The following is a 71214-nucleotide window of genomic DNA, read 5'->3' as shown; positions in this document are numbered from 1 at the left end:
TTACACTTTGGTATGTGTTTGTAGGGCAAGGAAGAGGGGACTCTTTTGAGTAATGAGGGGAAGTGACTTTAATATTGCAAGTGCAGCCTCTGGAGGCCCTTACGGATTTGCCATGTGGTAGGCAGCCAGCACAGCCCTTTCAAGAATCAGATTTTCACAGCTATCAGCCAGTCAGAAACTCAGTTTAGGATGCCTTTCTAGATTTTAACATTGGTTAATATAGTACATGCATATTCCCTGCATTGTGGATTGTTACAAAAGAGCTATGTTGTACTTCACGTGGTACTGAGTTTGAGAAGCGAGACCCAGTTGCAGAAATACAACAAGCAATTCCATGTTATCAGCATAAGTAACAATCACTCTGAGCAAAGAGAAACGAGGAGGGAGCACCCGATCTTTATTGCACGTCTGGTACTGTGCCAGTCGCTTTTACACGTAATCTCACGCAATCTTACTGGCAGTGCTTCCTGCATAGCAGGTACAAACTCCAAAGGATGGACTGTTCTTCCCCATTTCACAGATGAGGAAACTGGGATTCAGAGTGGTAAGCCAACCTGCACAACATAAGCGGCAGCGCCTGGGGAAAGTGTGAATTTCAATAAAAAACTTAAATTGTGATAACAGACAAGATACCAAGAAAATGTAGATGCTTTATCAATACATTTATTATATATGAAGACTAAGCACTCAGCTTAAGTAAGTAAATATCTAAAATGTGACCCATTGCAATCTTTCTGACTTCAAGACATATTATATAGTTATAGTAATCAAGAGAGTGTGGGACTTCCCTGGTGGCACAGTGGTTAAGAATCCACCTGCCAATGCAGGGGACACGGGTTCGAGCCCTGGTCCGGGAAGATCCCACATGCTGTGGAGCAGCTAAGCCCGTGCGCCACGACTACTGAGCCCGTGCTCTAGAGCTCGAGAGCCACAACTACTGAGCCCGTGTGCCACAACTACTGAAGCCCACGCGCCTAGAGCCCATGCTCCGCAATAAGAGAAGCCACCGCAATGAGAGCCCGCACACTGCAAGAAAGAGTAGCCCCTGCTCGTCACAGCAAGAGAAGGCTGCACACAGAAATGAAGACCCAGTACAGCCAAAAATAAGTAAATAAATAAATAATTTATTTTTTTAAAAAAGAGTGTGGTATTGGTGGAGGGATAGCTATGTAGATCAATGGAATAAAATAGGGAACACAGAGATAGACCTATACAAATGCAGCCAACCAATTTTTGAAAAAGTTGTAAAAGTAATTTAATGGAGGAAGAATAGGTTTTACAAAATATGGTGCTGGAGCAATTGCACGTGCATAAGCAAAAAAAAGGGATCTTGACCTCATTCTCACACCTTACACAAAAATAAACTTCAAATGGATAATAGTTATAAATGTACAATGTAAAACTATGAAACTTTTAGAAGAAACACGGGAGAAAATCTTCAGGATCTAGGACTAGGCAAAGTCCTTAGACTTGACACCAAAAGCATGATCCATAAAAGGACAAACTGATAAATTTGACTTCAAAATTTAAAACTTTCGCTCAGCGAAAGACCCTGTAAAGAGGATGAAAAGACAAGCTACAGAGTGGGAGAAAATACTTACAAACCATATATACAACAAAAAACTACTATCTAGAATATAAAGAACTCCTAAAACTCAACAGTAAAAAAAAAAAAGGCAAATATCTAATTAAAATACAGGCAAAAACCATTTCACTGAAGAAGATACACATATGTGAAATAAGCCCAAGAAGATGTGTCCAACATCGTTAGCCATCAGGGAAACGCAAATAAAACCACAGTGAGATCACACTCCACGCTTACCAGGATGGCAAAAATAAAAAGCAGTGCCAACACCAGGCGCTGGTGAAGTTGCAGAGAAACTCAATCACACATACATTGCGTACATAAACGTACCACACGACCCAGAAACTGCACTCCTGGACATTTATCCCAGAGCGATAAAGACCTGACATTCACACAGAAACCTGTACGCAAATGTTCATTTGTAACAGCCCTAAACTGCCACCAACTTCACTGCCCTTCAGTGAGTGAAGAGTGAAACAAACTGGGGCCCGTCCACACCATGAAACATTCCTCCGCAATGAAAAGGAACAAAATGCTGATGGATTTTGGATGGATCTCCAGAGACTCACCTTCTTGGGTAAATGACTTATCTTCCGTCTTTGCCATTTCCCTGGAACCACTGGACTTCTACAGTTCTTCATTCTTTGTACATCACGTGTCTTCAATCAAAGGCTGATTTAAGGCTTTGGCCTTAGAGTGTTTCATGAACAGTTTGAGGAAAATCCCTATTGTCGTCCAAACGTTCAAGTTAGCCTGCAGTCTTCAAAATTAAGGCTTAGAGCAATGAGCAATGTTTACAATTAAATATTATTTTTTGTTTGTTTGTTTTTGGGTTTTTTTTTGCGGTACGTGGGCCTCTCACCGCTGTGGCCTCTCCCGTTGCGGAGCACAGGCTCCGGATGCGCAGGCTCAGCGGCCATGGCTCACGGGCCCAGCCGCTCCGTGGCATGTGGGATCTTCCCGGACTGGGGCACGAACCCGCGTCCCCCGCATCGGCAGGCGGACTCTCAACCACTGCACCACCAGGGAAGCCCTACAATTAGATATTTTCATGTCTTTCTAGTGCAGCAGTTCTGAAACTTTTGGATCTCAGGACCTCTTTACATTCCTGAAAGTTATTGAGGACCTCAAAGAGCTTTTGTTTATGTGGGTTATATCTACCCATATTTACTCTATTTGAAACAAACACCCAGAAATTAAAAAAAAAATTTTATTAATTCACTTAAAATAACAGCAATAAATCCTTTATCTGTTAACATAAATATTTTATTTAGAAGAATTATATTTTCTGAAACAACAAAACAGTGAGAATGGTACCACTGTTTTCCCTTTTTGCAAATCCCTTTAACGGCTGGGTTCCTATGTTTGCTTCAATCTGTTGTAATCTCTTGGTTGAGGTGAAGCATAGAAGAAAGCCCAGCCTCCCGCAGATACGCAGTTGAAAAAGGGGAACCCGGGAGACCCCCTGGAAACGTCTTGGGCCCCCCAGGGATCTGTAGACCCGCTTTGGGAATTACTGATCTAGTGGATTTCCTCAGATTTCATGTAAGTTCTTGCTTCAAGGTTTCAGAAGACATGCAAAGCTTGACTTTTTGTTCAAGTCTTTGGAGGACTTAGTCCTTGTAGACCATTCAGGGAATAGTAAACTGAAAACAGGATAATGAAGGAAAACAGCGTCTCCAGAAGGTTTTTGGGGGAAGGGGCAATGAGGTCTGTTTTTTCTTAAAAAGTCAAGGTCTCAGTGAGGGCCAGCTTTTGGGGGCCTGAACAAAGCTCCTGACCCAGCCCCAGGGCCCACGATGCACAGGTGACCCAGTCCTGGGAAAATGGGGCGTTTCCAGCAGCTCTGGAAAAGCAGCGTCTCTCTTAGCTTTCCTTTTAATGAGATTAGTCTTGCTTTTCCCCTCGTCTTTATTTCACTGTCTACGGGCCACCTCTTGGCTCTCATGGTAATGTGATTAGCTGGCCTGTGGCCCACACGGAGGCCACTGTCACAAAGATCTCTGCTTACTTGAGTGCACCTCTTTCCTGAAAGCGCATCTCGTGTTTATAATCACAGGGGTATTGTGAACACTCGGGTTCCAATAGAACAGGATATTTACGACACCCTCCTACCTCCCCCACCCCCATAAAAGTTGATTCAGGGAGACAGGGAAGGAATAGACAGAAGACAGATGTGTTTCCTTCCCAGATGCTGAGGAGCTCCAATTGTTCTGCGTATGTAATGGCTTTTTACTGCTCCCTGCAAATGCCTCTTGACTTTTAAAAAGGTGCCAAAGCCAAATATAGGTAGTTTTAGTAATCTCACCGGATGCTCCAGCTGGCTAGAAATCCTCTATCAGAGGACGCACAAAAAGCATACACCCCTTTCCCGTTTTTACAGATGTAGGTGTGATTTCTTAGTATTTATGTGTAAGGCTGTTCAGGTACATACAAGAAGCGATAGTGTCTTATTCGGACAACAAATATCTTTCATAAACATTTAATAATTCAATAATTGCTTAAAAGTCAATTTATGTAATTATAACAAAAAGAAAATGAAATTAATGGAGAATGTGGACCCTCATATGAAATTTTTTACAAATATTATATTACTACATTTCTGATTTTGTATAGCACTTTGCAATTTACAAAACTTTTTGATGTACAGTTAGCTCATTTGATCTTTACAACCATATTGTTTTCAAGAAACTTCTTTTTAAAAATTTTAAATTATTTTTATAACTGAAGTGTAGTTGCTGTACAATATTATTGTTACAGGCATACAGTATAGTGATTCAAAATTTTTAAAGGTTATACTCCATGTATAGTTATTATATATTGGCTGTATTCCCTGTGTTGTGCAGTATATCCGTGTAGCTTATTTTATACCTAATTGTTCATACCTCTTACTCCCCTACCCCTATATTGCCCCTGAAACTTCTTTTCTTTTAATGCAAATCAATACATATGATCATCTCTGAAGGACAAGATTTGTTTTGGCGGTTTTGCTACTTTAGGTTGAGCTGAACAGGAAAACATCCAGGATTGGGGAATTCTGTCTGTGGTGCTGCACTGACCAGCTTCTTGCTGTGCTCCTCTCACTTTAAAGACGGTCTGCTCAGAGTTGAACTCACTTGATTTGATCCCAGCGCACAAGGTCATCACTGTCACGTCCGGTGTGATTTCAGAGGGATGTGCAGAAGGGTACTGGGTGCCTCACAGGTCTGCTCCCACTGTCATTTCTCCTCCAAGGCCTGGAGCTGAGAAACAAATCCCTGACTGACAGAAAAAAATGGCAAAAGAGAGCAGAGCCCATGAGGAGAGGCTTCCCAGACACAGACATTCTTCTGCCTGAGAATCCCAGTTCAAATATCTCCTCATCTGTGAAATTCCTTGGTATCCTCCATCCCAAAATGCTCTTTTTGGGGTTCTCATCTCAGGCGTGCTCAGTGGTCTGCTGGTAAAGTTTAACAACCAGCTCTTTGGGGAGGGAAAATGAGCCTGATTTGTAGTGTTTGTGATGCCGTGGTGTAAACACTCCCACCCTGGCTGACTTCCAGCCACCACCATGATGTCACTGCCACTGGAGCTGAGAAGAGATGCATCCGACAGGCTCTTGCCCACCGCTGCCCCAGCTCCTGCACCTCTGCACGCACTTCTGCTGCTTCTGCTTAATTATGCGTTAGGCGCGCACAGGTTTGTCTCTCCAGGGAAATCATAAGCGTGGTGAAGGCAAAGAGAGTGTCCTATAGGTTTTTACATCAGCTGCAGGGCCTGCTCAGTGTCCCACAATAGCAAGTCCCCCATAAGTTGTCACCAAATTGCAGCATTATTACTAGTTTTTTAAATTGAAGTGTAGTTGATTTACAATGTTGTGTTAATTTCTGCTGTACAGCAAAGTGATTCAGTTATATATACATTTTTTCACGTTCTTTTCCATTATGGTTTATCACAGGATATTGAGTATAGTTCCCTGTGTTTTACAGTAGGACCTTGCTGTTTATCCATTCTATATATAATAGTTTGCATCTGCTAACTCCAATCTCCCAATCCATCCCTCCCCAACTCCCCTCATTATTACTATTTTTATTGTTGCTGTTGTTATTGTTAGTTAATACATTTTTTATAATTAATTAATTAATTAATTTTTGGCCATGTTGGGTCTTTGTTGCGGTGCGCGGGCTCCTCATTGCGGTGGCTTCTCTTGTTGTGGAGCACGGGCTCTAGGCGCACGGGCTCCAGTAGTTGTAGCACGCAGGCTCAGTAGTTGTGGCTCGTGGGCTCTAGAGCGCCGGCTCAGTAGTTGTGGTGCACGGACTTAGTTGCTCCTCAGCATGTGAGATCTTCCCGGACCAAGGCTCGAACCTGTGTCCCCTACCTTTGGCAGGCGGACTCCTAACCACTGCGCCACCAGGGAAGCCCAGTTAATACATATTGAATTTAAATTTACTCATATAAGAGCGTCACTTTTATTGTCTCATTTGCTGATGATGAAAATAAGAGTGTATTAGAGACTATGGAAAACAGTATAGTGCTTCCTCAAAAAGTTAAAAATGGATTAGCACTATTGAACTATATACTTGGAAATTGTTATGATGATAACTTTTATGTGGGATATTTTAGCCACAATTAAAATTCTTTTAAATATAGAATTACCATGTGATCCAACAATTTTTCTTCTTGGTATGTATACTCAAAAGAATTGAAACCACAGACTTGAACAGATATCGCTACACCCATGTTCATAGCAGCACTATTCATAGTAGCCAAAAGGTGGAAGCAACCCAAATGTCCATTGACAGATGAACAGATAAACAAAACGTGGTTTATATACAATGGAATACTTATTATTCAGCCTTTAAAGGGGAATTCTGACACATGCTACAACATGGATGAACCTTGAGCACATCTGATAAATGAAATAAGGCAGTCACAGAAGGACACGTAATGTATGATTCCACCTATGTGAGGTATCTAAGATGAGTCAAATCCATAGAGACAGAAAATAAAGAAAGCCTGCCAGGGGCAGGAGCGGGTGGGAATGGGGAGTCATTGTTTAATGGATATGGGGGTTTCAGTTTTGCAAGATGAAGAGACTTCTGGGGATGGATGGTGGTGATGTTTGCACAACAATTTGAAAATATCTATTGCCCCTGACCTATACAGCCTAAAATAATTAGGATGGTAAACTATGTTATTTGTATTTTACCACAATTTAAAAAAAATTTTTAAGACTGTATTAGCGAGGATGAATATATTTGTTGAAAGAGTTGTTATCAGAATTATACTCATTCAGTGTCTGGAAAGCAGCGAGTGTTTTTGTTTCCTCGTCTCTCCTCCTCTGGATGTTCCCCCTCCTCCGAGCACATCTTTCTTCCTGTTCCCTCTTCTCACGCTGTTCCCGTCTCCATTCTTTATGATGTATGTGTGCGCACAAGCATTTGCAAATAATCCTGTCATCAGAGTGGTACAATTCTTCATCTCACCTACAATTATCAACATCACCTCCCTGAAAAAGCACATCTCTTGAGGCTTCTCTTGTCAAGTTCCCTTATCAAAGAGTTAGGGGAAACCAAAGAAAGCCGCCTCAAATAAAATCTCACAATCCCAGGACAGCAGACAAAGGATGGGGGGTCAGCAGTCAGAAGCGGGTTGGAAGGACCACATTTCTTTCAGGCCTGCCGCCTGTGTAGGGTCTCAGAAGAGTGTCTGGAGGCCCCCCCGAGGTTCTGCAGAGGGCAGCTTGAGCCTAGACACCTGGGGTATCATTCTGGCTCAGAATTCTCTCAACTACAGAATTGTGTAACTTAAGGCGGATCATCCCCCTTATATTCATTCAACATTTTTTAAAATTTCCATATTCTAATTTATTTATCTATAAACTGGAATAACACACTTCTATAATTTTGCGATAAAGTTCAAATATATGAGGTTGTGCTTTTTAAAAGCGCAAAGTATGACATATGCTCACATATGTAGAGCGTGTGAGAGCCCTAATTACATGTAATGCGTAAGCACATTCATATGAAGTATTATTTTTTCTTTGGACCTTAGACCAGTGATCTCATGGCTGATACAGACCTATAGGTATTTCACCGCACTGATCCAAATCTGTAAAACACTCATTGTTATCATTAGCATCACACATGTTTATTTGTTAAATGCTCGTTAAATGTCCATTTTGGTTGTGCATTGGTCCCTAGAGTCTGGGAGATTATTCGTCTTTGAAAATGGTGACCGGACATCAATCCTATTTCGCTAAATGTATCACTAATGCCTAGGAAGTGCTCTCAATTCCTGGTCCTATAGGTGATGTCTCATCTAACATATCCCAAATTTCTGGATCAGGCAGAAGTTATAGAAATTTCCACTTTCTGTTAGAGTTTTTTTCCCTGTGTTTGTATTAATTTAGGCTGTTTTTTCCATAATACATAAGTGTATCCTGAGAAGTGAAATCTGACCAAAATATAGATGGAAACATTTTAATAAGAATTTTATTCCAACTATAGCTATTTGTCTATAGTTATTTGAGGCATATATCAGAGGATTGTTTTCTACTTTAGGTTGAGTATCATTTAGTCAACAACTTCTTGTGAACGAATAACATTCTAGGAGTCATGGCTTGTCCCCCCAAGGTGCTGCCATGAGGCCGATTTGCTCAGTTCTTCATTCTGGGAAGGAGATCCAGCTTCACCCCTTGTCCTTCTCATCCACCAGCCCCAGAAGGGAACTTGGACTTCTGGCGTTTACAGACAAATGTACAGACTGTGGTCCAACACTGGACACCTGCATAAGCTCATAGAAGAGACTGTCGTTCAAACAGCCAGTTTTACATTCTTGGTCGATTGTGGAAACTCCACCCCCACTGCACTGGGGCTGGGGGAAGTTCAGATAAAGCACGTGCACACCCCTTGTCTTACTGGGCTGACAACCTCCCCAGGAAAGAAGGGGAGCGACTGCTGTGTTAGGATACCCATCGAACAGGGGAGCAGATGGGGGCACAGAGGGAGCAGATCCCGGCGGGGATGGTTCCGGAGCCCCTGGGGGACGTGGGCAAGCTGCAAAACCAGACACTTAGTCCATTGCTCCCTGCACCCTGAGACTCACAACGTGAGATGAGCTGAGAGCTAGATCTCGGAGAAGAAAGGGGACATTTAAACCTCATCGATTAAGCCCAGCAAGAAATGCTTCCTCCTCCAGAAACTAAAACGCATTTGTCATCAAAAGATCTTTACACGAAGGCAGTTATGTCAATACACCATCTGGGCACAAAGAAAAGGGTCCATTTGAATGTACGTAAATGCTGTCAGCATTCAAGTTGTTCAAACTGTGGGTGACAGTTGTGTTTCAGCCGGTGCCACCTGCACTCTCACCTCTCCAGTCCCTCTTGGAAACCAATTGCCGCATCTCAAGGTTGCTGTTTCCCCTGACTACGGGAAAGGAAGTTATGAGGCTGGCTGCTTTCTCAGGCTTCTCAGATCAGGAAGAAGTGATTTAATTTTTCTTGTTCAACCGATTATTTAATATCTACCATGAAAAGAAGGTACTTATTTAAATATAGCTTTCCTGTAGTGCTTTTCAAAGGGCAGATTTGAGTGCCCAAATCCAGGATGGCTTCCAAATTAATGATTTGCTTGTTTGTTTTTTAAAACGTTTTCTCCCAAGATCAGAGGTGAGGGTTCTTCTGAGAAGAGAATAGTTTCAAAGTCTATGGTACTTCCTTACTGGAAAAGCAGGTGGTGAGAATGGAGGCTGGGAGCAGGTCTGGATGGAAGGAGACCAGGAAGACAGCAGGACCTCCTCTGAAGGATACCAGCTCATTCCAACAAAAAAGTGCGAGTGGGAGATGGAGAAAATGTTTTTGTCTGGTTATATTTTTAAATGAATGGGCCCTTGGTGAAAAACATTAAGACCTGTTGTCATTAAGAACTGGATATTATAAAAAATAAAACTTAACTTAAAAAATCTCCACACTTGACCAATAAAAGGGCCAGTGCAGTTACCCAGGGTGAAAAGGAACACTGTTCGTCCTTTGATAAAGTACTGCCAGATGTAGGACTCATCCATACATATCCTTGGACATGTCCTTTGATACTGGAATCTGAGTTTTATGATCTGCCTGTAATTAAAGTTTTGGGTTAAGTTTTTAATGGAGAGAAAATTAAACACTTTAAAAGCCAACACCTTGTTTCTCAAGATGTAACCCGGGGCGGATTTTTATGGCTGCACTAGGCTTTTAGTCACTGGCTGCCACTTGCTTCCTAATTTTCAAACTGCTTCTAGCTTTTCCTCTTTATGGCGGGGGCTGTGCTTCCGGCGGGGCCGCAAGTGCAGACCTGCCCATTCATCCCCTGTAGACAGGCTCTGCAGCCACAGCTCCATCCTGGTCCCAGGGGTGGGCAAGACTGTGATGAGGGGCAGGGGCTGACACCGAAGGGGGTGGGCCAGGCCTAGAGGCAGCCAAATTATAAGCTGAAGGAAGTCGAAACGGGAAACAATCACTGTGTCTGAAAGAATAAAGAGCTTCTCTTAAATCACAGCTACCTTCACTGCCACACGCACAAAGGTGTACCAGGCCAGCTGGTACAGGCTCCCGAGAATCTTCAAGGGCCTTCCAAGTCAGTTATTAAACAAGCCATTCTTTTTTTTTTTTTTTTCTGTACGCGGGCCTCTCATCGTTGTGGCCTCTCCCGCTGTGGAGCACAGGCTCCGGACGCGCAGGCTCAGCGGCCATGGCTCACGGGCCCAGCCGCTCCGCGGCATGTGGGATCCTCCTGGACCGGAGCACGAACCCGCGTCCCCTGCATCGGCAGGCGGACTCCCAACCACCGCGCCACCAGGGAAGCCCAGCCATTCTTAATAAATGATGTAAGAAAAGAAGGTGGTGATAACTCAAAGTGGATCACTTACTATTTGTCTTCTACTGCATTTTACTGTCATCTATGTTCTTGAGATTATTCGGGTTATTGTGGAAACCCTATAAGGGTGCATTACTGGGCATCTCTTACCAACCCCACGTTCAGTGATGTTATGTCAGTAGACAGAAACCGGCCTTGGTGGGACTGTGTGCACCATAGAAACTGGCAAAGTGCTTGATTCATTGTTAAATCAATCAGGGGTTGATTATAAATCAGGGCCGGGTTTATTATTTTGTTGATTGTCTAGACTTAAAGTGTGATGGAGAAAATGTTAATACTGCAGATTAAACTGAAAACGTATATTATGTGTATAGCTGTTAAAGTGTGAATAGCTGAAAAACTCAAAATGTGTCCTTCCAGTGTATGAAAATACTATCTGACGAAGCAAAGAATTCACACACGTCATCGATAAATAACTGAAGTTTTGATATAGTCTTTGTTGTTTTACTTTTACTGTTAAACAAAAATCTCAACTAACAGTTCCGTTGGAACTATGTTTGTTCATCAACTGGACATATAGATTGGCCATGGATACAAGCAACAAAGATCAACTGAAAGCATTCTGTGAGAATCAACTAGCTAAATGGAATTTACAATCAAGAGTATTACCTATTTTTTAAAATTTGTAAATTGTGTCATACATCTACATCAGTAATAATATAAAATAAACGTATGTATTATACATTATTATACAATAATAATGTACAGTAAACCTATATATTACGTACATTATATATACACACACACAACATACACACATTTTTACCCCTGAGAACTGGTTGCTTAATACCTACTGCAGACACTAGTGCAACGTAATGCCAGACTTGTAGAACTCTTAGCAACCCACTTTGACAAACTAAATCCCTTATGGCCTACCTACCTCCACTGGTTTCCATATGACATAGAAAAAGAGCTCCTTGGATACATTCGGCAGAATTATGCATACATTTTTTTTTTAAGATTTAATTTTTATCTATTTTTGGCTGTGTTGGGTCTTCATTGCTGTGTGCGGGCTTTCTGTAGTTGCAGCAAGCGGGGCTACTCTTCGTTGCGGTGCGTGGGCTTCTCATTGCAGTGGCTTCTCTTGTTGCGGAGCACGGGCTCTAGGCACGCAGGCTTCAGTAGTTGTGGCACATGGGCTCAGTAGTTGTGGCTCGTGGGCTCTAGAGCGCAGTCTCAGTAGTTGTGGCGCACAGGCTTAGTTGCTCCGCAGCGTGTGGGATCTTCCCAGAACAGGGATCGAACCCATCCCCTGCATTGGCAGGCGGATTCTTGTCCATGGTGCCACCAGGGAAGTCCCTATGCACACTTCTGACTTCGCAGTAGGGGCATTGGTGGTTCACACTGGAACTGCAATGCATTGGTGCGTTACTGTGTAAAGACTAGGAAAGTATAGGCAGATGCTAACGTACCCCTACATGCCGCAGGGCTAATCAAACAACCCACACCAAACTCAGTGCACGGTAACAAAGCTAAACCAACAGTAAGTTGTAATTTAAAAGCCAGAAAAGTGGCAATTGTGAAGCACAACCTGCTCACGACAGCCTGATAACAAAGTGTTCCTCCCCCAAACTTCAGGAATCCCAGCTATGCTGCAGGCGCCCCAGAGCCAGGCCTCGCTGCAGCCAGACCTCTGGATTGGGGGTGCCCTGAGTGGGGCTCTCAGTGTATCCAGCCCTGTGTTAATTTTAGTTTGTGAATAATACATTGTGCTAACTCCTAATGACTCACTGTCAGGTCACAAATAATTAGGCATGAGTCATCTATGAAAGCGAAAGTGTCTGGAATGGCCTGTCATTCATGCATGAGGAAGGAGGGAACGACATGGATTTTGCCTCATTTCCCAGGTGGGCGGCGGACCGTGGAAGCCCCTACCTCACAGGCTCTGGGGCGTCCTGTGGACCCTGTACATCTCACACGTAGACGCTCTCTCCCCCCAATCAGACTCAGACTTGGAGTCCTCGTGCTCAATCAGGTCTGTGCTGGCGGCTCCTGACGTAAGTGTGGCATCTTTGTGGAAGCGTCACATCCTTCTGGTGGCCATCACAGCATCTCTGGGGCCAAGTCAGTCACAGCAGGTCTCAGGCAGCACCCGGCCACTCTGCTCCAGGTGGAAGGCCTTCCCTGACCGCTGGTCACTACAAAGGCCCAGCTCCACCCCAGATGAGGGAGCGCTTGGGCAGACAGCCCTCCATCCTCCAAATGAGGGCCAAGTGGCCGGTTATCTCTGCCTGGGAAATTCTGGGTCTGCTTCGTGGTGTGCTTTAAAGAGCTTACCTTTCTGCTTATTTGTTTCTCCTGATCGAAACAACTTTGGTCCACTGACAAACCGGCACCCGGAACTGACCCAGCAGCCGGACCGCCTCAGCCTCAGTTGAGACTTGACTTGGGGGTTAAAGTTTACACTTTTTGAGAAAGGTAGTAAAACATTAATGATGGGTAAAGTTCTTTCTCTTTTGCCCCGTACGTTAACTGGGCTGTGCTGTTTGCTCTATAAAGTGGACTGTATTTGCTGAGGGTAATTGAAATCGGCAGCACAAACGACCTCCCTGAGTTCCTGCTGCTTTCGGCCTCTGTGTCAAGTGAGCATTGCCACGTGTTACGAGGCAGCTGGAAACAGCCTTGTCGTGTCCAAGACCCGCTCTTCATCAGGTCCCCCGCCACGGGACAAATGCTGCATGTTTTGTGAGAACCGCTGGATCAGAGACTGGGGTGCCTCAGATGCTTGGAGCCGCGAGGTTCCCAGAGCTTACACCCCACCCGCAAACGTACATCCGTGTCCCGTGGTGCACGAGAAATCGGGAGCTGGGGAGTCTGATTGGCTTTCATCACTGAGGACTCTGATTGTATTCCTGTCTCCGGCCCCCAGGCTCCTGGGTGACCTTGGACCATTCTTCGGATTCGATGTCTAGAATGTGATGTATCTCTTTGTTCATGGATGTCTTCCCAGGCTCAGAGCAGGTGCTCAGGATCTGTTAGACCAACAAATGAATCCTATTACCTCTTCCACACTGGCTGCCCATGGCTTTTGTGGCATTTACCATCCCCCTGGGGAGACGTGGCTGTTACATGGCACACAGGAAACGATGAGACAACCGAATGAGGCCGGCAGAGCTGGGTGCCGACCCCCCGCACAGCCTGCAGGCCTCCGCAGGAAGTCAGAGGGCTCAGAGGCCCTCGTGGGCCCAGGGCTGAGGCCGGGCAGGCACCTCCGCATCTGCTGGGCAAAGATCAGGTTGGCCCAGGTTGGGTCTGGACCAGTGTGGAGAAGCAGGAGGCACAGTGTGGGTTGCCCTATGGGTACGGGGAGCACAGCTCCTTTTAAGAATTGAACTGAATTCTGTCTTAGCTGACTTTAAGAGTGTGGCCAAAGCCATCTGTGACAGGTTACCCCCTGATCTGGGTGGGCGATTGTTCCTTCGTGCCTGGAAACATCTACTCCAGCTGAGGCTCTTAGGGTTCCATGGCCTGTGGGCCTGAGGCTTGGCTTTGCTAAGCACAGCCCCGAAGGCCTCCTCTCTGAATGCCAGGCTGGCTGCTGAGCAGGGGCCACATCAGTGGAGGCAACGGAAGGTTCCTCACTCTCCGGGCAGTCATCCCGCATCAGTCACCACATCCTTAAAAAACGTCTCTCGTAACGAGAGTTCAAGTTGGGAGCTTAGGTTTGCTTATTTGAGGGCCGAAGTTTGTGTGCAGAAAAGCACACGGGTATCACCAGTCACAGCTGATACGTGTTGGCAAAGCTGTTTATGACAGCCCTGCAGACGCAGGTGACGTGGGAGCTTGAAGGAGCAGACAGCCCGAGCTCAGGTGGCAGCCGCACTCTGGAAGTCGCCCCCCGTGTGCACTGGGGGGGGGGGTTCGCTCTGTGGGCCTCAAGAACGCAGCATATGCAGCTGTTTGCACCCCTAAACGGCCCCCATGAAATGACCGCTGCTCCCAGGAGCCGCAGCACGAGTCCTGATGCCTACAAATGGACGTTCTGCATCTCGTATCATCTCTGATGAATTAGACGCAGAGCGTGGCTGCACAGCTTTCGACAGCCTTGGAGAGCAATCTAATTTATTATTATTTTTCACAACATAAAAATCCAAACCACATGGTTGGGGCAAATAATAAACGTTTGGGGATCACGACTATCCAGTGTAGCTGTTTACTTCGATCAAATCACAAACTAATGACCGAATTTGGATTCGATTACGTGCCTATAAAGATAACCGAGGACACAGTGTGGGCAACTGTCAGTCAAAGTCTCTTCTGAAAACAGTGAGCATTATAGCACGCCAATAACATTTTTATCAGGTAGTTAAGTTAATTACCTGTGGTAAATGTGTTAGCGGGACAAGTGTAGATTGCTGTCAACATTTGCTGACCACTTTAAAATGCTTCCCGACCGTGTGGGAGGAACCAAGGGTATGAGAGTATGCAGATACGTTGACACCCGCCCATGTCATATAGAACCTAGTTCAAGTTTTAGGCTGAAACGTGTGCATCGTTTTTGCACCACAAGATGGCTCTGTTTGGTTTCTTCTCAGAAGAAATCTGGGATCGCCTGGCAAACCTGCGTTTGCGAAGCCGCAGCAAGCCTGGCTGCTTGCTACAATTGAAGAGTCAAAACTGCACGGTCAGTTTTTTAAGGACCCTCCATACTGTTCTCCATAGTGACTGTATCAATTTACATTCCCACCAACAGTGCAGGAGGGCTCCCTTTTCTCCACATCCTTGCCAACATTTGTTATTTGTAGACTTTTGATGATGGCCATTCTGACATGTATGAGGTGACACCTCATTGTGGTTTTGATTTGCATTTCTCTAATAATTAGTAATCCATCAATTCCGCTCCTGGTACATACCCCCAAAACCCAAAAACACTGTTTTGAAAATACACATGTACCCCAGTGCTCCTAGAAGCATTATTTACGGTAGCCAAGACATGGGAGCAACCCAACAACAGAGGAATGGATAAAAAAGATGTAAAATATATATATATATATATATTCCATATATATACAATGGAATATTATTCAGCCACAAAAAAGAATGAAGTAATGCCATTTGTAGCAATGTGGCTGGGCCTAGAGAATATTATGCTTAGTGAAATTAGCCAGACAGAGAAAGACAAGTACTGTATGATATCACTTATATGTGGAATCTAAAAAAATAAACAAACCAGTGGATATAACAAAAGAAACAGACTCACAGATCTAGAAAACAAACTAGTGGTTACCAGCGGGGAGAGGGAAGTAGAGAGGGACAAGATAGTGTTATGGGATTAAGAGGTATAAGCTACTATGTATAAAATAAATAAACTCTAAGGATATATTGTACAGCACAAGGAATGTAGCCAACATTCTATAGTAACTATAAATGGAGTATAATCCTTAAAAATTGTGAATCAGTATGTTATACATCTGAAACTTACATAATATTGTCAATCAACTATACCTCAATAAGAAAGAAAGAAGCAAACAAACCAACAAGCAGACGAATGAACAAACTTGGGCAAATGTTTCACGAGAGTGCTAAGGGCAGAAGCCAGAGCATAGGATACAATGAAAGACATAAATTGATAAAGAAAAAGCATACATGTTTAAAAAAAAGAGAGCAAATTTTTAAAAATTTAAACATGATAGCAGAAGATATAAAAACATAAAAACAATATAGAATATTTGAAAAACTCAATAGAAAGGTTAGAAGATAAAGCTGGGGCAATCTTCCAGAAAACAGATCAAAAAGGAAAAAAAATAGAAATGAACAGATGAAAACATTAGAGGATTAAGGGCATCATTTAAGAAGTAATCCAAGAAAATCTCCAAAGATTCAGGGCATGGGTTTCAGATTACAAGAGTCCACTCTGTGCCCAGCCCAATGGTGAAAACAGGCCACAACGAGACACACCTCTGTGTATCCTCGTGAGATGTCAGGACACCAGGAGAAGGAGAGGACCCTCAGAGTTTCCAGTTTCCGTAGCAGGTCCTGGGAGCAGTCAGTCCAGATGGGAACAGCTCAGAAGTGCTCCAGGAGAAATTTCTCCAAGAAGATAAAGCTGAAAGAATGCCTGATGTGTTGGAGCGTGTTGAGAGAAGCTTTAGCTGACTCTCGGCAGTTAGGCTGAATTAGAGATAAGTACAAAAAACACAAAAGACCAGGTAAGCCACAACAACAACAAAAAACAGACAGCTTTTAAACTCTGGCTAAATTAAAAAGTTTTGCAAGAAGGAAAGAGAAATCACAGTTTACTACCTGGATCAGCTGTTGATAGCACTGATATAATCATATTAGTAAAAATCCTGAAGTCTGGTCTCACGAAAGTTATGGCATAATCCCAGCCATATAACCGTGATTGAGAGCACAGACCCTGAGGCCAGACCGACTAGGTCCAAATCTTTACTCAATCATAATAACCCACTTATGAGCTGTGCGGGTGGGCAGGCCGTTCACTCTGACTCAGTTTCCTTATCTGTAAAATGGGGATCATAACAGAACCTATTGCATAGGGTTTGGGGGGATAGTAGATGAATTAATTAATTAATACATGTGAAATGCTTAGAACAATGCCTGGCATGTGGCCAATTCTATATAAGAGTACCCTAGCAGTATTGTTACTTCATAACCATTTAGGAGAATGGAGAAAGTGTGTGTGGGTATGTGTGTGTGTGTCTGTCTGTTTTTCTTAATCTTCATATCCCATAAGGAAAAATCAGTAGAAACTGGCTAAAACTGAAAAATCGAGAAGTAGCACTATGAAAATGTTATTTAGAGATGTAAAGGAACATACCAAAAAAAAAGAAAAAAAGCTGAGATGAACGTAAAATTGTTGCTTCTGGAGAACAAGAGGTTGGAGAGAGGCCGGGTGGGGCTGGCAGAGACCTGTTGTTTTTTGGAATAAACCTTATAAAATGATTTGAATCTTGGTTCGCCAGAGCAGACCCTGAGACTGAGTTTGTGGGCAGAATTTGTGAAGGAAGTGCTCCGAGGGGAACTAGTAGGGGACAGGGTCCCCTAGATGTGGGAGGGGGAGGCAGGGCCAGGCTCCCGCCCCTGCAGGCTGGGCTGCTGGGCTGCCTCTCACCCCTGGCCAAGGCCAGGTGGGGGGCCTTGCAGCCCCGGGGCGCGCCTTGGGAGCGTGCTGGGTGCTGGCGCCCAGAAGGCTGGTGATAGGCCTCAGAAATGTAAAATTATCTGGGAGGTGGCTTTTAAATCGCTAAAGGTCCTAAAAATCTAGTTCGAAACTCTCCAATTTGCACCTCCAGCCAGACTCTCCCAGGCTCCAGGGATGAGCAATAAACCCAACTCGTCCCCCCAGGGCTCCTGGAGTCTTCACACCCACCTTCCTGGGGGTATTTGCTGGTTTCTTTTCAGGTACCCAAATACCTCAGTGTGTACTTTCAAGCATGAAGCAAAGGACCATTCGGGGCCAAGTTCTTCCTGAGCCCCTGGAATCACGGGCGCAGACAGCTCCTCCCTCCGCAGGGGGCTTGATGCTGGACGGCTGCGCTCGGGGAAAGCACACTCGTTATATACGGTCTGCCGTACCCCGTGCAGTGAAATAGAAACAACAGGGCTTAATACATTTCAGTACAATTTTAGTACACATTTTAATACAATTATAACACTCAAACAGCACTTTTTTGCAAATACGACCAGCAACAAAAAAATTTTAATGCTCAAAGTAACTTTGAAAGAGAAACCAGTGCTTTTCATTTTCTCCCAGATTTACATACTTTCATGTATTGCTTAATAGAAGCTTAATGAAGAGTTTGTATCTGATGTCATGATTAAAACACATAAAATCGGGACTTCCCTGGTGGTCCAGTGGTTAAGGCTTTGCCTTCCAACACAAGGGGTGCAGGTTCGATCCCTGGTCGGGGAGCTAAGATCCCACGTGCCTCGTGGCCAAAAAACCAAAACAAAGCAGAAGCTATACTGTAACGAATTCGTCAAAAAAAGTCTTTAAAAAAAACCACATAAAATCTTTCTCCACCAACCTTGCTGCAGACAAGGGGCGATCTCACTGTAACACTTTTTTTTTTTTTTTGCGGTACGCGGGCCTCTCACTGTTGTGGCCTCTCCCGCCGTGGAGCACAGGCTCCGGACACACAGGCCCAGCGGCCATGGCTCACGGGCCCAGCCGCTCCGCGGCATGTGGGATCTTCCAGGACCGGGGCACGATCCCGTGTCCCCTGCATCGGCAGGCGGACTCTCAACCACTGCGCCACCAGGGAAGCCCTCACTGTAACACTTTTAACCGCTCACCCGGCACTGGCCCAGGTGACTTTGAGGTGTCGTCTCAGAGGCTCCGGGGTGCAGTCCCTGAGCACCACGTGGGGCTGGCCCAGCATCTCACACAGAGAGCCCCAATTAACAGCTGCAAGAACCAACCTTGAGCCATTACATGCAGGTCTGCCCGCCTTGTCGCTCTGTGCCATCACTGAGAGCATCACCAGTGTCATGACTCTGGGGGGAGGCAAGGACGTCGGCCACTTGCTTGTGGACAGAACGCGTTGTCGCAAACCGTCCCAGGGAAGAGCACACTCCCTTCCGGAAGACAGCACTGCCTCTCCCCGGACGCCCACCCTTTGGGATTCTGGAGGAGCCGCTGCGCCGGAGACAAGCCCCACCGGGAACAGTCACAAACCTCAGACTTGAAATCGTACCACAGAAAGCAACCAAAAGATCGAAAATTCCAACCGGCATGCCAGCTCCATTAGTCTCAGCTGCCCCAAGTGTTACTTTTGAAAAATCTTTTTCTACTCACCCTCTGGAGCAGGAATTCTTAAGCGGAGTCCACCCTCCATTAAATTGTATGCAGTATCTGTCTGCTGAGATGTGTGTGGGTATTTTCTGAGGAGAGGACCCTGGGGATGACGCCCCCTCCCCCCAGTTGTAATGATGGGCTCTAAGGGTGACAAAGGAAGAGCTTTTGGTGTGCAGTGGAGTATATATTTTTTCTACATTTGGTAGAGGAAATACCCATATAAACCAGATTTTTTTTAACATCTTTATTGGAGTATAATTGCTTTACAATGGTGTGTTAGTTTCTGCTTTATAACAAAGTGAATCAGCTATACATATACATATATCCCGATATCCACTGGGTAAAAGAATGACAAAAGGCCTGGAAAAGAGAAAAATGGAACAGAACCATTTCATTCCTCCGCAGCTGCAACTAGATGAAGGCATTTCCTCTTTTTATATAGGGGCAGGGACCTACACAGGACAGGCAGCAGCTGTTTCAACATGCGCTCAAATTCCTATTTCTAGAAGACTAATACTTGAGACCAGATAATTTCTCTTCTCCACAGGTAAGTGAATATTAATAGAGGCCCTTTTAAGGTTCTGGGGCAAGTTTGTATCTTCACAGACATTAGAGCCGTGGTTTTCCAGGATACATTCTGCAGGTTCTGAAACACGGCCCCAGACACCCCAAGGAGCCAGGAGACCCCTGCCCTTCCCATCCTCTCTCCACACAACCCTCTATCTGAAAAGAGATGGTTCCTATTTCTTCATAGCAGTGTTGGGAAATCTATAGGCTCTATGAGAAAAGAGATACAAAACTGAGAGGAGAGTATGTGGGGAAGTGGGTGATGGGCAGGTGTGAGTAATGAAGGAAGCTAATCGGGGTTGGACCGAGCGGGGGGGGGGGCTTGGACCAAGTGGGAGGGGTGCGAATTGAGGCCGTGCGGGGTACAGTAAGGAGCCAGGGCTTTATCCTAAAGGCTCTAGGACACCACTGAAATCCTTGGCTTTTGGAAAGGATCCCTTAGCAGTCGTGTGGAGAAAGGACTGGAGAGGGGGACCCTGGCTGCAGAATGCACCTGGAGATCAGGTGAGATGATGGTGGACTGGACAGAGATGAGGCAGTAAAGGGAGATGGATGGATTCCACCCCTAAGGTAAACCAAGCAGCCATCCATAAATGGGGCGAGGACTCCCGCTCAGCTCTGCCGGGGGCGTCTCTGGGCGCTCGGTGAAAAAAGCTGATGGAGGAAATTATCAAACGCAAAAATCTTGCACGGGCTGTGGATGGAAACTGTGAGCATTCAAGCACCTGACCCTGTGGGTAATCAGAGAGCAATTAGGTCTCACTAACTAGATGGAATCTGGCTGCTCCCGGCTCAGATGGGTTTGAAGTGGGTGGGAGTGATTAAGCACAGGCCTGTGGCGGTACCCTGGTGGGGCAATTACAGCTGCAGGAAAATTCAACGATCAGACTGAAGCGAGAGGAGGGCTAATTGGAGAAGCCAGGCTGGAACTGCGTGGTGAGCGGACAGCCAAGAAGGGAGGTGTCCCGCGTCTCCCACTGCCCACTGATGGTTCCCGGGGAGGTCATGGCGGGGTGGGAGGCGGTCCAAGAACAGATGCTGCAAGAGGGCGAGGACTCTGCTGACAGAGGAGCAAGGACAAAGGTACAGGTGATGCCTGGGGGACCTCTCCTGACTGGTTAGATGATCAGTGACCCCGGAGGCTCCCTGAGGGACGGGGGAGACTGGCTATATTGAGGATGTGGCCGAGGGGTGGAATCTCTCTTGCTCAATCCTACCTTGGTCATCCTTGGGATGACCTTGGCTCATTCACTTTTTGTTTGAGCCAATATTTGAGAACCTAGTGTCAGTAACAGTTTACAGATGGCTAGCACTTCATGGTTGGCAAAGGGGTTTTACGTGTATTTTCTTGTTAATCCTCACAATCTGTGAAGTAGGTACTATTGTCCTCAGTTGGCTGATGGAGAACTGAGGTTCAGAGAGGTCAGTTAACTCGCCAAGTTCCCATATGATGCCCATAGCAACTGTGAGAGGAAGGCAGGGCAGGGTCTCCTCTATTTCACAGACTAGGCAAAGCAGGTTGCGGAGAGTTGCCCAAAGTCACACTCAAGTAGTTAGTGGCAATTGGGGCTGAATCCAAAAGTCTTTCTATGGCATGCCTATAAAAGAAGGAACAGAGCTTCAAGTTAAAGGTGGGTTTCAGGGATGATGTCCTGGTGCTTTGCTTGATCTGCTAGGACAGTGGCCCTAGCTGACCACCTTGTCTGTGCTGGACAAAACCGGGAGAAGTAAACATTAGGAGATAAGAATAAAATAGGGATTAAAGGGACCACACATTGAAGGGCAGTCCACATTCAAGCTATTTTGTCCATTTATCGCCATAACTACATGCGTTCTTGTCACACTGTGTGATTTTTGGATAGGAAGAAACTTGTGTGATGGTTTGATGCTGGGTCAGGGTCTCCCTCTGGTCAGAAACCTCTTTGTTCAGATGCCCTCTCCCTAGTGTGGGCGCAGGACTACCAGGTCTAGATTTATTTTGTGTAATGTAACTATGCGTTAGTTATGCTGCAGGACAAATCACCCCCCAATTTATTGGCGTAAACAAACACACACTTATTATCTCACAATTTCTGCAGGTCAGGAATCTGGGCATGGCTTACCCAGGTTCTCTGCTTCAGGGTCTCTCCCAGGCTGCAATGAAGGAGTCAGCCAGGGTTAAGGTCTCATCCCAAGGTTTGGCTGGGGCAGGATCTGCTTCTAAGCTCACATGGTCGTTGGTAGGATTCAGTTCCTCCAGGGCTGCTAGACCGAGGGCCTCAGTTCCTAGTTGGCTGTTGGCCACCCTCAGTTCTTTGCCCTGTGGGTTTCTCCAGTGTGGTTGCTGTTTTGTCACAGTGCACAAGCCCAGAAGGGAATGAAGGTCTGTTAGGAAGATGAAAGTCCCAGTGTTTTGTAACCTAATCACATCCGATCACCTTTGCCTTATGCTATTAGTTAGAAACAATTCACAGGGTCCAGTCTACCCCAAGGGGGTGGGTAATCACACAAGGATGTGAATACCAGTAAGCCGTGTTCACTGGAAGCTGTCAGAGCAGCCTGCCAACCGCAACTCAAGGGTAAGAATAGAAGGCATAAGCCAGCAGCAAGTGGGGAAAAAAATAAAGGCTACTAATTTTTGATTACTTATTATGTTGAGCCCTGAGCTAAGCACCTCGCATGAATTAACTGTCTCATATAAATCTCCCAGCAACACTGTGGCATAGATATCATTATCCCCATTGTACAGATAACACACACTTCAGAGGAATTAAATAACTCTCTCTTGAGGCCAAATAGTAAACGGTAGAGCCAGGATTCAGAGTTGGGTTGCCAAACTACCAAGCCCATTCAGGGCCTGGAGGGGGCCTGAGCCCGGGGACCCCATTTCCCACCTGAGTGCTTTTACTTGAATTGTAGGAATAATAGCTAAGAGGAACAAAAATGCTTTGCAAATGCCAGTCTTGCAAACTTAAACCTAGAAAGTCTCAGGTGTTTTACGGAGAGATTAGAGGTAGGAGAGTGTTAAGGTAGGAAAGCGGTTGAGGGGCTGTTTCAGCTGTCCAGGCTCAGAGCAAAGCAAAGCTGGGCAGCAGGTGGGAGGGAATGGACAGGCAGGTGCACAAGTCGGCCAGGCCAGGGATGGGCAGATGGAAGGAGGAGGGACAGGGGCTGATTGCACTGGTGCGGGTGGGGCCCAAGAGACATCCTTTTCAGAAGCTCCTGGTGACTCCAGTGTGCTGCCAGGGTGAGAACCACTGTTCTACATTTTCGTGGGTGGCAGACAGGGTCACACTGCCAATGGCAAGAAAGGCAGGGAGCAAGCGGGAGGGCGGGAGTGTAACCAGGTGGAGATGGTAAGACTTTCACTTGCAAATAATGTTGAGTTGGAGGTGACTGCTTGATGTTTTTTACTTCAGCAAAAAAAAGAAAAAAGAAAAAAATCCGCTCCTCATTCAGAAACGTGGGATGTTGAAAACACATTGAAGAGTAAACTGCAGAGAGGATAGAGGTGGACGATGGATCAGTTCATAGGAAAGAAAGAAAAAGAAAAGGCACGGCCTGGATTGTATCAGCTTCTTTACATGCAGAGTTGTTGGGAGAGCTAAGAGTTGCTGGGAAATGTGCTTGGCTCAGGGCGTGGCACGTAATAAATGGAACTATCGGTTAATACAGTCGCATTCACTCCAAGAATGACTCCAATGGTCCAGTTTAAAGGTAAGCAAAGAGATTCAAAGAACCTTATCCAAAGTCCTACAGGGAGTAAATGTAGACCTAGACCTCAAAGTCGGTGCTCCCCGCTACAACGCCTCACATCAGAGGGCTGAGCACGAAGACGTGGGTACCGACAAGAAGGTGTGAAGAACAGTTGGTTAAGGAGATGGGAGAAGTTGGGAAGGCAGGAGCAGAGGCACGGGGCACGGTGTGCGTCAGGAGGCCAAGAGCAGGGCGGAAGAGGAAGAGGTTTACCACGCAACCCCGCCACGGCCAGGGGGTAGCGGAATGCGGAGGAGGTAGCCGGCACCGGCACCAGGGAAACCATTTAAGATGTGCACAGTTGTAGGAGGGCTGTCTGCGGACTTGTCCCCTGAAGAGGGGTCGGACCAGCAAAGGAGAAAAGCAGCATGTGGATGCGTGTCCCAGACTCCCTCTCCCAGTCCTCAGGACCCGACAAGACAGGCCATTATCCTCGTGGGAGAGTCCTGGTTTGTTTTCAAAACTGCACTTTCTTCGCAGGGACTGCTCATCACCATCAGACAAGGGCTTGCCAAATGATTCAAAGTGATGCAGTCTGTGAAAAGTACACACCTGGGGGAACATCAGGCCATCCTGTCATTGTTATCCTCGTCCAAGGATGTCCTTTAAACATGTGGTCCCCATAAAGATACCCATACCATTCAAGCCTCTGAACAGTGCTTCTCAAATTCCAAGGTGCGTCACATCACCTGGAGACCTCTCCGATTCAAGCAGGTCCGAGGTTCCGATTTCTAACGAACGATGCTGCTGACCCGAAGACCACACTCTGAGCAGCAAGGCCTCAGGGCAATGGTCCCCAAACTTGTCTGAACGTTGGAATCACCTGGGGAATTTCCAGACTACGGATTCCCGTTTCCCAGTGACAGAAACTGTGACTTAATTGGTCCGGTATATGCTCTGGGCTTGGAAGTTTTAAAAGGTTTCCACGTGATTTTAAGCAAGTTTAGGATGCACTGCCAGGGGGCTTGCAGAGGGAGCATGTAGAGAGCTTGCAGGAAATGAATCCATAAAGAAGACAAACCCAGCTTGTAGTAAGAACTGGATAGTTTAGATCATGCAAGGGTAGTACTTCGAAAAGGGTGGTGGCGGATGGGAACACATTTAACAGTCGCCTCGGGGTCCATCACAGGGCCTGCGACTCGCGGGCACCTTTTGCTGGGGGCGGGGGAGGGTGAGGGCCTGGCCACTCTTTCCTCGTTTCCGCTCCTGCCCCAAGGCGGGAGGGGCGGGGGCCGGCGAGGAGCTTCTCAGAGCATGCGCAAAAGCGGGCCGGCGAGGGGCTTTTCGGAGCATGCGCCACTACGCCGGCGCTCCAGCCCCGCCCCGCCGGGGCCGCGCTACCGGAAGTGCAGTCGGACCGCGCGTAGGATCTCACGGAGCGGTCGGTCGGCCTCGGTTCGTGGCACGTGGCTCAGCACGTGGTCGAGTGCCTGACCCTGGGCACCCTGGAGCCGCCGGCCTCTGTCGCGGAGGCGGTGTCGTCCCTGACCATCGCCGACGCGTTCGTCGCGGCCGGCGAAAGCCTAGCCTCGCTGCCCCCGGCGCCCCGTCAGAGGTTCATCTGTTCCTTCCCCGACTGCAGCGCCAATTACAACAAGGCCTGGAAACTAGACGCGCACCTGTGCAAGCACACGGGGGAGGTAACGAGGCCGAAGGCGTGGCCGCGGGGGGCGTGGCGTCCAGGCCGGGGACTAGGGGTGCGGTGCGCGCCAGGTGGGCGCTGCCCGAAGGTCCCGCGTGTGGGTGCGCAGACGCGTTCAGCTTTGGCCTCCGGGGGGCACAAGCGAACCAGCCATGCCTTAGGGCAGGGAAGGCCTGGGGAAGTAGACAGGGAGTTCTAGGACCGAGATATCCTTGCCGTGGGCTCAGGGCTCACTAAGCAACACTTTCCCCTTCTTTGACCTTGAGTGGTGGCCAGTCACCACGTCCCCATAACGTGTAAATATTTGCAAGGTTGGAATACTCCCTCCCACGCCCACCCACAACCTGCCTTAAAAGGCCCCGCCTCCTGGGACCGGAATGGAGGAGAACTTTAGAGTACTGGAGGTTTGCAGGCAGCATGTGTTCGTTCATTCATAGTTCAGTACCGTCCTGGCCCGGAGAGCAGCAGTTACGACAGGCAAGGCTTCTGCCGTCAGGGACCTTATGCTTTAAGCGGGAGGACAGCGGAATAAGTAGGAATGCGACGCAGTGAAGAGAGGGCTGCAGGAGGGTGGTCGGGAGAGGCCTCTCTCTTGACCTGAATGAGAAGGAAAGGTCCCAGCCTTGCAGACATTTGGGGGAGAAACAGCCCGGGCAGAGAGAACTGCCAGAGGAGCGTGTGGTCCTGGGGGTGGACGCCGGCCAACGTGATTGGGTGGGGGAACCATTCAAGGGGAGCCTGAGGGGCACGCCTGGAGGATCATTTGTAGGCCAGGGTACCAGTGGGTTTAGAGCCTGCGTTTTGTTTTGAGAGCAGTAGGAAGCCTTTGGAAGGTGACAGGTGAGCAAAGGGCGGCTCATGGAGGCCTAGGAATTGGCCGAGTTTCCCAGGATTTGGCAGTCTGGCTTCTCAGGGCCTCAGCTGAAGGCCATTAACCAGGGTGCTGCAGCTCCTGCCTCCGCTCCTAGCACTTTCCTGACTTACAGGTCATCCCTCTGTGTGTCCTCACGCTGCCCGTCCCCCTCACCCCTGCAGCATTTGAAGGCTGACCGTTCCCTCCCCGGGACCTTGTCCCGCTCACTGACCCTTTCCCCTGGCTCCTCTCCCGCCCTCGAGGTTCTCCACCTGCCCCACTCTCTTGGCTTCTTCTTACCCTGTGACTGGCTTCCTTCATGACGTGCTTTATGCTTCGCCTTCCTCTCTTTCCTCTCGCCCGTTCAACCCCCCTAAATTCTGGGCCCTGTTACCAGGATGTCCCGATTAGACGTTTCCTTTCAGACTTGTGGGCTGTATTTAGGATATTGGCACTCCCAGCTTCCTTCACACAGGCTAGAAAACTTGGAGTCATGTCATCCCAAATCGCACATTAATTTGACAGACATTTTTCGAACGTCCTGCATGACAGGCTGTGCAGAGTTCTGTGCACCTGCCCTGGTAACGCAGCTCTTGTCTTCCTGTCCACCTGCTTTGCTACCAGTAGCGTCCTTTGAGGCCTTGGTACCTCCTTCCTGGACTGTTCTGGGGCATGTTTTCCATAGTTAAGTGCACAGAACTGGTTATAAGGGGGACATGTTTTGGCTTTTCCTACGGGTTCAGAGTGGAAGCCCTTCCTCCCAACTGCCGGGTCCCACGTGGTGGTTGCACTTCGGGCCTTGAGCTGTGTGTGTCCGGGCACCTGTGAGCTTTCTCGGATGTGACACACTCTTCTGTAGCTGTGCCGGGCGTTCTCTGAGCAGATAGTGGGCTTGTCCAGATGAGACCGCCCGCCCTGGGCTCTGAGTGGATGCGGAGATGCTGTGCGGAAGGAGAGGATCAGTGCGCGCAGGCCGCGCTGAGAGCCGGCAGGAAATCTTTAAGGGGGCCGCTGCTGAAGCCGGGTGTAGGTCAGGAGCAGGTTCACAGTACTGTACGGTTACTGTAAAGGCTGCCCGCTGGTTTCACATGGTGTTCCTGGAACAGAACCTGCTGCAGCGACTTTGTGAGCAGCTGCGGCATTTCGGTTGTCGTGTAACCCCAGGCGGGAGATCCTTGCCTGGCCTCCTGTAGCAGGTGCTCAGCACTTACTGGGTGGAAACCACCTCTACAGACAGAGTCCACGGCTTTGCCCATCAGATAGTTTAGGGCTTGAAGTAACACCAGAGCCACTGACGCAGGCAGGATTGACGTGCTTTTTGTCGCCTTCCTGCTAGAGACCGTTTGTTTGTGACCATGACGGGTGCAGCAAGGCCTTCGTCAGGGACTGGCACCTCAGCCGCCACGCCCTGGTTCACACTGGAGAAAAGCCCTTTGTGTAAGTAGAGAACTGTCTTCAGGCCTCTGAAGTGGGCGGCGTTTGGCACAGAAAATTGGCTGATGACCTTCGAGGTGAAGAAAGCGGAGCTGCTTTGGCCTGCATCTCCTGAGACAGGGTTTGGAATGTGCAAAGAGCGTTGGGGCCTTGTGGGTCATTGCGTGTGATAACTTCAGGGACGCGTTCATCCGAAGTTGTCTTGAGTTTGCATCCTCTCGTCTCCCTTTAAAGTGTATCCTAAATGGGAAATCAACCTCGTAAAGTTCAGACCAGATGGAACATGGTTCCCTGGCAGATTCTGGGCTCTGTATCATCAGGGTCTTTACGAACCAGTCAGCTGCTGGGATAAGAGACATATGAACGAGGAAGTAGAGCTTTAACAGTTTATCTTCTCTTTCTTTCAATTAAGCCCCCACTCCTCTGCCATGCCAGTGTTAATTTCATTCTTCTCTGACAGAGTTGCTCATTATCTCTGAAAAGGTAGATATTACTGCTTTTCTTTTAAACCAGCTACTTTAAAGCAGTGGATCTCAAATTTGGGGTCCATCAGAATCACCTGGAGGGCTTGTTAAGTCACAGATGGGAGCAGCCCTCCTGCTCATCAGGAAGGACCAGGTAAAGTATATCCACACCCGTGGAATACTATACAGAGGGGAAAAAGGAATGCAGGTGTTCCCTGTGAAACTAAGAAAATCTCTGGGGCTTATTAGTTGAAAAACCAAGGTTCCGAAGAGGGTGTATTTCAGGCTACCTGTTTGTGTGTAAAAAGGAGCAGGGGAGGTAGACAACAAGTCCTCTATTTGTATTTGCTTCTGTTTGTGTAAAGAAATCCTAAAGGCTACATAGCAAAACTAAAGAACGTTGTTGCCTGTCTTGGGAGTGGTGGGAGTCCTGGGTGGGTAGGGGCAGGGCTGGAAGGAACCATGCAGCTGTGTCCCTCTCCAGGCCTCTGGTTTCTGAGCTAAGTGGCCGTATACTATTTAAAACACTAAGTCTTAAATAAAAATGGGGGTGGATGTGGATGCGCGGGTTGGAGAGAACAGCGAGGGCTACTCCTGCTGGAGCAGGACGACTGCAGTGTCTCTTCCGGCTCGCTCTCCAGCCCACATCCCTCTCTTTAGCGCCAGATCCCCGAGTCCAGCTGCTTGCTGCGCGGCGTTATTTGGCTGTCTCCCTGGTTCCGTGGGGCCCAGGTCCCTGACAGTCCACAAGCTTTGTCTTTGGTCCTGTTCTTGTCAGGCGGCATCACTGCCTGCTTGCTGACCCGCAGGACTCCTGGTTCTTCCCTCCCGTGCTCCACAGCAGAAGGTCTGCAAGGGCTGTCCTTACCCTCAGGGCCTCTCCCCTCCCCCAGCTGCCCGTGTCTTGGTTCAGGCGCTGGCCTGCACGCCTCACTTGAAGTCTGTTTCCCCGGCCCTCTCTCACATCACCCTCCAGATTGCTTCCTTTCCTAAAGCTGGGCAGTGGTTTTGAGCACTGCTTATGTAATGACCTTTGTGCCTGGGCACTTTTGTGGTCTTGCCCCATTTGCTGGACTCTGACAGGAAGTGGTGGTCCAGCTCTTCTTAACTGGGCAGCAGCACTCCCACCCCCAGCTTTGCCAGGGTGTCTCACGCCCCCTGTCTCTGCTGTTTGGTTCCTGGCAGGACTTTCCTGGCCCTGTCCCGCCCCACAGTGGTGTTGGGATAGATGTCTGTGTCAGGATTGAAGTCAAGAGTGACGGAAAACTCAGCCCAATAGAGGCTTAAACAGGATAGTCTCTGTTTCTCTTGCATAACTAAGATGCAGAAAGGCCAAGGTGGATAGGGGCTCTTCCTAACTTCCTCTGCAGTCCTCATGGTCCAAGATGGCTGTCGGAGCTCCAGCTGTCACATAAGCATTCCTGCCACTGGGATGGAGGGAGGGGCAAAAGAGGTGTGCCCCCTTTTTAGACACCTGTGGGAGCTGAGCAGGATGGGCCAGCACTTAGCGGTGGGACCACAAGGGAGGCTGGAAGAAGCTCTGTTTCTGTTGGCTGTGAACCCAGCTGAAAGTCAGCGTTTTGTTCCTGAGGTCAGAAATAGCACGTGTTGGAACTCGGGGTGGGTGGTCTCTGCCACAGCACCCCTCTTGTGTCCTTCCAGTGGCCTCTGGGCATTTCTCCCCCCGTCACTCTGCACCTTGTTCTGCCTGTCCCTGTGGATAGCGTGGTGCCTGATAGGAGTGTTATTCGGGGTTTATCGGTGAATGATGGGTAAGATGAGGGCTTGTAAAGGAAGTCCTGCTTCATCCATCCGGCTTATGAAAACTCATCACAAAAAGAGCACATATTAAAAATCACAAAGAATTTAGATAATTCAAAGTCAAGATATAGAAACACTCATTAAGGGGAGCTACACCGGCTTGGTGATATGTCACAGGGCCTAATGGTTTATGGTTCTGTAAATATCTGTTTTTTACCTCTAATGATAAGCTGAAACCAGTTTTTTTGTTTGTTTGTTTTGTTTGTTTGAGGTCTTTTTGGAAATATAGTTTGTAGAGACATTTCAAGCAAAATTAAAGTTATCAGATTCTAACCTGAGAACAGTTTAACTTAAGCATGATTTAAGTCTAAGCAGGGTTTAGGCTTTTGGAACTAGTGTTTTTCATCTTCCCTCTGTCCACTGTATAATGTCTGCTACACTGTGCTTAATTTCAGAAGCCTAACAAGAAAATGCATCTCTCGTTACATATAATCACGTCAAATTGAGAGGCGTTATGTGGTATGGCTTAACACTTTGGAATTTGTTAAAGACTATTTTTTATTATACTTTGGAATAATTAGCTTTTATAAAGTGGGAGGATGTACACATCTTAAAATTTCTCTTCCCTTGGTTTGTTAATATTTTGGTTTTTACACAATTTCCCAACAGTTGTACAGCTAGTGGCTGTGATCAGAAATTCAACACAAAAGCAAACTTGAAGAAACATTTTGAACGCAAACATGAAAACCAGCAAAAACAATATGTAGTAAGTATGAATGATTTTATATGCTTAAATTCTGACTTTTTTATGTTTATTGCCTGTGTGTCTAAAATTTTTATCAACCAAATTTTGTTGGTCAAATATCTGAATTTAGTTTGACACTAGCTATCATAATAATGGTTTATTTTGAAAGCAGACTTTTTGCTAATTAAAGTATATTATTGGTAGACTACCCCAGATGAATCGTTTTTGCTGTTTCATATGTGTTACTCTTCAAAGCTTCTTGAATTTTATAGTAACTAAATGGGTGAAAGTAGCAAGTATGTAATTTCTGCGATATTTTTATCTTGAGAGGATTCTGTTATGAACTGTTCTGGATTTGTTTTTGAGACTACCAAACCTTTACTTAAACAGTGCAGTTTTGAAGGTTGTAAGAAGACCTTTAAGAAGCATCAGCAGCTGAAAATCCATCAGTGCCAGCACACCAACGAACCGCCGTTCAAGTAGGTACCTTACGTGGGTGAAACCTCTTAAAGTTCAGGTGGGGATAAGATTAAAATGCATAGGTTGCATACCAATGCTCAGAAGCAGTTTCTTAATCAACATTTTCCTGTTAAGTTGTACAGTGTATGCCCATTTATGTATTGGGCATTTCACAAGTTTGTGCTTTTGTTTCTCTAACAGAAAGATTTAATGTGTTTCAGAATAATTTGTGAAATTAGTACAATTGTGGTTAAGCTTGAAGGTAAGGCTTATGTCTTAACTACTCAAATAGAGCCTGTTCAGTGGCGTGAAATGTCCTTATGCAGATGCTAAGTATTCCTTTCCTGTAGAACAAAGGTATCTGGGCTTAGCCTGCATCAGAGAGGGTTTCAGGAGGAACAGGAAGAGGTGACTGGACGCGTTGGAAGACACCTGCAAAGGGCACCTGCTGATGGCCGTCCTGCGAGCCCTGGCTGGCGCTTTGCACGGCTGGGCGGTCCCCTGCCTGGGACTTGTTGCCGTTGACAGTGCCCGTCCCTGCTTGCAGCTCTGCCGCCTCTTCCTGTGCCGCTGGTGGCCTGAGCGCAGAAGGGGCGCCCAGAGGCCATGCATCTGCTGCTGTTTTCTTTTCACACCATCCCATGGCAACATCATTAGAAGAACTAGACGCAAATGACTCAGGATGGCTTAGGTGTTTACCCGAGCCATCTTTTTGTTGCCATGAAAACGGTATATTTTCAGAGGTATAAAGGTGAAAACTGTTTAATGTGATCACATAAACAAAAAAAAAAGTAATGACTTTTTTCTCTCAGTTTGTTCTGCCCAAGGCTGGTGAAGTAACTTGCATTTCATCTACAACTAGGTCTGAATTTGAAATCCCATTTTTATGACTGGTTTGGTTGTGGGAAGAGGAAACTTTGGCAGGATGAGGACGACATACTATTTAAGTACAGTTCTGTCTGAAAACGGATCAGCTAACGCTCGTGTGTTGTTGACCCAGGTGTACCCACGAAGGATGTGGAAAACACTTTGCCTCCCCCAGCAGTCTGAAGCGACACGGGAAGGTCCACGAGGGTATGTACTGGTGCCCGCTCTGACGGGCACACCAGCAGTAGAGCGTGTTAATTCTCTGACTGCTCGAGTCTGTGGTCATCCCAAGAAGCCGAAACTGCTTGGGCAGGGGCTCCATCTGCCTGTTCAGGTTTTATGCTCTTGACCAAAGAGGTGCTGGGTGTCGTGTCTGCCCTTCCACTCCTTGTTGTTGCTGTTGAGAGTTAACGTTTATTGTTTACAGCCGTGCCTGCTTATGCTTCTTCCTTGTGAAAGGGTTGGAACTCCAGCAGTGGCTTTGCTGCTTCAGCTGCTTTTAACCTCTTCTCTTTCCTTTCCTTGTTGGCATTCAAAGGACTTGGATTATAGTTTGAGGTTTTTGGAGTAATCAGGTTGTAACTTTTTTCAGAAAGACTTGATTAAGCCAACAGCTTGAATCTCTTCTGTTTCCATGAAGGATTTTTGATACATATTCCAGTTTCCCAAACCTTAGAATTTATGTGACTTAAAAAAAAATGTATTTATTTATTTATTTTTGGCTGCGTTGGGTCTTCGTTGCTGCGCGCGGGTTTTCTCTAGTTGCGGCGAGCGGGGGCTACTCTTTGTTGTGGTGCGCGGGCTTCTCCTTGCGGTGGCTTCTCTTGTTGGGTAGCATAGGCCCTAGGCGCGCAGGCTTCGTTAGTTGTGGCACGTGGGCTCAGTAGTTGTGGCTCGTGGGCTCTAGAGCACAGGCTCAGTAGTTGTGGCGCACGGGCTTAGTTGCTCCACGGGCTGTGGATCTTCCCGGACCAGGGCTCGAACTTGTCTCCCCTGTATTGGCAGGTGGATTCTTAACCACTGCGTCACCAGGAAAGTCCCCCCTTTTTTTTTAAAAGACAAGAGACTAGTAGTTGAGTCTTTTAGTTTCTCTCTGGTATTTAACTGGGTGAAGCGCAGGCTGACTGTTACACTGACTAATCCAGTTCAAGTGCTTTGCACAGTGTCCATTTTTGTTCACAGAGTTTTTCTCTGGAATCTTTTCTTTTTTCCCTTAGCTGCTTCTTCCTAGTTCTTTTTTGCAGCATGAAATTTACAAGATATTGGCACTACAGGAAGCGGGGGGCGGGCAAGGTTATCCTTGGTGGTTTATCCAGGGCAAAGGGCTGAGTAAAAAAAGAGGCAAAGGTAAAGCTCGGGGAGGGGAAAGGGGCCTTGAGCCATGGAGGCGGAGTTGGGGGAGTGCATCACAGCAGCTGGGAGTTCGTGGGCCGTGTACCCAGCCCACTGAGAACAGGAGAGGGAGGGCCTCCTCCTGAAGCCCTGCTGAAGGGAGAGCCTATATGAAGGACCTTGACATGCAGTTGTTTGGTTTTACTGTAAAATAAACTTTTCTTAGTTTTCATAGCTACCTTGCAGTCTAATTTTTTTTTGATAATTTGCTTGATTTTTTGATAATTATTTTCCTTTCAGTCTAATTATGATTGGTGTTTATGCCGAGTATTCACAAAAGGCCATGCACCAATCTGTTTTTTTTTTTTTGGAATAGGCTATATGTGTCAAAAAGGATGTTCTTTTGTGGCAAAAACATGGACAGAGCTTCTGAAACATGTGAGAGAAGCCCATAAAGGTAAGGCAGGCATGAGGGGCATATGAATATCTGCCCCTGTGGAACTGACTGAGTGCTTTTAAAGGGTGAAACGTTAAGTGTGAACTTGAAAGTACAGAGTTTCTATAGTGTGTCTGGGAAGTCCAGGGTACCTCAGCTGTTTGACACGTGAGCAGAGATCTGTGGTCCTGGGCCGAGGCCTGTGCACATATTAAAGGCTCGGGCAGGTGAGGCCTCCGGGGAGGCCCTGGCTGATGTCTGCGGGGCAGTCTGGGAAGCGTGCCCTGTGTGTTGGGGGACACGGAAGAAAACCGGTCCGTTTAACTCCCTCCCCTTGCTGCACCTCCGGGTGGAGAACCCCTGCTGCTTGCAGACAAAAACAGGGACTTCATGCCATGTAGGAACTTGGAAAAATTGAGGCACACTGGAGTTAGTTTCCTCCCAGATTTCTGATCTATGTGTCGTCATAAGGTTTTGGGCATCGAATATGTCGCTTGATACATTCCAAATTAGTTTTTCCTGTATGGTAACACATGGGAAGTGGGCTCAGTTTGCTAGTCTGCTCCCGCAGAGGACGTAACATGTGACGTGTGCCAGAAGACGTTTAAGCGCAAGGATTTCCTGAAGCAGCATATGAGAATTCACGCCCCGGAGAGGGACGTGTGTCGGTGCCCCAGGGAAGGCTGCGGCCGCACCTACACCACCGTGTTCAACCTCCAGAGCCACATCCTCTCGTTCCACGAGGAGTGGCGCCCGTTCGTGTGTGAGCACGCCAGCTGCGGCAAGGCATTTGCCATGAAGGTGAGCGCCCGCCCGGGCGCCGTCCTTGGGGGCTGCTGGGCTCCAGGGAGCCTGGCCCCAGGCGGCAGATGGGAGGCTGGGGGGGACTCGGGCCCTTCACTCCTGCTCCAGCAGGAGTGGTTCTTCACCAGACTCTGCGAGCAGACAGATTCGCCCCTGCCAGTGCTGTGCTCAAAGTCTGGTCCTCAGCATCGCCAGGGAACTTGCGAGCAATGCACATCCAGACCCCCTGAATCAGAAGTTCGGGGGATGGGCCCAGTCATTTTTGTTCTAACGAACTTTCCAGGTGATTCTTACGTGACGGAATTTGAGACCCAGTGGCCTCTGGTACCACGTGCTTATTATTTATGAGTCTGTTGATATTTGGGGTGTCCTTCTGGGCTGCCATCATCTGGGGATTGAGAAGGGGAGCAAGAGACAAGGACATGGGGGACCTTAGAGCTTCGGGACACTGGTCTAGACTTGGAGACCGTGACCCCAGGTGGAGGGGCCCATGCGGCTCTGAGGACCCGCGCCCGGTTGGTGCTCTCACAGGCGCTCGTGTGAACAATGGTAGAGACTGAAGTTGGGGTGAGGCTGGCTTAGCACAGCCCAGACCGTGAGAAAACCACGGAACTGCTGGTGGTCAGTGTTCGTGCTGAGGACAGCAGGACTTGGGTCAGATTTTCCACTGGTGTTTGGCGATGCTGATGACACAGATTCAGTTAGAAGAGCCTCCTTCAGCTCGGAAGGGTTTTCAGAACTCGCCCCCCAAACCCCTTACTATGAAAGAACTAGGAAGCCACAGGCACACGTGGTGAAAATGTATACATTCCTAACCTGGGTCCTTGGAAAAGGCAGTGATTTTAGTCCAAGATTTAAGGGACAGTTCCGCTCCAGTGGTAGAAGTCAGATCCCTCAACAGAATGTAACAGAAAGAAGGCTGTCCGTTTATTTAAATGACTCATGGGGTTTTCATATTAGCAGACGCCAAATACCAAGTGGCAGTGTTTTACAAATAAAACTGTTTTTCTTTTTCCTTCATTGTAGCAGAGCCTCAGCAGGCATGCTGTTGTGCATGACCCTGACAAGAAAAAAATGAAGCTCAAAGTAAGTTGAGACTTAGCAAGCTGTTAACTTTAAAACATAAATTGGCTTAAACTAGATGCAATCTATTTAGCATATTTTCAACTACTTATTACTGTGTGAGGCTGTACTACTACACAAAGCAATTGTGTGGATTTCACTTTCTTACTTCACGACAGTAGTTTTGTTGTTGTATATACTGCGATCGTTGTATACCTGATAGGTATACGACTCCAGTAGTTTTGATTTTGAATTCGAGTTACAGTCGTCCCTTGGTATCCATGGGGAATTGGTTCCAGGAACCCCCAGGATACCAAAATCCGCAGGTGCCCAAGTAAAGTTATATGAGGATTTTCGACTGCGCAGGTGTCCATGTGCCTAACCCCCCCCCCAAGTTCAAGGGTCAGCTGTATTTGCATATAACCTCCGCACATCTTCCATATACCTTAAATCATCTCTATGTTACTTACAATACCTAATACAATGAAAATGCTATGTAAATTGTTGGCACACGGTAAATTCAAATTTTGCTTTTTGGAACTTTCTGGATTTTTCTTTTTTTAAAATATTTTTGATCAGCTGTTGGTTGACCCGCAGATACAGAGGCCTGCCTGTAATCTGTCTTCCTTATTCCCAAAGGTGAGACCGTCTCATGAAAAACGGAGTCTGGCCTCTCGGCTCAGTGGGTACCTCCCTCCTAAAAGGACACAGGACCAGGGCGTGTCTTTGCCCAGAAATGGGGAGACTGAACTGCCTTCTGAACTGCACTAAAGGCAAGGTGCCCTCTGCCGTGGCGACGCTGGCCCCAGCTACACACCAGACTGCTTTGTTTGAAGGACCGCAGACCAGCCAGCTCAGTTATTTTCTCTCAGAAGCACGTTTTTATTAAAATCACTGGTGCAGAGCATTGGATGCTCCGTCGTTTCCATTTCCTCTGTTCAGAGCGTCTCCCCTCTGGGTCCCCAGAGCTGATCTGCACGCATTGTCTTCCTTTTGGCTCAAGGGACGAAGCACACACATCACAGCCTTGCCCCGTCTGATGGGCTGTGGCCTGGATGAGAAGGTAGCTATTCCAGGCATAGTCTGCAGTATTTGATTACATATCTCCTCCTAGAAAAGGAAAACAGCCGAAGACTAATTTAAAACCAACATCTTTGATTCTTCCCCGTGGTAATGCTCTAATACGCATAAAAACCAGCATGCTTGAATTGCTGTTTAAGGGATTTGCTGAATCGAATCGTACATACCTGGTTAAGTTGACTGAAACCTGTACAATAAGCAGGCAGTTATACAAACTCCATGTAACTAGGCTAATGCACTAAAGGCTTGATAGTTTTAAATCCCGTCAAGGCACTGAGGGGCTGTTTGGCCAGACCACCCTCTCGAAAAAAGTGCAAAGCAGTGGGTTTGGGCACTGGCAGAACCCCTCCTTTCCCCCAGGTTGTCAGCCCAGTGCCGTTCCCAGCACTCATTCACAGAGTCATTGGGGTGGTTAGAAAAATACAGACAACTCAGTTCTAGAGATTCTGGGTCAGCTGCGCTGGGCTGGGCCGGGCCCTAGGCCTGAGTCATTCTAACGTGGAACTAAGGTTGAAAACTGCTGGAATAAATGCTGCCTTTTAGATGCTGCAAGTTGTCTAACTCCAAAAGCAAAGTAGATAGTCCACAGACTTATCCTGGGACTGTAAACTGCTAGCCACTTTCTGGAAGACAATTTGACTTTATATGGAATGCTGCTTATAGGCCTTTATAAAGAGGAAACAGACTTTAGAAGATGAACCCATAACGTTTCTAACTTTCCTATTTAAGTACTGGATCCTCTACAATTTGTAAAACAGAATAGCATATATCCTGTAAGTTATAAAGGAGTTTTTCTTTTATAAATTTATTTTTAGTTTTGCGTTGGGTCTTTGCTGCTGCACGCGGGCTTTCTCTAGTTGTGGCGAGCGGGGGCTACTCTTTGTTGCAGTGCGCGGGCTTCTCATTGCAGTGGCTTCTCTTATTGCGGAGCATGGGCTCTAGGTGCGCGGGCTTCAGTAGTTGTGGCTCGTGGGCTCTAGAGCACAGGGCTCAGTAGTTGTGGCTCGCGGGCTCTAGAGCACAGGGCTCAGTAGTTGTGGCTCTTGGGCTCTAGAGTGCAGGCTCAGTAGTTGTGGCGCACGGGCTTAGCTGCTCCGCGGCATGTGGGATCTTCCTGGCCAGGGCTCGAACCCGTGTCCCCTGTATTGGCAGGCGGATTATTAACCACTGCGCCACCAGGGAAGCCCTGTGAACTAGAGTGTTTTCATGTGGTGAAGTATTGATGCTACAATGGAAAAAGTAACGTGTACATTTTGCATTTTGAAAAACAAATTGGAAAGCTACTATCGTCACTGGGTAGGATTAGTAGTTACTTTTCTTTGCCTTTACATTCCCCAGATTTTCTACAGTTGTATTTTTAAGATCAGAAAGAAAACAAAAACACACAGGCAGTCAGTCACACCTGCTTTTACTCACCATTTTGTTTTCTGGCTCTTCTGTAGTCTTCCCTTTCTTTATTGTAATTTGAACTTTGTACTTTTTCTCGATCCACTGCTGAATCTGTTTACTCTTTGTGTCCAAATCATGTTGTCCAATATTTGAAGAAAAAGTCAGTTCCTTTGTCAGGGTGGGTCCTGGTTTGAAAGAGTGAGACTTGGCGCTAGTCTGTGTGAGGCCTGGGCTTCATCACATGCTCGTCCTAAGTCTACGTTGCTACAGAGGGCCTACAAGTCCTCCTGTCCAGTAGTTTCACATGCCAGTAAACATTCAAACACGGGAGACAGACACAGGTAAAATACCAATTTTTTACCTGCCAAGTAAGAGTATTTCAACATGGAATGCTTCTGTTTATCATTACCATTGTCGGATGAAAGAACAAAGAAGTGGTTCTTTAAAAGGAACCAGTTAATCCTCATTCTTATTTTGGATGGTGGGTAACAGGTGTTTATTATGTTTTTTCTTTAGGCTTTCTTTTCTTATATTTTTTCTTCTTTAAATTAATTTTTCTAAAAAGGAGTTCTTTTATTAACACCTCTTTGCTTCCTTACAGCTCCTACCAGCTGGTCTGAGTTCTCTGTCAGCCCTTCAGCCATCTCTGAACCAAGCTTCTCAGGCTGTCCACCTTTTTGTTGTAAACGTGACATAGTTTGATGTCCTTATCACCCTAGCTGGCCTCTGTGGATAGTTTTTGTTTTCCAGTCAACATCTCTGTTGTTAAATGTGGTGTCAGAAAATTGACACGTGGCCTTACTGTGCAGCTCTGGAGCCAGCCTTCTGACCTCTGTCCCAGTGTGTTTTCTGTAATGATCAGCACTTACTAGGAATCATGAAAAGCAAACCTCTTCACTTAATATCCAACTCACAGCTTCTGTACGGTTTAAATGACAAGTGAGTTGGCACATCACGTGAGCGTTCCTACCCTTACTGTGACGAAACGGGCGTGGGGCACGCTCCAGGAATCACTTCAGAGTTAGGGAGTGCTTCCGTGTGATTAACTGCACACGCACACACACACCCGCCCCCCCCGCCCCGCTTAGAGATGATGGGAGCAGGGGAGGAGGGCGCCCCGACACGTGAGCGGCCCAGGACAGGACCAGGAGCCCACCCCACCTGTCCACGTCGTCATGCCCTTGCGCAGTGGAAGGCCAGGCAGCCGTCGGGGGGGTTAAGGGGTTCCCATTATTTTGGTGGTGGTCACCTTGTTTTCCCCTCATTTTACACAGGTGTAGAGGAAGACATGACAGACACAAGAGTAGCAAGGAAAATAGAAAAAAAGGGATAGAAGTAAGTGGACGAAAAAGACACTGGAAACGGTGGTGAAAGGACGTCTCAGCTTCTCACTGGCCTGTTGTCACAGGGGCCCTGGCAAATGCCTGACCTCAGCTGCAGATGTGCAGTCCTGAGGACCTCGGGGGCAGACAGCAAGGTACCTACCAGGCTTGGGCTCGGCCCTCTCCATCCCTCTGAGCCGGAGCCGCTCCTGGTAGATCTGCGTGCCCGTCATGAGCTGGTACTGCGGGGGCTGGGCGCCGGGGTCCCTTGGCACCAGCCGCAGGTCCTGCTCGGCCATGAGCCTGATCACGTTCGCTCGGTGCATGGGGCCCAGGTCGTTGCCCTTCTCGTCCAGCACCTGAATGATGCGCTCGTTAATTTTTCTTCCAACGTTACGAAAAGCTGTTTCATTCTTTTTTTTCTTTTCTCTCTTGTCCTGGGTGTCTTCAGTACTAAAAGCTTCTGCGTGAATGAGGCAGGACAGTCTTGGGGCAGAGGCAATGTGGGATGGTTCCGCCAGCGCCGTCTTCTGTACGACGTATTTACCCAAACGTCTTCTAATGCAAGTATTTTCCGTTTTTATAGTTTGTAATGTTAACCTCTTTAGCAAAAGAGCAGCCATCCTAAAAAGCAGGGAGAAAAGCTCACTGAAGTCTGATCACTTATTCCCATGGGTCGGTGCCGTGGAACATGGAGGGCGTGTGTGAGCCTGTGGGAACCTCACCTGTGAACACTGCAGGTCCATGCACAGGAAACTTAAAAGTTATCTTAGCTGACTCCGTTCCCCATGGATCTCACAGTGCTAGCTCCAAAAGCAGATACACCCTAAGGCTTTATTTAGGACGATGCAGAACATTGAATCCCTGGTGACTCAACAAACACCTCTTCATGAACGTAGTGAACAACTCATCAATACATCTGACGGTCTACAAAAGGTAAGAACACTGTTATGGGAAAGGGGACCCTCCAGGAAGACAGCTGACCCCCTGGAAGAATGAACTGGGACTCTCAGAAAGGAAATGCCCTGACATTAAAGTGGCCTCATAAACTACATCCATCGCTCACAAGGCAGGTGCTGCACTGCAGCCGAAGGTGAGCTGAAGCGTCAGGCGCGTGTGGTCTGACTTACGGCTATGAACGCTGCACTTAGAAGGGGCACTTTGATTTTTTAGTTGCTTGTCCGCCATAATGTGTCCCTCCTACCATCCACATGACAGGTAGACCTGAGAAGTGTCTGAGAAAGTGATGAGAGGACCCGTTCATCTCATCTGGGTTTGCTGAGAAACACGAGAGAATCAAGAACTCAGAGAGGTAGGTGTGTGTGGCTCGTCAATGAGAGAAGAGGATGCGGTGCCTTAGGCGGCGCTTCTCAGAGAAGGCTCCCTGGGGCACCTGCTCGAGCATCACCTGGGGCGTTTGTTCAGACTGGAAGCTCCCTCTGGTCCAGCTCTGATCCCCCTGGGCTGGGTAACCCACCCCTCCTACCCGTCACCACCAACCACGCCCATCGTCGACCAGTGACATGGGTGGGGGGAATGAACAGCAAACTATGGAAAGTGATGGGAGGCGCACGTTCTCACCTCCCTCCCCCGCAGGTCTGTGGCTATGGCTTCAACCCCCCAGCCCCCTCAGCCCCCCCAGAACGCCACCCTTGCAGAGTTAACTGCCCACCCAGCCCCTCCACGCAGATACCCAGCGGGCACCCTCATCAGCACGGCCAGAGCTGAATTCCACCTGCCCTGCTCCCCACTCTGTCCTGCCGTGTCCTGTCCTCACATACACCCTCTGGCGCTCAGGCCCAGACAGCTGAGTGATCTCTGACCCTTCTTTTTCAGCAGATCCCACTGTTCGCCCTCTAAAAATCAGCAGGATCCAAGCACTCCACCTTCTCCCTCGCTGTCTATCGCCCTGCCCCTGACACGCCCTCATCTCTCACCTGGATCAGGTCCCAGCCTCCTGACCGCCCTCCCCGCTGCTGCCCCTGCCCCTTAAAACATGGAAGTCAGGCCGCGGCGCTCCTCTGCCCACAGCCCTCCGCGGCCCCCACCTCGCTGCAGAGCCCCCGGCACCAGGCCCCCACCCACCCCTGCCCACAGCACCCGCCCCGCTTCCTGCGCTCCCTGTCCCAACCGCACGGGCCTCCCTGCCATTCCTGTAAACGCCGGGCGCGCCCTCCCCGCAGCCCCCGCCCCGGGTGGGATCCTCTCCCTCAGACGATGCCAGTTCATTTACTTCTCGGCGAGGCCTTCCCTGTCCACTCTGTCAACGGCACATCCCATCCTTTCAAACCCACGACCTTGCCTTTTAAAGAGATTCACTGCTGACATACACTGATCTACACACGAACACTCAGTCTTTCCTCACTGGAACGTAAGCTTCATGAGAAAACGTCACTTGTCTACTTCGTTCACTGCTGTGCTCCCCACACTACCGCCTACAGCCTGTCTTAGTACGTACAGCCGTCCTCGGTATCCACGCGGGACTGGTTCCAGGACACCTGGCATGGACGCCAAACTCCGAGGATGCTCACGTCCCTTATATAAAAAGCTGTCGTGTTCGCACATAACCTATGCACATCCTCCTGTACACTTTGAATCATCTCTAGATTACTTACAATACCTAATACGATGGAAGTGATATATAAATAGTTGCCTGGCACAGTCGCTTTTTGGAACTTTCTGGCAATTTTTTCTTTTTTGAGTATTTTTAGTCATGTTTGGTTGCAGCCACGGATGTGGAACCTGTGGATACGGAGGGCTGACTGTACGTGCTGAATGACTGCATGAGCCCAAGGAAACCGCCAGGAGGCAGGCGGTGTCTGGGGGCAAATCTCCAGGTCGTCAGGTGCATCAGCGGCCCCCACCGCAGATGCGCCGTAAGAGTGCTCTTTTTATTCTAGAGATACTGAACTTTCCTCCGTATATTTTATTCCTTTATTCAAAAGCTGGGGCCCTTTTTTCCAGGAGTATTCAATCATACCGCTGTGTCAGTTTTCTTCTGGTGCTCTTCTATAGTATCGTGAGAAGATATTGTCAGATTTATGAATAAACCTTGAATAAAATGATCCATGCTTTACAAAAAAAAAAAAAAAATTCCCAGCTGGCATTTCAAATGTCCACCAACCTCAGTGAGCTCTACGGCCAGATGTTTCATCCACAATGAATGGGTCACCTGACGGTCATTAACTGGGGATGCAGATGCTGTAAAGGCTCCACAGTGGGACTGAACTGGGTTTTAAATAGCTGAGATACTTACTGTTCAATAACAGACACTCAGATACTTGTTGCCACATGGCGGAAGCCGGCAAACCAAACAGAAAAGTCTGAAGACACTGGAGACGACTTTTCCATTATCCTCAGAAAAAGAGCAGCAGCAGCAAGTCCCAAAGTTCAGTATGAGTTAGGAGGAAACTAGCAGTTACAGACGAAAGCTAGTGTGCCCTGTGTAATGAGTTACCAACACGTTACATAGAAAATACTACTCAATAGGTAGGATTTTGTAAAACAAGGAAGCGAATGAACAAACTAGGCACAGGAGAAAGATGAAAAGAAATTTAAGAAGAACCCTGAGGTTTCCTTAAGGTTGAAGACACAGTAATTTTCATTCCCCTATTCTTCCTAATTACCATTATTTTTCTAATTTTTTTTTTTTTTTTTTTTTTTTGCGGTACGCGGGCCTCTCACTGTTGTGGCCTCTCCCGTTGCGGAGCACAGGCTCCGGACGTGCAGGCTCAGCGGCCATGGCTCACGGGCCCAGCCGCTCCGCGGCATGTGGGATCTTCCCGGACCGGGCACGAGCCCGTGTCCCCCGCACCGGCAGGCGGACTCTCAATCACTGCGCCACCAGGGAAGCCCTCTCTAATTTTTTATAAAGAGGAAGTATTTTTTATACTGATAAATTCTATTTGTTTACAAAATAAAAACTATTTCAGAAAGATAATGTAGATTTTTTTAAAGCTTTAAAAACATTTTCCAAGAAGAGGAAAAGGTAAAGAGTAGAAAAATTATTATAACAATAATTGAATATAATATATTAATATATAATTATTAATTATATTTTAATATTATGATATATAATTATATAAAGATTATACACTATAATTTATATAAATTATAATTTTTATGAATTATAAAATTTATAAAATTTATAACAATACTATATAAGTATATATTATAATTATATAATTATAATAATATATAATTATTAATGTAATAATTAAAAATGGTTATTATTTACCTTTACCTTTTTAAAGGTTCTTGCTATTATTCAAATTTTAAAAGGCTTTAAATGTTCTTGACTTACACAGCAGTTATGCTTCAACACTAGCTAAATTTTGGCTTTGGAGCAGCAAAAAGGAAGATATACCTGTTTCTTCAAAGTAAGCTTTTCATAAAAGATAAAAATATAAATAACAGAGTTAGGGAAAAACCTGTGATATGAAATTTGAATCGGAAACATCAACATAAATTCAAGTAATTGAGAAACTTCTTATTAGGAAAATTCTCGAGCATGTACAGAAAAAACAGCAAAATAAAGGCCTAAGCACCCATCACTTAGCTCCTTGATTTGCAGCATGTGGTCCAACAGGCTTTCTCTCCACCAGCAACTACTCCCGGGACCCCAGCATCTGTGAACTACTTCCGAGTAAATCCTGTGTCACCAGTAAACACTCCAGTAAGAGCTGAGGACTCTTGTATCTTTTGAATAAACACAGTAACACATCCCAACTGATAGTCATTCCTCTATATGTTCAAATATCCAGTCTTCAGGTTTCCCTGATAGTATTACCATTTTGTTTACATTTCATTTACAGTTTGATCGCATGAAGAGACTCCCACGGGCCAAATGTGTGATAATTTAAACATCAGTGACTGAAATTCATTTCAACACACCGAATATGCAAAAATCTATGAAAAAGAAAGATAGTTAGCCACAACTGTATGTGACTGCTACTCTGACTCCTTACTCTGGAAACTGGTCATTGAAAAAGAACTAAGCACTTATTCTACCTTTTTAAGAAGAACTGTAATCACCGCCAGTTGATGAAGAAAAGCGTTCTTTAGAGGAGAATGCCAGCTAATACATGGAGAAGAAAAGTAAAAGTAATTTGAAAACCACCATTTTGCCACCTCCGATCAAATCACTGACTCGGGCAAGGATGGATGCAAAGATCATTAGGTAAAAAGCTGATGAGGAAACAAGGTATTCAAGCGGTGCCGAAGGGTGACCCAAAGAATACTTCCAGACTCAAGCGGGAAATGCGCACTCTGGCCGCCACCCCGTGACAGAGGTCAGACTCAGCACACTGTCAGCATGCACATCATTAACTAGAGTTCAATATTCATTTACAATCTCTTCATTTTGAGGCAGAGTTTACAATGAAATGTACGAATCTTACATAATTTGACAACACCTTTGTTACCAAACTCCTATCAACTGAAGAGGTGAAAATAACTTCTATTTGTTCACTCCCTGCTTTTCTTTCCTACATAGCTGACATTGTATATTGACATCTATTCTTTCCAGGGAGGTTGAGTCAAAAGGTACATGGATTCTAGTGGACTAAATATTTGTGAAATTAATTTTGCCAATTCCGATGACTTTAAGAATCCTTTCTCACGCCTTCCAAAGGAGTTTCACTAAGTCCTCCTGCCTGCTGCCCTGCCCACTGCCCCACCTGCCCCATTCCAGCCCGGGGTGAGCACTACTGTCACCAAGCCTTCAGGTTGCTGTCCGCTGGCCCTGGTTTTGTACAAAGTACTCTCCGCACTGCCGAGCTGTTGACGAGCTAGAACACTGATTAAAACACTGGAAACAGCTAACATATATCTTGGCCAATTACTTAACCACATTTCTTTAGCCATAAAATTTTAAATTTATTTTATTTTTTAGTTATTTTATTGAAATAAATTAACCATCCACAAAACATTTTTTGAAAAGCTCTTAAATCCTGAGCTCAAGACTCAATATTAAAAGTTGTACTTATTCCTGTATATTAATTTTCTAAACGGTCATCTCACCTTCCAGAACTCCCTATCTCAGTGACCAGCATCTCAGTCCGTCCAGAGCCACGTCGTCTTGTCCACTTCTGCTCTCCCGCACTCTCACAGCTAATCCAACACCAAGCCTCCTCAGTCTTACTTCCGAACACCATAAATCCACCTACTTCTCTCCATATCCACTGCCACCACGCTAGTTTAAGGCATCTTCCACCTCTCCTTTGGATTCCCATCAGTCTCCTAACTAGGCTGTTACACCATGAGCTCTGCAATCAGTTCTCCCCTCTGCAACGCTGGTGTTGTCCCGGCACCCAGCGCCCGCCCACCTAAAACTGCCTGAAGATTAAAGACCAAGAGCTTTCAGGAGGCCAAAAGGTCCTTCGCATCTTTCTGGCCTCACTCCATTCCAAATTTCATTTATGCGTAAACCCCCCTGGCCTTTCCGATCTTGAAGTGCTCTTCCCCTTGGTTTAGGAAACTCCATTCCTGTCTAGCGGGGTCTTTCTCAGGGCGTTCTTTTGATTACCTCCCAGACTAGGCCAGCTCTCTCCTAGTCAACCCCCCCTTTCCCCCGTGTCCCGCTATTTGCTTGTTGAGCTCAGAGTTAAGTGCGTCCACAGAACAGCTCATCTTTCCACGATTATAATTTTGTGATTATCTTATTACTGTTTCTCTCAGACGGTAAGTTCTGTGAAGCAGGGAACGCATCCGGTTTACCCTTCCCTGCATCGCGCTGGGCACGGTCAACAGTGGCTGATTTTCCAGAGCTCTCCACTCTGCACTTCCTTACACTGAAGCCTCTTATAACCTGTACTTGGAACTGCGGCTCTTCAGTAAGAAAATGTATTTACTTCTTTCAGGAGTCTTATGCCGTGAAGCCTAGTAAATGGTAAATGGGAAAACAAGAAATCCCAGATCACTCAGCGACCTTTCCCACTACGCCGCCTCTCTGGCCGCAGAGTGCAAAGAGCCTGCACGCCCGCCAGTGCTCCGCGCTGAGCCAGGGACTGGGGGGTGGGGGGAGCCCGGCGCGCCAAACAGACCGGTCACGTGCATCTGTGGTGGCCACGCCCACCCGAGCCCCGCCCCCGCGGCGCGCCTGGGCCGTAGCGACGTACGGCCTGCGTGCGTGCCCGTACGTGCACAGGGATAGCGGGGCGGCAGGTCCAGGGGCCTGAAGGACCGTGGACGGCGGGTCTAGATGCTGCGGCTCCGGGGTGCGCGGACAGCAGCCTGGTCTCGAAGACGGCTTTAAGCCCGGCCAAATCCCCGAACCCGCGGCACGGTCTGCAGGGCCTGTCCGCTGGCGGGTGGGCGGCACTGAGCTTCCAGGGACAGGGACACGGCCGAGCGCAAGGCCGCGTCCTCCGCAGGCACGTCCTTACGACCCCGTTCTCCCGCTGCAGGTCCCCTCACCCGCGCAGCGCCCCTTGCCTTTAGCTTTACCTGTTCCGGGCCGCCGATTGGTAAGGTTTGGCAGAAGGAGCCCGCAAACGGGCTCCGCCGTGTGAGACCCTTTCACCTTCCGTAGTGGGCGGGGCTTCGGCCTGCGTCTTTAAAGGAAAGGTGACGTGAAGAGCGCCTTTCCGGCCGGCGGCCTAAAGTCCTCCGACACAAAATGCGGAGGGCGAGGGGGGGTGCGTGCGGGAAGTTGCCGTTCACCTGGCTCCTGCCGCCGCAGGTGGTGCTGCGATCGGAGCTTCCCATCCCCTCGGTCCATTACGTTGGTGCCGACCACGGTGTGGCTGTATTCCCACTAGGCTTAGAGCTTTCATACACGTCTTTTTTATTTAATAAAATACTATTTTGATAGAATGCTTAATAAACGATTTCATAAACGTCTTTATAATTATTGTGAGTTCGGGAGCACTGCTCACCTGCATTTGCAGGTGAGCAGGCAGACTCGGGAAGCAGAGGCTCCCGTCGGTTCCCAGGTAAGCGGCACTGGCGGCCTGCGAGCGCCGGGCCGGGCGCGGAAGGCCCCCGTGGCGCCGTATCCCGGAGAGCTCGGAGCCGTCAGCGTTTGGCCGAGGACCACACGGGCGTGGGGCGTGCGTGCGGTGTCCAGGCTCTGGAGCAATTTTAACCCTGGGAGCGGACCGTGCACCCTGTCTCTTGCCTGCCTGCTTTGGGGTCTGCGAGCCTGCAGACCGCCGTGCCAGCCCCTGCCCCTCTCGCCTCTTCTCCAGTAGGAAATTCCTCCTTGGCAGAGTGGGAATTCCTCAGTGGCCGTGACTCCCTGAAGCCACCTAGTTAGAGGATACTTTCATTTATATGAGAGCACACTGCTTCTATTGGATACTTGTAGTCCAGCAGGACACGTCGCTTTATTCTCATTAAACAGCTCAAGTCTCGCATTACCTCTTTCGTTTCAGATGAGGAAACTAATGCAGCCTTAAATAGTTCCTTGAGAGCAAAGACCAAGTTTCCGTTTCCTCATCAAATCCACGGCGTCGTCGGGCATAGTAGGTACTGAATTTTCGTTGAAAACAGTGAAGTGGTAAACCCAGAAAAACTATGTGAGGCCCAAAGGCCAAGGTTAGTATTTGCATGTTGGTCTTCTCCAAGTTAAACATGAAGAATTAAAGATTCATTTTATCCTACCAAAAATATTCTTTAATAGCAAGATGTGTTTGTTTAGTGTAGATCTGGGGATGGAGTGACCAGCACAAAACTTGGGAAATGGTAGGTGTTTGGCACCTGCAAATGCCCGCATTTAACAGCATTTACCTGTGTGCGTGCCTGGGCAGTGTTACACAAGTGGTTGACTTCTCTCGAGCTGTTTAATCCTCAGGAAAATGTAATGACCTCATTTCACAGATGAGGAAACTGAAGCCTGAAGAAAGTAAGTAATTTGCCCAAGGTCACGCAGCTAGTAGCAGATTCAAGACTAAAACAACCCAGGCAGCCTGGTGCCAGAGTTGGTGTTCTTAATGCTGAATGTCCCTTATGAAATGAGTGTCAATGGAGTTACAAGTCTGGGAAGATACTAAGTGAAATTGGTTGAAGAGTTTAATACCCAAACTAAGGACTTAAAGTTTGGTGAGATTATGGTTCGAATAAATTCACACCAAGTTGTCCTTGGTAACTGGAGCTACCTGTCAGCATCCTTTTTTTTTTTTTTGCAGCCCCTCTTTGAAGGTATGAGTGGCCAGAAGAGATGATTTGGGGAGTTATCTAGACTGCCATTGTGAGATATCTCAACAAGAGAGGGGCTTTGGTGTTCCTGGAAGGAGATGAGCAGGAAAGGGTGGGTGTTACAGACATGCCCTCAGGGAGAGAAGCAGGTTCTTTTTAGCTCTTCTTTTGAACTCTGCTCTGACCTCCAGCTGAAATGGGACCGGGCAGCTTCTAAAGAATCGTTGATTGTCTTGGGCTCAGCTCCAGTGGGGGTGACTGAAGACCTTTGAATAATGATAGTAAAGCAGGTAACTGGGTCTTTCAGGACCCCTCCCTGTACTTATGGCCTCTGCTTGCTAAGGCACCCTTCTTGGTTTGGGGACAGAATATGACTACACCACAAAGCCCCTGTAAGCTGTCTCATTCAGTATGTGCAGAGAAGAGGACTCTCAGAAGTGTATAGAGCTTCCCCAATTGTTATTGTCTCTACCCGTAATTTACCAAAAAAGCAAAGCCCAGAATGTAGAAGTGTAACTCCGTAATATGACTCAAATCCTGGCTATTCTAAAACTTCTCCATTTTCCACCACAGGGTAATTTCCATGATACTTTTCCTGGTTGGTCCCTGAGTGACACATTTCCTCACACAAGGCAGGTATTGATGTTTTTGCTCTGACGAAGGATTAAAGGAAATATTCTGTCCCTCTCCTTGCCTGTTAGCTTTCAAAGTCCCCTCTCTCCCACAGGTGTGGACAGAGGTGTGTGAAACACAGTTGCCCAGCCCAGGTCATTGAGGTTCAAGATATCTGTCCCACAAAGTCGTTACTCTGTGGGTGATTTCTTTAAAAGTTGTCAACACTAGGCTGTGTCTTCATGATACCACAGTGACTGCAGCGAATTGAGAAGCTACTCTGCTGATAGTCCCGCGTTTGTTTCGAAGGTCTGTGTGTGTGGCAGAGCCTGCGTGAGGTCCAATACTCGGCCTATTCTTCAACAGGTAGTCGTTAATGGATTGCAGGTAGTTTAGATGCCCCCTTGCCTCCCTCCATTACACTGTAAACTCCTGCCAGGACATTTTGGTAAAACTAAAGAATGGGAGTCTATTGCACGTGAGAGCCTGTGCAGTGCAAACTACATCCAGTAAGAGCGTTGGCTTAAATGGCAGCCACTTTCTCGTCACAGTGCCATTTAAAAACCGAGAGGGTCCATGCTCTGCTCTCCTGGGTACATGTTTACAAACTTGTCGAAAGGGACAGAGAGAGCAAGGTGCGCACAGGGATTTGGCTGATGTGGGGTGACTTCAAAACCTCCGGAAGATGCTCGCAGCCCAATACCATGTGTCTATTCTCATAACACATGAAAGCTGGAAGCCTTCTTACAGAATCTGTACCATTATCCACAGGCAGAAGTGTGATTAATGCGTTCTAAACATGTAAACATCTGTACACTTAAAAAAACAAACAAAAAACAAAACTCCAAACAAGGAGATTCCGCCCTCCCTCAGTATCTCATTTCGTTGTTTTAAACGACTGAGGAAATCTTCCTTTAAGTAACCTAAATCCATCATGCAGCTACTTCTGCCGGCTCCTCAGAAGAGCTGGGACATCTGGTGACCACATCTGTGTTAAAACCCTTCACATACTCTCAAACTATTATTAGATTCAGAAAAAATTTCTTTTTTAAAAATATTTATTTATTTATTTATTTATTTTTGGCTGGGTTGGGTCTTCGTTGCTGCGCTCGGGCTTTCTCTAATTGCAGTGAGTGGGGGGCCACTCTTTGTTGAGGTGCGCGGGCTTCTCCTTGCGGTGGCTTCTCTTGTTGCAGAGCACGGGCTCTAGGTGCATGGGCCTCAGTAGTTGTGGCACGCAGGCTCAGTAGTTGTGGCTCACGGGCTCTAGAGCGCAGGCTCAGTAGTTGTGGTGCACAGGCTTAGTTGCTTCACGGCATGTGGGATCTTCCCGGACCAGGGCTCAAACCCGTGTCCCCTGCATTGGCAGGCGGATTCTTAACCACTGCGCCACCAGAATAAATTTCTTTATCGTGTAAAATTTCCCATAACATTAGCCTCCAGATTAATCATTTATCAAAAGGGATGGCACCAATGATTAAAACATGACGGTGGTTGGGAATGAGCAAAACAAGTTTGTCTAAAATGAATAACAGTGTGATGAATTTTTTTAAAAAGTTCTCATGTCTACTAAGTAAAAGAATATTTATATATGGAAGGGCCATTTATCTTCTGTGAAAAATCTCTTGTGCAACCGAATGAAGCAGAAAACAAATAGGTTCAAAAGTCTCCTTGGGAAAAACAACAGGGCCATATGCTTCCATTTCAAAGATGTTAAGTTTAGGAGTGAGTCAGTTAACTTTGGTCATTTTGAAACACTTAATGAAAATAATTTCCTTTACCATGACAAGACATCATGCAGAAATACAAAGAGCTAGTACAGGAAACTTGATGAAAGGTGCTGTTTCCTACTGTGTAAGTCAAAGCAAAGCAGGACCAAGTTATTAGTGTTCTGCATTATAAAGAAAACCCAATAATGTGTTTAAACAGCCACATGAGATCTAGTTAGAAGGCTGTGTAAGGAAGCAGAACTAACAGTAAATATAATGTTAGTGATGAAACAAATTTGTGCTCTCACTGTTTCCCGTCTTTGAGGGAAGTGGAATTAAAAGCAAATCATTACATCTTGGCAAGTTCTCAGATGTGGAGTTTCACATGTTTACTGCATAGGGAGGACTTTCCGCTGGACATTTCTGTCATTGTTGGGCTGATTTCACCCCCTGGAAGTTGCTAGCTTCCACTGCAAAGATTTTAAAGGCTGTTTTGCTTGCAGCCTGGGACGTATCCACGACCTTACCGAAGTGGAAGTGAAAGCTCTCAGTTTTTCTTCTTCTTTTTTTTGGCAACAGTAAATCTACCAATTTTACAGTCAGCTGAACAGCAGTAGATGAATTTGTTTAAAGCCTGCATTCACGAAGAAAATCTGAACTTCAGTGGCTTGAACGCCTGAGCTGCAGCGTGATAGTTGAAGGGCAGACATGCTTACAGCTTGCTCTAGGCCACTGTCACCTGCTTCTCCGCACAGGTGCTGACCCCTCAGTCGATCTGGGGCCTCCTGAGAGGGGAGCAGGAAGCCTGGCCTTTGTGTGCCACAGAGAACGCTTTTCCAAGGACTGGGCCACTGTCACCTGCTTCTCCGCACAGGTGCTGACCCCTCGGTCGATCCGGGGCCTCCTCACTGGGGACCAGGAAGCCTGGGCCTTTGTGTGCTACAGAGAATGCTTTTCCAAGGACTGGGCCAGTATTCTCCAGCAGTCACAGGAAGCAGAAGAAAGAAGAGGTTAAGGGCCACCACCAGGGTCAGAATAGGTTAAGTTTAGTTAACATCAGAGGTTATAGCTTTTAACAAGAGCTTCAAGAAAACTTATTCGAAGATGCAATTTGTTTCTTCTTTGTCAGCTGTTATTTTTTTTTTATCCTATTGATAGTGACAGCTTAACAAACTTTTTATTTGCTAGAGGTTTTCATCCTTTAGAGGATAAAGGACTGTTCCTAAAAAGAGATGCAGGTGGAGAACTTTATAAAGCTTCCAGGACTTGCAAATCGGGAGCTTTAAAATAGACTCCCTGCTTGGCTAAGTCAAAAATAATCTGTGAGGGATGTTTTAAAAAATCCCTGTTGGAAATGGAGGACTGCTTCTGAAATCAGATGCGGAGGCTCAGATTTCTAGAAGCTTCTTTGTGTGTATTTTGCTTTCATCCATTCTAGGACAGTTTTCCCAGTTGTTATTCAAAATTACCAAAGAGGCCTCCTCTGAACTTTCCATACATGTATTTCTTTAAATTTAGAGCATCGTACTGAGAAGAACTAGTTGTTTATTGTATTTCTGTGTGAGCAGAAGAGATGGCCACAAGTTTCTGTACCTGCCGTCTATGTTCCTATCATTCTGTTAGTCCACATTTTCTGATCAAGGACTGAAAGGTTCCAGAAATTAGTCCTTCAAAGGAGAGTCATGTAAACTCTAGCTTTTCAATTGGAAACCCACACCTTTCAATAGGTGTGATTACCCAGGGCTGATGTTGAGTGTCCTGTGTCATACGAAGGTGTTGTGCATTATTTAGCTGCATTTCTGCCATAGACGAGAGGCTTGACTTTCTTTGAATAAGTTTTATATATTTATTTAGCTGAGGTTTTGTTTTTGTTTCTTGGGGCCGCGCTGTGTGGCATGCAGGATCTTAGTTCCCTGATCAAGAATCGAACCCATGCCCCCTCACTGGGAGGGCAGAGTCTTAACCACTGGACCGCCCGGGAAGTCCCTAGCTGAGGTTTTAAAATGTTCAGCTTGGGTCTCCAGAGCCATGCTTTCTATCTGATGTTCAGCAAGATAAACATAACCTACACATCCAAGGGCTGTCCTGTAATATGCATTTGACGGCATAATGGTTTCAGGTATGGTGAGGATTCATTTAATTATTATTTGGGAAATAAGATGTTTTGTATACGAGAATCTTCCAGATACCTAAGCTTACCTCTCAAAAGAACACAAAACTTCTTACCATTTTGAATAAAAGTATTTAATATAATGTATTACAAACTTTATTGCTTTCTGAAACATGGTATAATGAATGTTGTTTTCAAGAATGGGGCATTATGACTACACATCATCATACGTGGTGTATAAGACAGTCACGTGTACTCAGTGCACTACACTACGTGGCCCAAACTGTCGTGATTTTGAATTTGTGATTCTCCTTTTTACAGATTTTCTTACTGTTCTCTTGCCATTATACTGCCAGCTACCCCGTGTTGCTCTAAGTTCCTACCTGGCTTTAACAGTTCTCCCTGCCTCCTAATGTTCTGCTCAAGGTCAAGTTCAATCTCACCTGGCCTAATGCAGGGGTTACTTAAGGGGACCTGTAGCTCTCCATCCCACCTTATTCCAAATCAGCCCACACACTATGGCCAGGATAAGCTTGCGTCAGTAAAGCTCCATTCACACCAGTGCCTTGCTAGAAAAACTGCTGGCGATTCTCCACCGCCTGCCTGCTGAATTGGAGTGTGATTTTCCACTCCAGCCTTTATTGTCCTCTGCAATGGATCTATAGCCTTTTGTCGTTGACAAGTCAGTCAATTTGCCTGCTCTGCCCAGGCTCCTTTCTCAGTCTCTGCTCCTGGACACCACCCCTGAGAGAGGAGACTTATAGTCCAAAAGTCCCGCCCTCATGCCCTCTCCCATTCATAGCTGATTGGACCAGGGCAGGAGCCTGACCTACGGGAGACCAGTCTATACACGGTGACAACTTACAAAGTCAAACTGGGAGATTTGTTGGGTGTCAAAGGGCGCTTGGGGCAGAGATACTCTTTCTCCTCTTTCCCAGGTTTTAACTGAGCACATAGTTGCCCAGAATAAAGACAGTACGTGTAGCCTCCCTTACAGACAGGTGTGACCATTTGACTACGTTCTGTCCAGTGGAATATATATATATATATATATATATATATATATATATCCCCCATAAGCCCTGGGAATGTCCTAGTTTATGCTTGTTATCCTGGTATGATTTTTTGTTTTAAATTTTATTCATTTTTGGCTGCATTGGGTCTTTGTTGCTGCACGCAGGCTTTCTCTAGTTGCAGCGAGCGGGGGCTACTCTTGTTGCGGTGCGTGGGCTTCTCATTGTGGTGGCTTCTCTTGTTGCGGAGCATGGGCCCTAGAGCACGTGGGCTTCAGTAGTTGTGGCGCACTTGGTCTAGAGCGCAAGCTCAGTAGTTGTGGTGCATGGGCTTAGTTGTTCCGTGGCATGTGGGATCTTCCCGGACCAGGAATCGAACCCGTGTCCCCTGCATTGGCAGGTGGATTCTTAACCGCTGCGCCACCAGGGAAGTCCCTGGTGTGATTATTAATAGCATCCTCTTTCACCGTCACAAGTGTTCCAGTTTAGGTGGCATATGACATGGTCACCCTAAATAAGCAGGTATGTTATGTGCAACTTCCAGAAAGTTCTCTCAGGAGGAGAAGTGTGCTCTTGTCCCCTTCCTCCTTTCTGCTGGCTCAGAGGTGCACATGACAGCTGGAGCTTGCATGGCCTCCTGGAGCAAGCGGGCTCCCGGTGGAGCTCAGGTCCTGACACTGCGGAACACCGTGCCTCTGGATTCCTGACTGTGAGAGAGGAGCTAACAGGCTTTTATACTGCAGCTAAATGCCACACACACCTGTTGTTCACACGGATGAGTCGGTCTATGGAGAGAAGTAGGACCAGGAGCCAGACACGCACAAAGGCTAGACTGCGGGGCCCTGTGAGCAATGGGGTAGGAGCCTTCATTTCTAACCTTCCAACTGCAGTCCCCCTGGAGCATGCTGGGATTCATTTCCTGTCTTCAGATAACTCTTAAGTGGATTTTCTTACGGTAACTGTCTGTTGATTGAAACCAGACATCTTTACAGCTTCAACCCTCTTCACCCACCTCTGCTGAGCAGCCAGACGATGACTTGCACTTCCCTGTGTTTGTGCTTTTCTGCCTCTGCCCATTCATGCCCCACCCTCTGCCTGGAATCCAGACCAAGTGTCCCCGCTTCATGAAGGCTTCCCTTAGTTTCTCCCTTCTTCGGACCCTGTCATTTTACGTGTGCTTATTCTGTGCCGTTTATTTTTCTCTGTCTCCTAACGTAGTTACGTACATGTGGGCATATCCCGCCCTCTGCAGTGTCAGAGCTTTGCAGGGGCCTTTGCTCCTTGCGTTGTGCAGAGAGGTCAGCCTAGGACCTGCATGTCTTTAATGCACATTAGGTATTTGTTGTGGGCTGTGAAACGCACAACTAAGCCTTTTCAGATGGTCTCTGAATAAACTTGTAGGAGCTTTGGTGCAGGATTTCATGTCTTCTAGAGGCTTCTCTTTTCCTCTGCTGGCTTGGGGTTGACAGTACTTAATAGGATACCACTAGGTGTTGAATTACAGTTTTAGGAGGAACCTTTCTAAACCACTTGGGAAGCTCTCTGAGGTGGGCATCTTTTGTTGAAACAAACTTCAGTGCTAAGTAGCATGCCTACTACTGTAGTAATTTACAGTTGCTGAATTAGAAGCACAGAAAGTCTAAACAATTTATGAAAAAAAATCACAGGGAAAGTCGGTGTCTATAAAGGAGTTACAACTCGGTCTTTGGGTTTCCTCGTGTTAATTACCATACTATGGACTCTATAACTGCAACCAACATTCCATATCATCATCATAAGAATCGTCAAAGGGTTATTAAATGATCACACATGTATACCATCGGGCTGACCTTGCTGCCTCTCAAAACAGAAAGTTCACAACGAAGTAGAAGACCCAGTCTAACCACGTCCTTAATTTTCTGTTCGTGATTGATGGATTTTTGCAACTGACGTGGTCAAATGTTTCGTTATTAATGCTCGCAGTAAAACACAGACGCCATACAACGGATCCATGTGTAATTATAACTGCATCTTCAAATTATCACTGTGAGGACGTGCAACAGAAAAATGGGGACTCATGAAGAGTATGTGCTCCTCACGTTTCTGATGCATCGTTTATAGGCTGTAACTGACGGCCTTTGACAATTTCTAGTGCCCCCTTTCACACTCAACCGTCATGTCAGGACCCACTGGTGTGGGTTAGCCTTTTACACTAATAATAGTTTAAGTCATAAAAGTTGCCACCGATTTTACTTTATTGTTTACAAATTAGAATGGATTTGAAGTTTCTCTTTTTGTAATTGGCATCCAGCTCACTTGCTTTCTTAAGTCTGGGAGAGATTGCTGCTGAGTTACAGTTGGTACAACAAGGGCTGCATTTTACCCCAATCCTGGTTAGACCAGGCCCTCACCTCTCTCTGGACACCCCGAGTGTGGCCAGGGGGCTCACATAGGGGCTTTGTCACAAGTGTGTGGGGCTGTCCCAAAGAGTGACACTTGCTTTCCCAGGCAAAGGCGCTGGCATGGATGAAAAGACACAACCAGACTGAGATACACACTCATACTGTGAACGTGACAGAGTCCGAGAAGAAAACACAGGACAGTGGGGATTCCATGTGGGTAGGGGGTCTGGAGAACCCCGTGGCAGGCTGGGCAGACCTGGGGGCAGGTGGCAGGGGAGCGGGTCTGGCTCTTTGGGAACCTCAGAAACATTATGGTCAATGAAAGAACATGTATTGTTCTTACATTTATAAGAAATACCCAGGGTTTCCCTGGTAGCGCAGTGGTTGAGATTCCGCCTGCCGATGCAGGGGACACGGGTTCGTGCCCCGGTCCGGGAAGATCCCACATGCCGCGGAGCGGCTGGGCCCGTGAGCCATGGCCGCTGAGCCTGCGCGTCCGGAGCCTGTGCTCCGCAACGGGAGAGGCCACAGCGGTGAGAGGCCCGTGTACCGCAAAAAAAAAAAAAAAAAAAAAAAAAAGAAATACCCCAAAATGACAGCTACATGGAGACGAAAAGTAGATAATGGTTGCGTAGAGCAGGGCGTGGCAATGACGAATGACTGTAGATAGAAAAGAGGTTTTTGTTTTGTTTTTTAGGGTGATGGAGGTGTTCTAAAATTAGATTGTGGTGACGGTTGCACAACTCTATAAATTTACTAAGACTCATTGAATTGCACACTTAAAATGCGTTGATTGTATAGTATGTAAATTTTCTAGTGTGTATTGATATTATATATCCGTAAGGCTACTTGTAAAAAGCCAAAGGAAACGTTATTTTAATAATAATTAAAACACTTCTAGGAAAATCTTATTATATAAAAAGATCATCATTTTACCAAATTTCTGTTCTTAGTATTGCATCTGTTTTATCTCAATGACCTGTAAAATGCCCATTGGGATGTTAACTATGAGCTGCATTTTTATTTTCCTAAAATTATTATTATGCAAAAAAAGCAACTTGTATTTCTTTCAACTTATGTGGTATTAGATAGGAATAAGTTTATTTTCCCCAGTGAGTCGGTATTCCATGGAATTGAGGGCGCTCAGATTTTATACTTTTGCCTTAACAATTACAACATATAGTTGTAGTAGAATTTTGATAAAGTTTATGTTTAAAAACTATCATAATTTGAAAGTATCATTGGGTTACTGCTGACAGAAAATACTTTATTATGTAAAATGAAAATACGGCTACATTTTGCATTAGGTCTTGAATCAGTTTCAGTGAGAGAGATTTTATAAATTCAGCCTGTGTGCAAATAGAACTTCTTTTATAAATTAACCTGTATAAACGGTAATGCCTGTTATTCCACAAGAATATAGATTTCTTATTTTTACCAACAATTGTCTAAAATACTCTCATGAAAGGAGACTGCGCTAGAGCTGACCCTTCATATACAAAGTGTCTGAGTGTCTAAGGTGCTCTGTGGAAGCTGGATCTGGACATTAGTCCTACAGACGCCACAAGAATTTCTATTCTGTCGTTAGACTCTTTAGGGAAAGTCTTGTCTCGCTGGTTGGAGGGTCTCCCTGACGGTGTTCGTGTTGAATCATTCTCATGGGCCCTAGAACGCCATGCTGAAGGGGAGTCAGGCCCCTGAGAACAGGAGCTCAGTTTGGTGAATTGTGTCCCTAATTCCATGACAGACGACCCACGGGCTTCCTGAGGGGGCAGCACACACAACCGCTAGCAAAGCTGCACGCGAGCCGTCTGTGCAGGAGGGTCTTTGACCACAGAAAGGATTCGTCAGCCAAGCACCAACAGTCAGAGGAAGGCCCCAGACAAGGGGAGTACGCAGGGCTCAAACAACCCTGGGAAGCAACTTCCCGAAGTCCAGCACCTGGAGTTAGTGCCAGACCAGGGGACGCCGTCAGGGTGGCCCTGGGCGTGGTGCCGAATTCACCGGCCTTCTAACTTGCAGTCTCAGCTCCTTCTTGGAACGCGTGTACAAATCCGGGTGGGGCGTGAGTGTCGGCAAGCTGGGGGCTCAGCCAGGACTGCCAGGCATTCCCCATCCTGCTCTTCCTGGCTGTCCTGGGGTGCTGCCCCCAGGGACCTGGGCTTTTCCTGCCTCCGAGACAAGGGCTGGGTCCGGGGTGCTCTGGGAATCCTTCCCTGACATTCTTTTTCGAGGATGCCTCCTCGCTGGTCTAAGTGAGGGAAGGATTCTGTGTTGTTTTTGAGAAAGAGAATTCTGGGTCAGAAAACTGAGCCTTGACACCCAGGAGTCCTGGTCTGAGTTAAGGCCTCCTGCAGATCCCACCTGGCCCGGGCCTGAGGGCTGAACAGCTTCGGGGCACTGTTACTAATGATGATATAATATATGATACGTATACACACGTACGTATGTATACAGCTTACCGTGTGCTCTAGACACTCTTCTAAGCATGTTACATCTATTGACTCATTTAGTTCTCATAAAAACTCTCTGATTAATTACTATTCTTGTTCTTATCTATTCTTTCATAAATAAGGATGCTGAGAGAAGAGAGTAACTTGCCCAAGGTCACACAGCTAATTAACAGCAGAGCTGGGATTGGAACCTAGGAGGTCTGTGTCCAGAGTTCATGCTCTTACCTAATGTACTACAAATGAGAGTTAAAATAATATTGTGATATGTTATTTATGCAATAATAATAACAGTGACATTATTATTAGCATCAATTTGAATAGATACCTAGGTCTTACTTAAAGTGAGTTATAATCCCAGAACTTCCTTCACTTCTCAAAAACACTGTAGGGAGGTGATATTGAAAATCATCTACTAGAGAGGAATATTTATAATTAGTTAATATTTTATTTTCAAAATTCTTTGTTTTCCGTGTGGAGGACGGAGCTCCATTGTGAGACATATATTTGCTAACTGCGTCTTGTACCACCTATAGTTCCTTGAGCAATTAGCTTTAGCTCTCTGGATGCTTCTTCATCCTTCGAATGGGATAATATTGTCACAGAAGCACAAGGATCAAACATGATAAATTAAAATATTTTGGAAACTCTAAAGCAATATAGAAAAGTAAGATATTATTCATCTCCTGATCCCAGGTCCCCTCGAAATACTTATCTCTGAGGATTTTCAGACTTCTACACATAAACTGAGGAGGAGGAAAGCTACACAAACCAGTGCTACCTGAAGTGTGGTCTGTGGACCGGCAGCTCCAGTGGCCCCTGGACGCTCGTTAGAAACGGCATTTCTCGGTGTGTTCTCAGCTCTACTGATCAGTAACTGATTGCAGGTGCGGAGCCCAGCAGTCATGCTCAACAACCTCTCCAGGGGATTTGGACGCACGCGAAGGTTTGAGCGGCACTGTTGCGGAGGGTTTTCATGCGTTCTTCAACAAATATTTAAGGATGATCCCTAGAAGGGGCCGGTGGCTGTCCCGGGAGGATAAGACACAGATGCTCTCCTCAAGGAGAGTAGCTCCTTCTTGATGAACCCCTTCTCATCCTTCAAGATACTGTTCAAGAGCCCCCTGGAGGACCCCACAGCCCACGGCACGTAGACTGACTGTGGCCACACCGGCGCCGCCGGTGTCTTCACTAGCGCCCCCACACCTGTCCTCCCACCTGGAGGCCTGTCCCTGCGAATTGCTCTTCCCAACCGTCCCGTGTTCTGTGCGGCCTCCGTGCTCCTGTGCTCGCTGGTCTCTCCGTGAAGCCTTCCCTCCTTCAAGGGCCGCTCCCGGGAAGCCTCCCCGCCCTCCGTGCGGACCGTCACTGTCCATCCCTCTGCGTCTCCTGTGTGCCTCCACTGGGCCTCTTTCAGGTCATAAGGTGAGATGTTTTATGTCTGGTTTTCCCCTAAACTAGAAGTGTGCATTTTAAATTTCTAGATCTCCAGAGCTTGATAACATCCACTGAGGGAAGACAAGAGCGAAGTGAGGGAGAGGGGGCCGGGGGGTCGGGGGTGGGCGTTTGCCTTTTTGCTTCGTAAGGCGTCACCTCCATTCACCTGCTGTGCAAACAGGATGATTTTGTCTTTGGCGTGGAAGGGACTTTTCAAAGCCCGACTCTTGAAATGACTTGCAAATTTAATCAAATTCAGTAACTATTTCTTTTGCACCTACTGCATAAAAGGCACTGTGGTTGCTGCACTGAACGATGCTGCCCTCGGGCAGCTCCCAATCCAGCGGAAAGACGGAGCACCCAGTGCCCCTGACTAAGCCAGGTGACAGTGCTTTACCAGGGTCGCAAGACTCAGAGGGCAGGTCAGGAGAGCAGTGGCCCAGGAGAGGGCAGGGTGATGAAGGGGTGGCCCCAAATAGGAGCCGTTCCAGGTCCAGGTGGAGAAGGGGCTCCGCCCAGGCCTCCCTGGAGGGATGGGCAGGTGACCATCTACACCGGCGGCCTCATCTGTGTAGGATCCGTTCCCCTGGCGCAGCCTGCACGGCACACGTGGGGACCTCCGGCTGCAGTGCAGGTTCAACCCTGCTCCCCCCAGCCCGTCCTTACCCTCCTGAGGATAATCGTTGTTAACCGAAGTTGATGTCCACCTCTGTGACTGCTGGATGCAGGGAATCTGGGGCACAGAGCCAGGAAAGCGGGGTAAACAGCATCCTTTCAGAACACGGCTTCGAGAGAGCGCAGTTTTGACAGAGGGCTCTCTTTACACCTACCTGCTCTGTCAGTGGCTGCAGTGTCTGCTGCTGTCCCCTGAGACATGGACACATTCAAATGAGAGGGTGTAATCTCGGCGCTAGAAGGGGAGACTCCTTGCATTTCTCCCCAGGTGGTCTCCACTGTGTGTTTTCCCATCAGAAGGCAAGCCGCCTGGCAAAGTGGGAGAAAGTGTGGGCTTTGCCGGTGGGTGAAACAGGGCTTAGACCCTGACCTTGTCATTTGTGTGCTGTCACCTTGGGCAGATTGCTGACCTTCTCTGTTTTTCTTACTCCTTTGCAAAATGAGGATCATGATTTCAGTTTGTAGCTGGAGCGTCTCATGTATATTAAGTGCAACAATATTATTGCTACTGCTTTAGGGTTACATGAAGTGCTGTAGGATGGACAGGATCAGGGTTTCCATAAGCTGGTGATGTCAGACCTCTCCAGCAGAACCGTTAACCTTGAGTCTGCCCGACAGCAGCCCGGGAGCGAGGGTGCGATGGGTGGGGGACGGTGGCGAGGCTGAGACGGAGGTGCATTCGCACCTGGGGTCCCTGTCGCTGCCTCTCCCCATCTTAATGCTGTGTTCCCCTGTCATTCTCCTCCACCATCTTCTCCTCTCTCTACACTTGTACACCCAGAGGGAATTTCAGGTCAGTGTCCTGGGAGGTGGAATTTTGATCAGTTGGTCACCTGGAATCCTCCGGATGGCATTCTTAAGCCTCTGCTGTCTTCCTAAACGTAGGGCTGGTGCCACGGCCCTCTGCTAAGTCCCCTGTTGCTTCTAGAAGTTTGCAGCTGGAAGCCGTGGCTTGGCGTGCAGTGGTGGGCTGCCCTTCTGTTTGGAGGTGGGAAGTGGGTGGAAGCTGGTCGGGGGGAGGTGTGCAGTGTGGAGGAAACAGGGGGAGGCGGGAGGGGCTGACTGAGAAGATCGAGTCATGTTTCCAGAAGCCCTGAGGCTCGTTAGAAATACTAATTCCTCTGGGAGGTAACAGCTCAGCCTTTGGGGTGCTTTCAGAGGGACTGGTTGTACATTTTGGTCTCTGTTTCAGAGTTGCCTCCTGGGCTGGGACCCTCTAGCTTTGCTGAAGTACTGTTTAAAAAAGAAAGTAATAATTACTAACTTCGTACTCAGAAAACAAAAGCTTTCACACAAGCATATCCTTCCAGTGCTCTGGGCAGGGGTGGGGGCACGGGACCTGGAGTCTTCATCTCTAGCTAAAGCAAGGTTCTTGGAATAAATTAAGGAAGGACTTTCATGCCCTTGAAGGGAATGAGCGTCTCAAGGTCGGGCCAGCTGGGACCTGCCGTCTCACTGTGGTTCCTGACTTCCTTAGGAAGGTTAGCTAGTGAAGTAGAGTGCGTATGGGAATTCTCGGGACTTTCTGCTCAGTTGTGTTGTGAACCTAAAACTGCTCTAAAAATCGTCTATTAAAAAAATCCAGCAGTGTGGAGTTCGAGTGAAATTAGCCGAATCAATGTTTTAATGATGGGTTAGAATCTTCTGTGCTTATTATTTATATGTCTATGTCATATGAATGACATATGAAGTTCTCAATCAAAATAATTAATCAACAACAAGAGGAAACAGTTCAGAAAAGAAGATGAGACCGTCGGGTTTAGACGGCAGGCCACCCTACTCTGTGGGATAACACAGAGCTGAGTTCAGCTACCGACCCACCACCGCCACCAGCATAGGGACCAAGAGAGGCGTCTGCCTGGATACAGAGAGCTGAGCATCCTGAGTGTGACTGAAGCACCCAGAGAACTGGAAGGCTGGGCCCGGATTCTTGGCACGGCCTCTGCCTTGTGGCGGAGGGAACGCCAGGGGCCTCCTGGACCGTCTTAGACTCACTGGGATTCTCAAGGAAGAGCAGACCTCTCAGGTGAGATCCCTGGGTCCAGGAGCATCAGCACCGCTGGGGGGCTTGTTGGAAATGCAGGGGTCCCCGACCTGCAGGGTCAGAATCTGTGTGAAGTGTGGTGACTCACCTGGAGCAAAGCAGAGCCTGCGGGCGTGGGCGGGACCAGCATCCCCCAAGGTGTTCCCTGACCGTCCAGAGCGCCCGTCTCCATGGGGCCCGATGACGAGATGGCGTTAGCCACTGGGCGTCCCTGTGGACAGCCGCTCCGTGGGTGCAGGAGGCCCTGGATTTTAACACTGCCCTGTTTACTGGAAGCCACATCATCCTCCTTGAAGTGGCTGCTCTGAGACTTACCCCAGGAGACCGGCTTTGTGGGCACAGAACCCAAGAGCCCAAACAATCTTATCATAAGACACTGAGATTATTGGGTGAAAGGAGCTTTTGATCTTATCTGAAGCAGGCTTGTCTGCGTAAACTGCTACTACTGGAGATGTCTGCTCCTTTAGATTAAGTTTCCTGTGGCCCTGCTTTTGCAACTCAGAGCTCTGTCAGTGCATTGTGGTTTATGACTTCTGTCCTCAAAACCCTCTCGAAAGCAAGGAGCCCCTGTTCACCTGTACACGTAGCTAGGATCCCTCCCCCAGTAGCCTCTGATAGTAATAATACCCCTCATTAGTGCTTGCCAAAGACCTCACAGCTAGAAGTGATGGAAGTGGATTTATATCTAGGTCTGACCCCAGAGCTTTCGACCATCATGCTGTAACGCTTCCGTGCACGTGTGCCTGACACTCTGCTAGGATCAGAGCACGTTTGCTCATGCAGGCGCCCCAGGTCATCCCGTCTCCCACGTGGGGTGGCTCTTCCCAGGGAGAGAAGGGTGGTGGGGATGTTCTGAGGTTCCGGGCACCTCGTGCCTTTGCGACCCTGAACCCTCCCCTCCCCTCCATTAGCAGCCCCCCTCCCGACCTTATTCTCAGCCACAGATGCTGCCGTTAACGGGAGCAAGCGTGTGGAGACAGAGGATGTAGAAGCAGCTGGAAGTCCTCCCGAGAATTCGGTAACCTGGCCCTTGTGCTCCTCCCGCAATAAGGGAGGCCTGTGTGATGGTGGAAAGTCACCAGTGATTTGGGGGCATCCATTCCTGGTCTCCCCGGTGCTGTTCTCTGGAGGCTGAACTGGGAGCCCAGCCCGTCCGCAAGCCCCCAGCTCGTGGCACTGGGCTCCATGGAGAGCAGTGCCCTGGGGTTTACTGGCATTACAAGAGCAGACACTAGTATCGATACAAACGCACAGGCGACGGCAGAATGACGGCTGCGACTGGAAACCCTGGTGCGGAGCTTGCAAGCGTTGGCGGGTGAGGGAGAAACCGTGAACTTGTTTTTCTAGATTCAGACACTTCTATCAGATTCAGGGTTGACACAGGAAGGCTAGTTATGTGGGGCATCTCCTCCGGGATTTCCTCTTCAAACATCAGCCGGTCCGGTTCCTTCTGTGCAAATCATTTTGAGCATTTATCCTGCTTTTCATTAACATAATCTCTCCTGGGCCATCACCCTAGCCGCTCTCCTCTGAAACATTTCACAGGGAAGAAAAGCTCAGAAGGGGTGGGGGAAATACTGAATCTTTGTGAAGGAGGTGGAGGTTTTATTCTGTCTCCTCTGGTTGCTATATATTATTATATGCTATATCCACATCCAAGAAGCTTTATTTTTTCTGTAAAGAACAAAATAAACAGATTTACAGATATAGAGAACAGACTTGTGGTTGCCAAGGGGAAGCGGGGTGGGGGAGGGATGGAGTGGGAGGTTGGGATTAGCAGATGCAAACTATTGCATATAGAAAGGATAAGCAACAAGGTCCTACTGTAGAGCATAGGAAACTATATTCAATATCCTGTAATAATCCATAATGGAAAGGAATATGGGGGAAAAAGGACAAACTAAAGCTGAGATTAACTACTCCTAGGTTAAAAAGCCCCAGAGTCTCAAGGGAGATCTGGATTCTCTCTGCGGCGTGCTCTACACGATGCTGTGCTTCTTATCCCGGTGCTGGGCCAGATACGAGGCAGCACGTAAGGGTAAATTGTGCAGGAGATGTGCTCACTGCAGAAGACACATCACTGAGGACCCGTCTCTTCCAGATGGAGGGTTTGTTCCAGTTGGAGAGGGCTGGAGGGGTGTTTTCTACCTCTCTCTTCTAGGAGAGCATCTTTTATTTCTCTGCCAGGTCAGGTGGAGGGGGACGAGGGATGGGTACCCCACAGCCCTCTTCTGCTGCCACCCGCTTCCCCCAAACGCCACCTTTTCACAGTTTGTCCCTCGATTTGTATGCACACGTGGGCCACTCTTTTGGGTTCTGTACGCGGTGCCCGTCAACCTGTCTCCAAATCTATTCGTTCTTTGTACCAATACAATCCCAGCACTTAGTAGGCAGACGTGGGACACTCAATCAACATGCCTTAAATTGAGTTAATTTCATGCTCTGAGGTGGGAAGTAGGGATTTTCTGATTTTGGAGAGCCTTTGTTTCTAGAGTAATGAAAGCGAGGGTACAGAACCACATACCAGATAGAATCTCGGCTATGAAAACACACACACACACACACACACACACACACACACAAACACACACACACAGCTTGTGCACACATGCAAAAAAAAAAAGACTGCAGGCTATCACCATAGTGTTGAAAAGGATTATCTCTGGGTAGTTGGAATTTAGTTTCTTTCCCATATTTTTTCAGAATGGCTATGGGAATCTATATTACTTTTGTAATCAGAAAAAATATAAACATTTTATTTCTTCTGTAAAAGTACCCTTGACACTGGTTAATTAAGTAATCATCAGGCAACATTTTCAGAGGAATTAATGAATGAAAGCCTCGGAGAAATAGCACCTGAGCTCAGTACCTGAGGTTTGGGAAGAGACAGGGTGACAGGGCAGAAGGGAGGGCCGTGGCCCTGTAGGACAGTGTCACTGATGTCACACCTTTCTTACTGTGTGTTGAGCTAAAGAAACCAGACACGAAAGAGTACACAGTCTGTGGTTTAATTTGTGTGAAACTTTAAAACATGCAACAATAAGCTATGGTCATAGAAATCACTAGTGGTTTCTGAGGAGGGGCTGTGAATTGACTGGGAAGAGGTGTAAGGAACTTTCTGAGGTGCTGGAAGGGCTTTTATGTCTTGATTGAGTGGCTTATGGGTTATAGGTAAGCATTTGTTGAAGTTGAACTCTACCCTTAAAAAGTTAAAAATGAAATGTTAAAGTCTGTGTTTTATTGTGTGACTATGATACAGCAATTTTAAAAAAGGATGTAGAATCAGTATGAATGGACACCTCTCTCAAAACGAAAAAAAAAAAAACCCACCTGAATAGACACCCTGACTTGTAATTCACCTGAAAACTGCATCAGTGAATTAGAGGAAAAGCAATGGAAACCATAAGAAAGGATAAAATTTGTTTTTCTTTTTTTTTTTTTTTTTTTTGCGGTACGCGGGCCTCTCCCTGTGTGGCCTCTCCCGTCGCGGACCACAGGCTCCGGACGCGCAGGCTCAGCGGCCATGGCTCACGGGCCCAGCCGCTCCGCGGCATGTGGGATCTTCCCGGACCGGGGCACGAACCCGCGTCCCCTGCATCGGCAGGCGGACCCTCAACCACTGCGCCACCAGGGAAGCCCAAGAAGGGATAAAATTTGAATCCAGAGTAACCAGTACTTGAATATTAGGACTTTCATGAGGAGAGAGAAAAGAATAGAAGAAAAAACAATGAAAATATCATTAATTTTTTTTCTGAGTGGAAAGGGGCCATTGAGTGCCAAGTAGGAATAATTTTTTGAAAAACCAAACACCTGGATATAGTCTGATGAAATCTCTTAATTCCAAGGTCAAACAGAAAAATTTATAAGACAGAACCCTCCACCCCCAAAACCAATTACCCTCATAGAAAAGAGAAGCAGGCTTACGTACAACGTCAAGTGCTAGAAGAGAGTGAAACAATATTCCCAGGGCCCTGAGAGAAGGAACTGTGGGTTCGAATCCATAGCCACCCAGCTTGGCCTTTCAAGTGTGAGGGCAGAAGAGTCACGGTTGGTGGACCACCCACACCTCTCCTGTGCTGACAGCCACACACAGTTATTAAGAGAGTTCTCTTAAAGCTCTTTAAAGTTCTTAAAAGTTTAAAAGTTCTCTTCACAGGAAAAAAAATGTAACTATGTCTGCTGACAGATGTTAACTAGATTTACTGTGGTGATCATTTTGCAATATATACAAATACCAAATCATTATGTTGTACGCCTGAAACGAATACGATGGTAACTGTCAATGATACCTCAGTAAAAAACAAAACAAAACAAAATGCAGAAACTAAATAACCTCCAGGAAATAAGTGAAAATGCACCAAAATGAATAATTCAGGAAAGAATGAAGGTAAGAAACAGTGTTAAACAATAAAAGCTATAATTGAGTTTAAATTATTATTGATAACAAGGTTATTCTTTTAAGCATTCTTAAAATAGAAGAGGGATAAAGTAAAAATTAATAATAACATAAACTCCAACATTTAGATGATTTCAACAGAGGTATTTCAACCCAGAGAGGTAGCAAAGGGTAAAAGTATGCTAAATATTGCACTTTCTGTGAACTTGGAGGAATTATATAGAGATTATTTAATTCTTGACATTGATGAAAAATACACGTTCATATATGTTTGTTAGAATAGAAATAGGATTATAAAAGCTTCCAAAAACCGGGTGGGGGGGCGGGGGCGGTGTGGGTTACGAACTGTGTTCATCCCAACAGATGTACACTCCACCGCAGTCTCTGAGCGCCAGGGGTGGGTAGAGATGTACAAATGAAACAAGAATGGCAGAATGCTGTTCATTGTGGGAGCTGGTCGACAGGGACACACGGGTCATCATCTTTATTCTGTTTATTTTATATGTTGAGTTTTCGAAAATTTTAAGTATATTTTCCTATTTCCTTCATTCCAACTGGGTCTTTAGTTTGCATTTCCTCTCTCTGAGGCTGGTCTGGGAAAGGAGCCAGGTCAGCAGCCCTTCGCTGCCTCTGGCGTCGTGGGACAGGAGCCTGGTGTTGTAACTGTGGGCGTCTGGGTCACGGGGCAGAGGCCAGGGTGCAGACTCAGCCTCCAACTCACCCTGAACTCTGCCTTTGCAATTTGCAACCTGTGGACAACTTGAAGCAGAGATGGTGGTTCCTTTGTGCGCCCGACCCCGAGCCCTGCCAGAGGGGTGCTCACCAAATGTTTGGTGAATGAATAAACGAATGAGTTAACAGGAGAGTTAAGCCAATAAATTATCATTGAAACAGGCTATAGACTTTTCAAAAAATAAGCATATTGTAGGCAGAACCCAGTTTATACATGGATTGTACTCTAGAAATTTATTTGTCAACTGTTTGGATTTCTTGATGAATTTCTCCAGAGTGGTGAAGTTTCTAGATCAGTTACAAAAGATGGTGGCCCATAAGTCACAACATGTAACATTGTCTCCATGGAAAGATGCATTTGAGATCCAACCCTAGAAGAGTTTGCTGCAAATGTGCAAATATTCGGTATTTACTGAGAGGCAGTGGCCCCAAGCAAGAAGGCAAAAGAGCCTCCTAGAAGCTTCTCCTCTCCCAGCCTGGGTAGATGTTCTGTTTCGTGTTCCCTGTCCCCCCTCATCACTGGGGGAGCTTCAGAATTTCTATCCAGAACAGGGCTCGGGGGCCTTGTCTAAAACAGTAGTAGTTCATACTTAGATCACAGGTGTATTTGGAGTTGCTTGCAGAGGGTTGCAGAAGCCCCCTATCGCACACCTTTGTGCTTTCACTACTCGTATACAGCAGTCGTTATTATTGCTTTAAAAATATCTATCTTCCCCAGCAAAATGCCTGCCTGGTGAGGCAAGTATCATGTCTAGTTTTCTCCCCACACCAGGCAAGCACTCAGGAAGTTACCGTTGCACGTTGAATAAGGCACTGCTGTCCGAGGGGAGCCTGCAGGGCCTTCAGGATTCCCAGCAGGATGCGCTGCTGGCGGCCGGGCTGGGCCTCACTCAGGCGGCACTGGAGGCTTCGCCCCCCAGGTATTAAAGGAAAGCGCTCCAGGAGATGGAGGGGGACATATAGCCCCCTGAATAGTCACCATGTGCTATGAGCTAGAGGTCTGATGGATGTTATCTCATTTTACTCTTACAAATTATATAAGGGAGAATTACATAGATATCCCCATTCTACAGAGGGGCAAGCAGAGGCTTGGAGTATGGTTCTGCTTGGAGATGATAAAGTACACTAACTCACTTAAGGTACCTAATACCCAGTGTCAGTCGACACTTTCAGTGGAAAGCTTTAGAAATATAATATGTCTAACCCTTGCTGATTCTTTGCAATCCCTTTGCTTCCTGTTGGATGAAAAGGGCATGTAGGAGCCATGTGGATGGTGGGGAAGAGAAGAGAAAATCAATGTATCAGAGGAAACCATGAACGGACGCGAGACTGTGTTTCATTCTCAATTTATTTCCTAACACATCCCAGCCCGGCAGCTGAGCTATTAGAAGCCTGCAGCGTTGGCTGGACGCTTGGACCTCTCTCCCACTGGAGGTATTTCTTGCTAAAATAGCAGTTGCACATGCCTCCCACAGAGAAGGACGAGACCGCCAGCCTGAAAGTTTACTCAATTCCTGCATCCGAGGGTCCTTCTGACTCTGCCATTTTCTCTTTTTAAATCCTATTAAGGTAAGGCAAGAGCAAATTTTACTGTAATAGGAAAAAAACCCACCACAACCCGATCCTTGGGCCTGTGGTTTCAGTAATTAGCTCAATGTGTTAATGAGAGTCTTCAGGGAGAACATTAATTAATGGGTGAATTTCACTGTAATAAACGTATAGGCAATTTTCTAAATGCAGATGGCAGGGTCCACCCTGATGGTCTACCTAGAGCCACTCAACATGGTAAGTGTTGGAGGAAAGTGGTTAATTTGTAAAATGCGTCATGATCCTGATTAGAAGGGAAATCATGCTGCTGTTTGCTTTCCAACGTATTGTTCGTCTCTCCCAGGCTGAGAAGCCATCCTGCTTCCATCTCCATCGTGTCCTAAGGCTTTGTGTTGCTCCTGTTGTCTTGAAGAGGGAGACACTCCTCTCTTCTTCCTGGGGGGCTGGGCTGGATTTTCCCCACTTTGTGGGCTTTCTTTCCTGCTTTCTAACCCCTAGGCCAGCCCAGGGCTCTTTATCTCCTATTTCTCTGAATACCATAAATGGTCAGAATGTGGTCCAGGCGAGATCAAGACACTTTTAGAAAAGATGGCTTCCAGGATATGTGACACTTCAAAGTCACCATTTCCTTAAGAAATCATTTGCTAGTAGTTGGTTACAGACATTTAAAAACACCAGTAAGGACAGGGCACTAAGAGAAGAATGAATTCCTCTCTTCTTTTTTTTAAATTTTTATTTATTTATTTATTTTTGGCTGCGTTGGGTCTTCAATGCTGCGCGCGGGCTTTCTCTAGTTGTGGCGAGCGGGGTCTACTCTTCGTTGCGGTGCGTGGGCTTCTCATTGTGGTGGCTTCTCTTGTTGCGGAGCACAGGCTCTAGGCACGCGGGCTTCAGTAGTTGTGGCTCACGGGCTTAGTTGCTCCGCGGCATATGGGATCTTCCCGGACCGGGGCACGAACCCGTGTCCCCTGCATCGGCAGGTGGATTCTTAACCACTGCGCCACCAGGGAAGCCCTCCTCTCTTCTTTTAATTACCTCTCTGGATCAGGTTTGCCGTCAGGCTTCACAGTCAGGCAAACCTGGGCTCCGATTTGAAAGTGTGTTTCCAGACTTTCGAAAGTGGCTGTCTCCTCAGGATTTATTGGGCACTTTCTTGGACACGCCACTGGGAAGTCACAACTACAGTACAATTCAACTGCTCTGGATCAATAAACTTGAAAAATTACAAGAAGTCAAAATTCATTGCCACCATTATCTCAATGATAAAATCTGTTTAACAAATCATCTGTGAGCGAGACTCAAATTAATTGGAAAACCCAGTTAAATGGAAATGACTTGACCTGTGATTTGGCGTTTTAAGAATCAAAATGGGAAACTGCTGGATGATCATTGCCATTGCTTTGGACAAAGGTAACCTGTTTGCACCTGGACCAACTCCTACTTCACTGGGCATTTCCCACACTCACTGGAGACACTTAGTCACCATCGTGTGCCCCATAAACCTGGGAGGATGTTCAGAAGATGACTTGGAGGGGCTGTGAACTCCTCTGAATGGACCCCACCTGCCCATCTTTGACATCCCCTGAAAGGGAGGTAAAGCATCACATTCTAGAGACACTTTTATGTACATGAGGTGGGATTCTTTTTCCCCCCTCAGCCCACAATGAGTAGTAAACTAAGGCAATTGGACGTTATATTCTGATAAATAGATTCTGAATCCAGCACAAAAATCTGGGACAATCACAGAATCCGTATGGTCCTGGAATCAAAGGGT

The 71214-nt window shown here is 47.0% G+C and overlaps 2 protein-coding genes across 3 annotated transcripts; one reads left to right on the top strand and one right to left on the bottom strand.

Moving 5' to 3' along the window:
* Positions 1-20815: 20815 nt before the first annotated feature.
* Positions 20816-36305, top strand: GTF3A (general transcription factor IIIA; the record flags this gene model as incomplete). Its single annotated transcript, XM_082675644.1, has 10 exons — positions 20816-20893; positions 24913-25185; positions 27377-27477; positions 30369-30465; positions 30835-30923; positions 31904-31977; positions 33479-33559; positions 34110-34339; positions 35369-35428; positions 36044-36305. 10 exons carry the CDS (start codon positions 20816-20818, stop codon positions 36173-36175), a joined length of 1215 nt encoding a protein of 404 aa, XP_082531770.1. The 3' UTR covers positions 36176-36305.
* Positions 36149-46828, bottom strand: MTIF3 (mitochondrial translational initiation factor 3). Of its 2 annotated transcripts, XM_082675343.1 has the most exons (5): positions 46642-46826; positions 39921-40122; positions 39359-39819; positions 37901-38058; positions 36149-36514 (listed from the first exon to the last, which is right to left on the bottom strand). In XM_082675343.1, exons 3-5 carry the CDS (start codon positions 39816-39818, stop codon positions 36296-36298), a joined length of 837 nt encoding a protein of 278 aa, XP_082531469.1. In that variant the 5' UTR covers position 39819; positions 39921-40122; positions 46642-46826; the 3' UTR covers positions 36149-36295. The 2 variants fall into 2 exon arrangements, with proteins under 2 accessions (XP_082531469.1, XP_082531470.1); XM_082675344.1 differs by lacking the exon at positions 39921-40122 and having other exon boundaries at positions 46642-46828.
* Positions 46829-71214: the final 24386 nt, after the last annotated feature.

This window comes from Grampus griseus (assembly GCF_964374135.1).
Source record: "Grampus griseus genome assembly, chromosome: 18".
Lineage (NCBI taxonomy): Eukaryota > Metazoa > Chordata > Mammalia > Artiodactyla > Delphinidae > Grampus > Grampus griseus.
This window is presented reverse-complemented; position numbering and strand designations above follow the sequence as displayed.

Excerpts from the sequence above, each read along its gene's own strand:
- MTIF3 (XM_082675344.1), bottom strand. The coding sequence starts at position 39,818 with ATGGCTGCTCTTTTGCTAAAGAGGTTAACATTACAAACTATAAAAACG. Across the intron at positions 38,059-39,358 it reads GAGGGCCGAGCCCAAGCCTG|GACCCACCCTGACAAAGGAA; the intron begins GTAGGTACCTTG and ends CTTTCAAACCAG. Across the intron at positions 36,515-37,900 it reads AAGAGCCAGAAAACAAAATG|GAGGAGATATGTAATCAAAT; the intron begins GTGAGTAAAAGC and ends TTCCTTTTCTAG.